The 70,814-nt window shown below is 45.8% G+C and overlaps 3 protein-coding genes and 1 long non-coding RNA gene across 5 annotated transcripts in view; 3 read left to right on the forward strand and 1 right to left on the reverse strand.

The window, feature by feature from the left end:
* Nucleotides 1–2,468: 2,468 nt before the first annotated feature.
* EIF3D (eukaryotic translation initiation factor 3 subunit D) lies at nt 2,469–16,053 on the forward strand. Its single transcript, XM_037847313.1, has 15 exons — nt 2,469–2,605; nt 5,043–5,174; nt 5,472–5,517; nt 6,225–6,361; nt 7,029–7,114; nt 7,734–7,806; nt 8,524–8,636; nt 9,457–9,589; nt 10,164–10,311; nt 10,898–11,028; nt 11,755–11,840; nt 11,971–12,100; nt 14,786–14,928; nt 15,128–15,408; nt 15,908–16,053. Exons 2-15 carry the CDS (start codon nt 5,052–5,054, stop codon nt 15,919–15,921), a joined length of 1,644 nt encoding a protein of 547 aa, XP_037703241.1. The 5' UTR covers nt 2,469–2,605; nt 5,043–5,051; the 3' UTR covers nt 15,922–16,053.
* A 2,721-nt stretch (nt 16,054–18,774) lies between these two features.
* FOXRED2 (FAD dependent oxidoreductase domain containing 2) lies at nt 18,775–39,082 on the forward strand. Its single transcript, XM_037847396.1, has 8 exons — nt 18,775–20,008; nt 23,048–23,299; nt 24,281–24,544; nt 25,432–25,598; nt 30,725–30,890; nt 32,215–32,456; nt 33,644–33,814; nt 36,735–39,082. Exons 1-8 carry the CDS (start codon nt 19,461–19,463, stop codon nt 36,965–36,967), a joined length of 2,043 nt encoding a protein of 680 aa, XP_037703324.1. The 5' UTR covers nt 18,775–19,460; the 3' UTR covers nt 36,968–39,082.
* A 5,358-nt stretch (nt 39,083–44,440) lies between these two features.
* On the reverse strand, nt 44,441–66,024 carry LOC119542465. The gene is made up of 4 exons (XR_005218480.1): nt 65,989–66,024; nt 63,934–64,091; nt 62,922–63,032; nt 44,441–44,680 (listed from the first exon to the last, which is right to left on the reverse strand). It is a non-coding gene; the product is annotated as an uncharacterized LOC119542465 (long non-coding RNA).
* Nucleotides 66,025–66,111: 87 nt separating this feature from the next.
* The window catches only part of TXN2 (thioredoxin 2), a 10,724-nt gene continuing 6,021 nt past the window's right edge, over nt 66,112–70,814 (forward strand). The window contains exons 1-3 of one of the 2 annotated variants that reach the window (XM_037847244.1): nt 66,112–66,262; nt 67,182–67,444; nt 69,130–69,253. In XM_037847244.1, coding sequence (XP_037703172.1) covers nt 67,182–67,444; nt 69,130–69,253 — 387 coding nt within the window. In that variant the 5' untranslated portion in view covers nt 66,112–66,262. Of the gene's footprint in view, nt 66,349–67,181; nt 67,445–69,129; nt 69,254–70,814 lie in introns of both variants that reach the window. The other variant, XM_037847243.1, reaches the window with a different exon arrangement.

The following is a 70,814-nucleotide window of genomic DNA, read 5'->3' on the forward strand; positions in this document are numbered from 1 at the left end:
TTTGCATTTAATGGTCACAAAATCTCTATCCAGTCATTCAACAATCAATTCAACAAATATTTATTACCAGGCACTGTTCTAGGAAAGACTTTCATGGAACTTGTATTTTAGAGGGAAGACAGCCCCTAAATAATTGTTCCCATTTGCTAATGCTGTCATTATGCAAAACACCAGAAATGGATTGGCTTTTATAAAGGGGGTTTACTTGGTACCAAGTTACAGTCTTAAGGCCATAAAGTGTCCAAGGTAAGGCATCAACAATCGAGTACCTTCACTGAAGGATGGCCAATGGTGTCCGGAAAACCTCAGTAAGCTGGGAAGGCACGTGCCTGGCATCTGCTCTGGAGTTCTGGTTTCAAAATGGCTTTTTCCCACAACGTTCCTCTCTAGGTATCTGCTTTCTCCTGGGTTGTGTTCTCCAAAATGTCTCTGTAAGTTGCAGCTCCTCCAAAATGTCACTCTCAGTTGCTCTCCAAAATGTCACTCACAGCTGCACTGAGTTCCTTGTCTGTCAGCTCATTTATATGGCTCCGTGATTTAATTCAGACCCACCCTGAAAGGCTGGGGTAACACCTCCATGGAAATTATCCAATCAAAGTAATCACCCACAGTTGGGCAGGTCATATTTCCATGGAAATATCCAATCAAAATGTCACACCCTTATCAAAAAAATGAATCAGTCTGCCCCCACAAGATTGCATCCAAGATAATGGCATTTGGGAGGCCATAATACATCCAAACCAGCACAAGAAGGAAAAAAACATTTTGTATAGTGATCACAACTATGAAGAAAACAAAGCAGAGGAAGAGGAGGGATGGAAGGAAAAGTAAGTATTTTTAGGAAGTATGGTATGAAAAGACTTCTTTGAGGAGGCAACACTGGAGCAGAGGCACAGATGAAGGGACCAAGCCAAACACAGGCAGATCCGGGGGAAAAGCATGCCATGCCAAAGGAAAGCAAGTGCAGAGGCTCTGCTTGGTGGGTTCAAGGTACAAGCAGTTCATGGTGGCTGAAGCAGAGTGCAGAACGGCAGGATATGAAGCTGAAAGGGAACCAAGGACCAGGCAGGCCACGGGAAGACATTCATATTTCATTCTAAGCACATAATGGGAAGCCACTAGAAGGCTGTGAACAGATTGCTTTGGCCACCATGTGCCAAAAGTGAAAAATGGGAGTCCAAATATGGAGACTGGAAATAGTAGCTTAAGATCTATTTTTAAAGTAGAATAAAGAGAACTTAGTGAAGGGCTGAATGTGCTGGGAAGGGAAAAGGAGCTACCAAGGATGACTAAAAAAGTTTTGCCCTAAACACCATGCATTGGGTGCCATTAACAAAAGTCAGGAAAACTACAAGAGGAGCAACTGAGAAATAACTGATGGAGATAAGTGCTGCTATTACATTCTCATATTACAGATGAGTAAGAAGATTTAGAGAGCTTGAATAACCTGTCCAAATTCCCCAATTGATTAGTGAACCTACTAAATACTTTCACATACAGTCTCTATTTTTACCCGCACAGCACCCTCTTATTATTATTAGCAATTTTAGTTATATGGAAACTGAGACCTAGATAGGTGAACGTTACAGAGATCTGTCCAATAACAGATACATTTTCCAATAACGGATACAGCATCCCAGCCTGTGTGATCAGAAAATCAAGGAGGCAAGGTAGAGAAGGATCTGGGGGTTGAATAAGCACGCCCAGCTTCTTTCTGATCAGTTTTGAAATTCCCCAAGACTCTAGGAGAAAACCCTTAGGCTGGGAGCTGCAACCGGGACAGCACTTTGCTCAGTGTAGTAAAGTGGTTCCTGAGTCCCCCGGTTCAGACTCACATTGCTGATTAAATTACAGATTCCCTGGTTCCTTGAATAACAATCTATGAAAGTGAGACCCGAAACCTGCATTTATTAAAATTAGTGCTCCAGAAATCGAAGAATAAAGTTTAAGAACTGCAGGAGCAGAGTGAATCCTGGCGACCACTCTTAAACTACCAATCTAAACTGCGCAGATCATTTTACACCTCTAAGCTTCAGTGTTCACAACTGTAAAAGAGAAGGTTAATAATAAAAAAATCAATAAACTCGTTCTAAGTCACTCGCTCCTCCCCCTTGCGTGAGAATCCAACGAAACGATTGGCTAAGCGGGCAGAGGAGCCGCGAGTCATTGTGGGATACAAAGGGGCCGAAGAGGCCGGTGAAGCACTGTGGAACACAGCGTGGCTGTCAGCCTCTCGCCGCCCTCTAGCTCCAATTACACGGCAGACACGTTTCAGTCCGGAGCTCTCTCTTTGGGCGTCGCCGGAAGCCGTCTAAACGTAAATGTAACCACTCCTCTTGCGTCTTGGCGCCTCGGAGACTAGCGCGGACGCTTCGTGAAGAGCGGTGACGAACTTCCGGGACTACCTTCGCTTTACGGCTCGCGCATTCTTCCGCCAAATCCGGAGGAAGATGGAGAGCAGTTTACGACAGCGCCGGTCGTGTTTACGGCGCCGGCTGCTGCGCACGCATCTTTCCTCCTTTCCCGGTTCTCGGGAGAGCTGCTGGTCGCTCGATCTCCGGCCCGTGTCATCTGCTGCCATCCGGGCCGGCCAAGGCCCTTACAGGTGAGCGGTGTCTTCCGGCGGCCGCTGCGGGCCTCGGAGCCGGCCTGGGCTGGGTTCGGCCTTCGGGGGCCTCCCGGAAGAGACTCCTCTTATGTTCCCTCCTCTGTCGCCGCTGTCCCCCAGCTGGGCGGAGCAGGAATCCGCCTTTATGAGTCCCAGGCCCGGCAGACGGCAGGGCGCGAGGCCTGACACACTGCGGGGTGCGGGGTCCGGCCATGTGGGTGAGGTCCTTGGCTTAGGCTCCGCTCAGCGGCCTTGGGCTGGGCGAATTTGGATCTGTCACCCAAACCAACTGGGTCTCAGGGTCTCACTTCTGAAGTGACCGGAGATCTCCTGAGTTTCTATGAGTGTAATATTGGATGTGCCAAGCTGAGCGGTGTTCGGTCCCTGCATAAGGATCTCGTAGTTCATAGGTTTTCTTTCTTTTTCTGTTAAATGGGAGGGCAGGATGTAGGAGCATCCTTTCTTGCCCTCGGGGATTGATGGCGTACGGTCTGTGGTGGCCGCGGCCATCTACACAGTACTGTAGCCTCCCAGCCACCGGGCCCCTTCTGACTGCCCTGTTGATTTGATGCTTCCCCATCCTGCTCCTGGCGCCAGTACAGCTGTCATTATCGTTTTGCCTGAACGGCTCAATTTTCCGTACTGATTCCATTCTGCTCACGATTTTACACGGGCTGAAGCCCGGGGACTTCTTCCATCCCCTGGGAAAATGCATGCCAAGCCTTGGGCTTGTTCTTTTCTCGAGCTTCTGACAAAAACAGCTAGATTAAAAGACCAGATGGTGTATTTTGAGACATCGTTATTGTGCTTTTAAGTGTGGTGTGAAAGCCCCAGATTTTTTCTGGCTGCTGTACAGCTATAATATAATGGAAAGAATGTTGGATTTGGGGCAGACAGCCGTGGAAATCAAATCTATTTTGAAACCATGGACAGATCAACTGCTTGATTTGGCTGAGCTTCTCATTTTTAGCTCTAAAATCAGGAGAGGGAGGATTAGTGGTGATAAAGCGTCTTGTATGATTTCCTGGTACATAGTAAGAGCTCAAGAAATACTTATTGGATGTGAATTGTTGAGACTGCCACTCCCTCCCTTCTGTCCTTTTCTCCCTATAGTATAACTTCTGTTTAGTTGGAGGATGACAATCCCAGGCTCATTTCCTGTTGCTGTCATCCAAGTGTGTAGGAAGCCTCAGTCTCCCCATCTTGGGGCCATAAGGAGAATTTGCCAATTTCAATACACATATGCTCTTTGATTGCTCTCCAGCTTCCAGAAAATATTTGTGTGATGAGTTTCCCTCTAGGAACTCAGTTTCTGAGCGTTTTCAGAGCATTACAATGAAAGATAAATGTACAGACTTTTGAAGGGAACTGCCAGGCAACCATCTGCCCTAGAGCCCCTGGTTTTTGATCTCCTGAGAGGACCCATAGCAGCATGATGATGATGATGATGATGATGATGGTGATGATGTTGCAGAGTATGGACTCAAGCCAGATTGCCTGGGTTCAAGTACCTCATCAAATAATATTGTGGCTTTAAGCAATTCCTTAACTTCTGTGCCTCAGTTCTCTTATCTGAAAAGTGGGGATAACACTGGCCCCTACCACATAGGATTCTTGGCATAAGATAATGAATCAAGGCATGGTAAGCACTAAGAACAATGCCTAGTACCCATAATATTTATGCATATTTTATATACAGTCACTTTGGGCCTAAAATTTATGCTGACCTTAGCCTTCTGGCAGCTCTTTTACCTGGCTCTGTTTCCCCTTGCTCCACACATAGATTTTGCACTGATGATAGAAAATTAGAACAAGAGAGGAAAGTCAAATTTCAGGATATATTAGGGATTCTTTTTTTCTCAGCACTCTGTGCATAAATATATTTTTGCAAGTCTAAATAGTAATTATGAGCATTTTACAAAGAAAGCATTTTCATGTGTTAACTAATATGACCTTCACAGTGATCCAGTGATATAGATAAAACAGATTATATTTATCTTACAGATGCAGAGGCTGAGGCTTAGGGAAGTGAAGTATTCTATGCCATAGTGAAAGTATTTCTAAGAACCAGAATGTGTTTATCACTCTTGAAAAAAGTTACATTTCATCAAATCTGAGACACCATGGATTTTAAAAGTATCATTTTATGTAACAGTAAGAAAGTTAAGCTATGACATACCATCAAATATAAGGTACAGCCTTATTTCAAAGATGTTACAGTTAATTGGGCTAGCAGTTTTCTGAGTTTTAAGTATTCACAGTATTATTTACAAAGACACTAACCTAGTAGTAGTTCCACAATTGAGGATTCTGTTTTTGTGTGCTGCCTTTTAAATTTTGTCATTTATGATCTGGCTGACCTCAAATGGGGGGCTTTTTGTACTTTGGGGCCCCATCCTTCATGTACCAACTCATACTATCTGTATTTTTTTAGTTTTAGAATATGGCGAAGTTCATGACCCCCGTGATCCAGGACAACCCCTCAGGCTGGGGTCCCTGTGCAGTTCCCGAGCAGTTTCGGGATATGCCCTACCAGCCGTTCAGCAAAGGAGATCGGCTAGGAAAGGTACTTGCCTGTCAGCGGTCCCTGCATCTTTTAATCTGTGGGTACTTCTCTCCAGGAGTTCCTGTTTGAGTTTTATTCTCTCAAAATCCTAACTCCTGGGTTCCTTATAGTGATACCAGCTGAGAAAGGTTATGACCTCTGGGAGTAGTCATAGGAAAGCTGGGTACTTAAAAAGCCATTGTGAGCCGGTTCTTCTGATACTGTCACACTGTGTCCTTTCACTTCAGGGGTTTCTGGGTCACAAGAAACTTGACTGATTGATCTGTGTTCTCTGTCTTTCCTTATTGCTCTTAATAGGTTGCAGACTGGACGGGTGCCACATACCAGGATAAGAGGTATACAAGTAAGTATTTTTAAACTGCCTGGATCAGGGCCTTGTGACATTTTTTTTCCTAGTAACCTTCATCTGAAGGCTTTCTAGCTCCTTTTAAAAATGTGTTGAACACATTCCCATTTTGCATTCAGTTGTTTGAGATTTACTGAACCTGTGAAGCCCAACACTGGAACCCAGATTTAAAGCCCCTAGTTTTAAGATCCAGATCTGATAATAGGTTTTTTCCTCTGGGCCAATGGAGAGAGTTGAAAGTGGCTGTCTGGAGCACTACATTAAGGTTATCTGAGGCTGAGGTCGGCAAGGAAATAGATTGTGATCCACTAAACTTGTCTGCCTTGGGCACCAGGTGATAGAAATGGTGATATATACGTGCCATATTTGCCTCTCCTATGAGACTAAAGAATCTTAATTCAGATCCTTACAGAATGAGGCAAAGAAGGAAATGGGCTTAGCTTGAGTTCCTCAGACACTGTCTTGACTTCCAAAGTTCTTGAGACCAGAGTTTTTCATATTTGAATGTGCATATACCTCACCTGGGGATCTTATTAAAATATAAGGTTCCAATTCAGTAGGTGTGGGATGGGGCTGTGAATATGCATCTCTTAACAAGCTCCCAGCAAATGCTCCGGATCCTGAGAAGGGCAATGCCTCAGGCTATTATAATTCATGAAGTTTTTAGGTTGTAGTGATTGCAGACTGCTCACCTCTCTCTCTAGATAAGTACTCCTCTCAGTTTGGTGGTGGAAGTCAGTACGCTTATTTCCACGAAGAGGATGAAACTAGCTTCCAACTGGTGGATACAGCACGCACACAGAAGACTGCCTACCAGCGAAATCGGATGAGGTTTGCACAGGTAGGTCAAGAGCTGACAGCCTGACTGTCTTGGGACTATTACTGTTGCCTATCACATGCTGCTAAAAATGCTAACTTATGAGTGCCCATGAGAGGAAAGGATGTTATCCTAGGTCTCCTGGTGAGTCCTGAGTTCATCATTGCTGGCCTGTGTTCCTGATGAATTGTGCTAAAGTAGACTTGTACTAACTGGGTTCAGTGATGCATTTAAATAGTTTAGATTTCTGTTAGCCATTAGCTAGGATCTCATGCCCTTCCCTGTGCTAAGAATGGATGTTTATGTTGCCAGGGATCTGTCTCTGTTGGAAAAAAGGTGCATCTGTGCCTATTGCTTCACTTAATTGTTGTATACAGGCTTTATTGAGTAGATGGTCTGGTCAGGCTACATTTTATAACATCAAGAGGCAAATTTAGCACCTCTAATAAGACTGAAGTAAGTAAACTTACTTCAGTAGTAAATATTTTGTGGGAATGTAAGTCAGGCTAATAACAAGAACTTCCTCTACTAAAATCCCTGTACTTAATCCTGTAGAGTAAAAGCACAGAGTAAAATGTGAAACATGGGATTTGCATCCTAACCTTACTCTAAAGGCCTCCCTAACAGGCCCCTGCCTGTTGTGAGCCAAATCTCTAAGATTTTAACATGGATGTTTTGTCCTGGTTCCCAGCGGAACCTCCGCAGAGACAAAGATCGACGGAACATGCTCCAGTTCAACCTGCAGACCCTGCCTAAGAGTGCCAAGCAGAAGGAGAGGTGAGATTCCCATCCTTCCAAAACAGGTTTTTCTTCCTGGACTGACAGTACTTTGGAATTAGTGGGTCAAAGCTGAATGATGGTTGCCTTCCCTATCATTGAAAGAAAAATTCCCAAAGCAGTGTAAGCCACCATTTTAGCCCTTGTGTGATTCTCCGAGACCAGTCCATGGCAGGTAGCATTGGTGGGACACTGCTTTCTGCTGGCCGTGAACGCTAAAGGAAAACAAAATCAGATTAATAAGAAGAGACCTTGTAGCTTGTCTAGGCTCAGTTCTAAGGTGGCATACCCCTAGAGGGCCCCATTCATACTCTGTCCTGTGTGCACCCTGGAGTTGTGTGGTGCAGTAGCCCTGCCTGGGTTGGGGATGCCAGTGGATAGTCAGTCACTAACCTAGAGAGAGTAAGATACATCTGGTCAGTATTTGCAGGGGGGCTCTTCTAACATCTCTGGTGTGCACTCTTGGTCTATTCTTTCTTACTAAGACACCATTTTCCAGAATTCAGAGAAGACACTGGTGCTTTTGAGAATTAGCTGAAGAGAATGGCAGCTTCTGTCTTTTGAAGATGCCATTGATCTTCAGACCTGTGCTGAGATCACAATTTTCCTAATTTTCCAGAGATCGCATACGATTGCAGAAGAAATTCCAGAAGCAATTTGGAGTGCGGCAAAAATGGGACCAAAAATCACAGGTAGTGTGTTCATATCAGAATTCCATTTGTTTTTGTAAAAGTTTTATTGAGGTATAATTCACATCCCAAGCAATTTGCTCACTTGAAGTGTACAATTTAGAAGTTTGGTATATTTGAAAGGTTGTACAATTATCATTATAGTCAGTTTAGAGGCTTTTTCATCATTCCAGAAAGAAACCCTGTATCCTTTAGCAGTCACCACCATGACCACCACTTTCCACCAGCCCTAGGAACTCACTGCTTTACTTTCTGTTTCTATGGATTTACCTGTTCTGGACATTTCCTATAAATGAGTCATGCAATATGCGTGGTCGTCTGTGTTTTCAAGGTTCATTCATGTTGTAGCCTGTGTCAGAACATTCCTTTTTATTACCAAATAATATTCCATTGTATAGATATACCACATTGTATTTATCCCCTCATCAGTTGATGGACATTTGGGTTGTTCCACTTTTTGGCTATTATGAATAATGCTGCTCTGAATGTTCTTGTACAGTTTTTCTTTGGACATATGTTTTCATATCCCTTGGCTAGATACATAGGAGTGGAACTCTTATTTTTTAACTCTTGATCCCTACAAGTCAGGGACTCTGCCTTCTAAAACAGCCAGCACATAGTAAATGTTCAGTATATATTTATAAAATAAAAGCCCTTCATACTGCTAACATGTTTTGCCCTGGCTATAATTTATCTCACTCCAATGGTTTTCCGCTATAGAAACCCCGAGACTCTTCAGTTGAAGTTCGTAGTGACTGGGAGGTGAAAGAGGAAATGGATTTTCCTCAGTTAATGAAGATGCGCTACTTGGAAGTATCAGAGCCACAGGACATGTAAGTGATGCCTTGAACCACCTTCCACATATGCTTCTATATGTGTGGGCCAGTTATGAACATTTTCTTAAGCCCTAGTTTTTCCAAGGGAAAAAGGCAGAAAGAAGTTTGCTAATGTTTCTTTCAACTTCCCAGCCTCCTGAGCAAACGAGAAAGAAGTTATATAGCTCTTTTGGCAGAAAGAGGAACACAGCAGTTCTTCAGGAGAAGCAGGGATTTTCCTGATAGTTTCCAGGAGCTCCTTTGGGAGCTTCTAAAAGGCAAATACATGATAATAATGTAGTGGGGAGCAAGAGCTCCAGACCACAAGGCAGCCCACCCGGACCCCTCTCTAACTAGTTGTCTCCCTGTACTGGCCTCAGTCTCCTGTCTTCAGAGGTCGGCCTGGATCAGTTTTGTTTGCACTGCTCTGTGGAGCCACATAGGAACTAAGGGGGCAGGAAACCAAGCAAACTCTGCAAGTTTGTATCTCCCCTTCTAGTCAGAGAAACTATTTTCATCTCATGGATCTGACTCCATGACTGAAAAAAATAAAAGTGAAGTAAACATTGGGCTGGATGGGTGCTCTAGTTCAGGCTGCACATTAGAATCACCTGGGGAATTTTAAAAAGAAAATGCTCAGGGCCTAAGCATTGGCATCTTTAAAGCTTCCTCACCTTCAACTCAGCATCTACCAGGCAGCCTGGATTGGGAACCACCGAGCTAGTTCTAAGCCTCTGTGGACCCACCCACTGCTACACATCATGGTTCTGTGTGGAGATCAAAGTTCTTGCTCTTTTAATTTCCTTGACTCTGCATGTCTTGGATGCTCTCCCCTCAGTGAGTGTTGTGGGGCCCTAGAATACTACGATAAGGCCTTTGACCGCATCACCACGAGGAATGAGAAGTCACTGCGGAGCATCAAGCGTATCTTCCACACCGTCACCACCACAGACGACCCAGTCATCCGAAAGGTGCCCACCCCCTCCCACCCCTTTCCCATCCTTTAGGAATGCCACCAGCTTCTACAGCTGAGGCCTCTCAGAAAGTACAGAGAACACAGAGATTTGTATATATAATTTGGGTCTTGGAAACCCCTCTAGATAAGATTTCTCTGAATCAAACTTAACATTAGATGAAAAGAAATGCACTTTGCTGGCTAGACCTTAAAGTTGGACTCAAATCCCAGCTCTGCCCTACTTAGCTGCTTCCTGGCTTTACCTCTCTGGAGCCTTAGTTACCTCATCTATAAAATAGAATGAAATGTACTTACCATCTGCACTGGGGTGAGAATGAAAGGATCATGAAGTGCTTCATCAGAATACAGCAAGTGCTTGATGTGCTGTAGTCTTACCCAGGCCACTGTGCTCAAGACCCTTTACGACTAGGGGAGGCATGTGTGTCTGAAAGGGCTCCTTATTCCTAAGGATTTATCTGACAAGCAGAGGACTGAGTCCTTTCCCTTCATGTGAATGGGCAGTTAGACCTAGGATAGGTCAGCAGTTCCTATCCTTAGCACTCTCTCTCTCTCTCTTGTCCTCTTTGCAGCTGGCAAAAACTCAGGGGAATGTGTTTGCCACTGATGCCATTCTGGCCACACTGATGAGCTGTACCCGCTCAGTGTATTCCTGGGACATCGTCGTCCAGAGAGTTGGGTCCAAGCTCTTCTTTGACAAGAGGGACAACTCTGACTTTGGTGAGCAGCCTGTCTGGAGCACAACACTAAAGGGATGAGTAGTTGTGTTAGTTCCGAACAGTTCCCTGGTATGAGAGAACGGGTGGAAAGAGAATGTTCTCTTCCCCACAGACATTGACAACAAGGGCCAAATCCCTCCCTATCTCCTCTAAGACATGCAGAAGGAACTGTCTGTCACTGCAGAAGCTCCTTGAGGTATCAGCTTTCTGATTCCTTATAGCACCCTAACCCTGTGCTTTTCAGTAAATGCCATTTCCCTGGTTTCTCTCATCTCTCCATACCAACTGTATTATTTACTTAACATTTTTCTTTTGATTGATTCCCCCCTTTTTTTTTCGCTTCAGTGTATTTACCATACAAATATATACATACACACACACCATAAATGGAAACCAGATCACTCAAAAAATAGCAGCAATGAAAATGAAACAATCCTTTGTCCCTCATTTGGGAGACCTACATTAGTAGGTGGAGTTCTTTGAAGGGTGGACTGTGTCATTCCTCCGTGTCTCCCCACGGAGCCATGCATACCATCAGTGTTCAGTGACTGCTGCATGGGTGAGTGACTGTGCCACTGCTTTTGCAGACCTCCTGACAGTGAGTGAGACAGCCAACGAGCCCCCTCAGGATGAAGGCAATTCCTTCAACTCACCCCGCAACTTGGCCATGGAAGCCACCTACATCAACCACAACTTCTCCCAGCAGTGCTTGAGAATGGTGAGGGATCCAGAGGGTCTTGGCATTGACTGGTTTTTATTGGACTAACTACTCTTCATTGAGCATTTGCTCTCTCCTAGCCTCCAGGATAGTGGGATTGAGCAGGACAGATGTGGTTCCTACCTGAAGCCAAGGGGTTACAAGCTTGGACTTTGAGATCAGATTACCTGCTTTTGAAAAATGCACCACTTAATAGCTTTGTGGTCTCCTGCATGGTTCTTGTCTGTAAAGTTAGAATACTAATATGACTGGTCTCACACAGACATGCTGTTGGGATCTTATAACTATTTAACAAATAAATTGTTTTAGGTGCTGGGGACATAGCAAAGAACAAAACCAACCTCCTGCCTTTGTGGAGCTTCATTATAGTGGAAAGGAAGAGACAGTAAACATTAAATAAATATGTTATGTCAAATGGTGATAAATGCTATGGAAGAAAATGAAGCAGAAGGGCAAGTTTGCTGATTAAATGAGATACCTAAAGCACATAGCCTACACATGCAAGCACTCAGTAAATGCTAGCTATTACATTGGTTGTAATTTAGGGGGTGCTTACAGTCAGGAGGAATAAAAAAAGACATAAAACTTGCCATGAGCCCAGAGGCCTCTCAAGAATGCTAGTGACCCGGCCAGGGCTGTGAATAAGCAGAGGTGCTGGCTCTGGCTGGTTGGCCTTTGAAACAACTTTAGGACCGTCTCTTGACACCATTGGGGTTTTTTTTACAGGGGAAGGAAAGGTACAACTTCCCCAACCCAAACCCATTTGTGGAGGACGACATGGATAAGAATGAAATTGCCTCTGTTGCATACCGGTACGTCACTTCTCTGCAGCGAGTACCCCAAGTGTTGAGACCAGGTTGGGCACAGGCCCCTTCCTGTTCGTGGTGGTATGTCGGAGAGGTCAGATCTTAAGTGACCAAATGAGTTTCTCCTTCATTCTAGTTATCGCCGGTGGAAGCTTGGTGATGACATCGACCTGATTGTTCGTTGTGAACATGATGGTGTCATGACTGGAGCCAACGGAGAAGTGTCCTTTATCAACATCAAGACCCTCAACGAGTGGGATTCCAGGGTGAGGCACCACCACCGTCACCCTCCTCATGGCACCAACTCTGCATTTTCTGCAGTGCATGTTGTCATACCATCTAGCTTTTCTGAGCTTATATTTTCTCCTCTGACTTACAGAGCTACCTAGAATCACTTTCTTTTTCCTTCACTTAGTTCCTCACTGAGAAAGAGAGTGAGTGTGTTTGTCAGACATCACTAAGTTTTAAGAACTTTTCTGCTTCGTTTGTGCATAGGACCCAATAACTACCTTCTTCCAGTACTTTCTCCCCTCTGTTCCATTGTGACCTCCTGTAGGCTTTTGCTGACTGCAGACTTTTGGTTTTGATCTCTCCTTATTATCTGGGTCTGCAGGTTTCCTGTTAGCTGGGAGCTTTTCTTTTTGACCTGTTCTCTCATTTACTGTGGGCACTGACTTCTCTTTAACTTTCTGATACCCTTTTTCACTTATTGAACATTTATTGAAGTTTTAGATCCAGCTCAGATTTTACTCTTAAGAGGCACCTTGAAAGAAACATACTTTCTTCATTTTTCCTTCTCTTTTCATTCTCGCTCATGCTGGCATTCTGTGATTGCTGGACTGTTAATTCTAGTGAGGCTACCCAGGTTTATGTGCTGTGTCTGAATTTGAAGTGGGTGTCTGGAGTCCTGGGTGCTCCTGTACAGAATGAAAGATCCTGCAGCTACCAGAGCTCAGTGGGGAAGGAGAACCCTGAGGCCGAGCCTGTGTTGAACAAGTGTCTAATGAGCTCTAGTACAGAAGACCGTTCATTCCATTCTTCTACCTTCGTTAGCGGTCGGAGACTAACATCGAGTACTGCTGAGTCTCACCCCTCAGGTGCTCCTTCGCCCCCATCAGCTTCTCAGAGAGCACACTGGAAGGTTCGCTGTGACCTTGGCTTTGGGGCCCATGGCCTTTTCTTAGGCTTTTCACCATGACCGCCTTATAGTGCCTGTGTAGCTTTGCTTCAGTATTACTACATTACTCCAGTTTCGTGCATATCTCTGCCCCCTTCACGTTTTCTTCACTAGTTCACCTCCTTTTTGACCCCCAGCTTTCTCTAAGGATCAGTCCCTTACACAGATCTTTGCCGTGTTACTTTTTTATACAGCTTTTTATTGGTTTTCTTTTGCTTCATAACAAATTAACACAAACTTAGTGGCTTAAAATAAACTCATAGTTCTGTAGGTCAGAAGTCTAGCTTGGCGTGGCTGCGTTCTCTGCTCAGGGTATAACAAGGCTGAAATCCAGGTGTCACCAGAGCTGAGTTCTCATCAGGTGACTCTGGGAGGAAAATCTCCTTTGAAGCTCATTCTGGTTAGTGGACTTCATTTCGTTGCAGTTGTAGAACTGAGGTCCTCCTCTCCCTTGCCACGGGCTTCTCCGTCTTCAAGCCAGCAGCAGCGCATCAGATCCTTCTTATGCTTTAAATCTCTGGCTTTCTCTGTCTCTGACGTCTATGCTAAATTTAAGAGACTTGAATGATTAGTCAGACCCACCCAAATAGTCTCCCTATCTTAAGGTCATCTGATTTGAGACCTTAATTATATGTGCAGAATCCCTTTTGATGTACAAGATAGAGTCTCAGGAGTAAAATCTCATCAAATTCAAAGGGTCCACCCTCTCAAGGGGAGGAGATCCTGCAAGGGCAAGATCAGTGGGGGTCATTGTGTCTACCACAAGCCTTAACTTTAGCTCTATAAAAATGACTCCTAAACTCTTCTCCTCTGGCTCACCTCCCATCACTTTTCTGCTAAAATACCTTCCTCTCCCAATGTCCTCATTTCTGTCATTATCTTCAGCTTGGCTATCCATCAACTTTGTCTTTCTCTTGCTCACCTAAACTCAGAGCCTCAGACATCTCTGACTCCTTCTTTGCTGTCAAGTGCCATCTGTATTTGCACTCGGCTTTGGATTTCACTGACTTCGTCATCACACTAGTCAGGACCCTATTTGTTATGCCTGTTATTTTGCCTTTATCTCGTAACTGACCTTCCTAACTAACCCCCCCCCCCCCCACCGCCCTGCCTCCTATACAGTTTATCTCTGCCAGTTAATTACAGATATGTGGAAGGTCTCTTAAAATGCCACAGGAAACTCACAAAAGTGCTGCACAGTATTTTATATTTTTGAGGGAAATGCAGAGACATCTGTCAGAGTACTACTCCTGAGTTGCATGTATATAACCACTTAATAAAAGGAACTCTGATATTTCTTTTGACCTAGGGTTGCTGTGAACCAAGAAAATTTGGGAACCTCTGCCTATGACCTTTGGTCACTTCCCTCTGGTCCAAGTTCCCACTTCTGTAAATGAGGTGGTTGGAGAAGATGATCTCTTGGGTTCCTTTCTGTTTTGTCTGCATATACATAATACCAGACTCTGAGCTCCTCAGACTCAGCAGGCCTTTAACTTTGTGTGTACCTGTCTGGGTGAGCTTTAGAAAGGAAGAATTATCATTTTATCGAGTACCTACTGTGCAGTAGGCTGTGCAAAGGAACAAACTGTCTTTCACTTTGTATCCACCCTGACATCTTGAAACTAGTAGGCCCATACTCCATGTGTGTTAAATGATAAGTCTTATCTCTGATTCATGTGCATACTTGCTCACTTTCTAATTAAGCAGGCTGGGGGGTTCCTTCTCTGCCTAGGAGCCTGCCTTCACTCCTCTAACCGGGGCTTTCTTTCTGCAGCACTGTAATGGCGTTGACTGGCGCCAGAAGCTAGACTCCCAGAGAGGTGCTGTCATTGCCACTGAGCTGAAGAACAACAGCTACAAATTGGCCCGCTGGACATGCTGTGCTTTGCTAGCTGGATCTGAGTATCTCAAGCTTGGGTGAGATTTCCTGTCTGGAAGTTCTGAACTGATCTTCTGCAAGGAAGGGGTAATGGTTAGGGAGATGAAGACTCGCCTTTTCCCCTTTCCCTTGGAAAAAAGCCCTGGACCAAGTGTCACCATTTAATTGACATTTGACCCCATGTATATTCCTGTCTCTGTGCCGGTCTGCCCCTACCACTAATATCCCTTCCCCCAGGTACGTATCCCGGTACCACGTGAAGGACTCCTCACGCCATGTGATCCTGGGTACCCAGCAGTTCAAGCCCAATGAGTTTGCCAGCCAGATCAACCTGAGTGTGGAGAATGCCTGGGGCATCCTGCGCTGCGTCATCGACATCTGCATGAAGCTGGAGGAGGGCAAGTACCTCATCCTCAAGGACCCCAACAAGCAGGTCATCCGCGTCTACAGTCTGCCCGATGGCACCTTCAGCTCTGATGAGGACGATGAGGAGGAGGAGGAGGAGGAGGAGGAAGAAGGTTTGTACCCAGTGTCTTTCCAGAGTCTATCGTGACCTGGGGGCTCACAAGGGAACAAGTACTCTGGCCACAGCCTCCTTTAACCTAGACAGAAAACCTTCTGAGAGTCCTCAAGACTTGAGTTTGGGGTGGCATTCACTCTGGCTCTGGAAGAGCTTCTTCAAGAGGCTTTAGGTCACACAGGGTGTGGAGGAGAGTGGTCCTTCAGAGAGGTGGTCAGGATGAGGATGAAGCAACTGGAGAAAGGCGACAGAAGTCCCTGGTGTCTGCCAGAGGTCTAAAGGAGGAAAGATCTGTCCCACATTAGTTACATGGATAAATGGCTTAAATCTCTTCCCTGCTTCAGCATCTGGTGATGGAGGAAAAAGTCTGTTAGCCCCAGAGGATCTGAAAGGTTTAGCTTCTGGGGGAGGGGAGCTCACCAGAAGTTCAGAAAGGCAAGTGAGCATTGCCTCCCATGACATGGCTCATTTCTCAAAATGTTTTTTCTCTGTTTTAGAGGAAGAAGCTTAAATCAGTTGGTGACATGAAGCTGGAAATTGAAATTCCACTGAATTTGATGTCTAATGGGATATTTGTCTGGCTCTTGCTCTCTGGAGTTTGGCAGATGGAATAAATTTCAGTCTGTTTAGCTTCTTTTCCCTATTGTCTGCCTGGATTAATGACTGGACAGTCTTTCCTTCTCCCAAGTAGCCCTGAGAGAGGAAGGGTGAGATACAGGAGTTTCCATGTGGAGTTCTTAAATCTGGGTTCCACTGTTTGCTTTTAGGCATTGTTGATTTTACTTTCCTGTTAGAAAAGGAAAGTAAAATCAACAATTTTATTTTTTTGTTCTTGGCACTCCATGAAATTATCCTTTCATGGGCAGCATTATCCATCATTAGGTCCCCTGTGAAGTCCCCTGGAGGAGCCCATTCCACAAGCATGAGTGCCTGCTGACCGTGGGCAAGACCCTTCAAGGCTTCCTGTCTATAAGGAACATTGGGACACAGATGCAAGTGAAGGGTGGAGCAGCACAGTCTTTGCAGGCTGAGTGAGGTTGCAGCTCATGAAATTAGAGCTATGGATGTTTAGAATGTGAATTGCTTTTAATAAGTGGAGAGTGTTCTGTTCTGGACCCTTTGACATCTGTACCCTGCCAGGTACTGTACTAAGCTTTCTAGAAAACTCACCTGGGCCTCATGCAGAACACAATGCAGGGAGAAGTAATACCACTGCATAGGGGAGGACTCGAAGAAGCAGCCATAAGGTTACAATTTCAGTCAAAATAATGGAACGTCACGAGGTAAGCAAAAGTTTATTGAACTTTGCCAAGAGCACAGGCATACCTTGGAGATAATGCAGGTTCAGTTCCAAGACTACCACAATGAAGTGAACACTGCAATAAAGCAACTCATGAATTTTCTTGGTTTCCCAGTGCATAGAAAATTTATGTTTGCACTAGACTGTAGTCTATTGAGTGTGCAATAGTATTATGCCTTAAGAAACAATGTACATAGCCTAATTAAAATGTGACTCATAAGAAGTGAGCACATGCTGTTTGAAAAATGATGCTGGCAAGACTTGCTTAACATGGAGTTGCACAAACCTTGAATTTGTAAAAAGTGCAATAAAACGAGGTATGCCTGTAATTGGGAAAACAGAGTATTGTCAGGAGCTGAGCTGAGCTACCAGGTGTCAAACATGTTGATTAAAATAACAAGCCAAAATAGAAGTAACAGTGAAGCCTTTAATCACTGCTATGGTATAAGCAGAAGGCTATCCTGAAGAAAAAACTTCAGTTCCCCCTGTTGCATTTTCCCCATGAAACAAGGGTCAAATGGATCAGATGTCAGGGTGACTCACAGCTGAGGGCACCCAGAACAAAAGGCTCCTGCAGTTTGTCTCCCCTTCCACTGCCCCCCTCACATGAGATCTCTGCAGAGTCACCTGGGGAAGGTCTCAGGTTAAGAATGCAGATATGGGTAAGGCCAGCTAGGGAGGCCTGCACCTTACTTTAGAGACCAATGTACTGGCTGTACACGAATCTAGTGAAGGGAGAGTAGTTTTTCCCCATGAGGCCTGTCATGTAAAGCTTTTGTACCCACTGATGGTCAAGCTGGAAGAAACCACATCAGATCCTGGCAAGGAGCTGGACTCCTCAAGCATAAAATGTGCTGTTGGGGAGTTTTCTATGTAGACAGAATGTTATGAAATAAAAAAGTTGTAGTGTGGCAAGTGCCATGGGGTCTCAGTCTTCACCGAGCTGCCTCTTGCAAACCCATGACCTGATCTAGCCGATTAATTGGAGTGGACAGGTGTAAGTTAGTTTCAGGTTCCACAGCCTTCATCTTTGTTTTATCCTTTGCTTTGTATGTCCCACATGGGGCCACCAAGTTGACTGCTGAAAACAGTCCTGTACTCAAAAACCAGTAACATCCTGCACCTACAATCCAGGCTCAGCCTCCTCTGAAGTCCTCTTCATACCTTACCAGTACTGCCTAATTTTCCACTACTCCACAATTATTTTAGGTGCTTAATTATTTGCTGGCACCCATCCTTAGACAATCTTCACAGACAAGGACAGTTTCTCTTTGGTGAGGTATTTTGCCTCAGCCTTTCTAGGGTTCCAATGCTTATTCTCTGCATACCGAAAGCCTCCTGTATGCTGGGAAAGGCAGTGAGATCACAACTGCTTTCTTGACCTTTCTCTGAAACTCACAGGCTTTGGAAAAATTAGATATATGTCTTTCTCTAGTGAGATACTTTGGCCTGAGAGGTGTGGGGAGGCTTTTCTAGAGAGGCCCCAGCTACAGGTTTTGGGTTTTTTTAAGCCTTTGTTCCGACAGTTTGCTACAAAACGCTGGAAATGTACCTTGCCCAAGTTTCCTGGTTGGTGGAAGACCAAGTCAGTCATGTATGTTAATTAGCAAACAATAAACTGAATTACTGTAGCAAACAGTTTATCTGTCCAGGACTCACCACCTTGGGTTCCAACCTCACAAATGTAGTCTTTGGAGTGTAAACACTGGGATTATCTCCAACGATCTTCTGCTCAGTCCTCCGCTTCACAAGCGGAGAGGCACAGTTTAAAAAGAGTCCCGCGACCCATCCCAGATCTGTCTCCAGCACCCCAAACATCCACGGGTGCGCTCCGCCTCCAGATCCCACTCTGCCACCCCCGAACAGCGTCCGCAGCACGTGTCCGCCTCCTGCCCGGACCCGGAGCCCAGCAACCAACCGCGTGTCCCTCCCGGCCCGGCGTGCCGCGCGCCACGCACGTGACTCCTCCCCCCGCCATTGGCCGAAGCGGAAGGGGCGGGGCGGGGCCGAGGCGTGCCAGCGAACCCAGCCCTGCGGGACCTCAGTTAGTTGCGAGCTGCCTGCGGAGCGGCTGGGAGGTTCCAGCTGTCTGCTGTGGGAGTGGAGCCGCGGGCCGGGGAGGCGGGAGGTGCGGGTGCAGGCACGGCGCAAGCGCGGAGCACCGGCTCCAGGAGAGCGCGCGCGGGCAGGAGGACGGCCTCGCTCTGGGTGGCGGCAGGTGCGCTTGGGGCAGCTCTGTCAAGTGGCCGAGGAGGGTGGGGCGCCGGAACCTGGCAGGGGGCGGAGCCGTGCAGGCCACACCCCCTCCAAGCTACAGCAGAGGGCGGGGGCGTGGCCAAAGAGTCCCATTTCTCAAGGGTCTAGCCTAAGGACTGCCTCGGGGGGGTGTTGGGCACCCCCTAAATTAAGAAAAAAAATTGGGAGAATACCCTCCCTTTCCCCAGAATCAAAGCACCCCGAGGGTTATCATGGCAGTAAGAAGGGGGCTGGTGCCCATGGGATAGGAGGCCCCGAAGGGGATGGAGATGAAAGGGTTCAGGACTCTTGCCCTAGAGACCCACTTCTGAGCTTGCAAAGATGGAATTGGGGCAAATTTTCCCAGAGATCCCTGAATTCTGGTCTCGACTCGGGCCCCAAATTGCTGTGTGACCTCGGTTCCTCGCTGAGAAAGGAAGGGATTGCGTCCCATCCTCCAGGCCCTTGAGGGGCCATCCGTGATCCGAGGCCTCGCGCCTCTGGTCCACTACAGGATGGGCCTCCCCGCCGCAGCCCCGCTGTGGGGACCCCCAGGGCTGCTCCTGGCCATCGCCCTCCACCCGGCCCTCTCCCTGCGCCCGTCCAAGGCCTCCGCACCCCCGTCCCGGGACTACTGCGTTCTGGGCGCGGGCCCCGCGGGCCTGCAGATGGCCTACTTCCTGCAGCGGGCCGGGAGGGACTACGCCGTGTTCGAGCGCGCCGCGGGCCCCGGCAGCTTCTTCACGCGCTACCCTCGGCACCGCAAGCTCATCAGCATCAACAAGCGGTACACGGGCAAGGCCAATGCCGAGTTCAACCTCCGCCACGACTGGAACTCGCTGCTCAGCCACGACGCTGGGCTGCTGTTCAGACACTACTCCCGCGCCTACTTCCCCGACGCCGGCGACATGGTGCGCTACCTGGGCGACTTCGCAGACAGGCTGGGGCTCCGGGTGCTGTACAACAGGGCCATCGCTCACGTCGCTCTGGCCAAGGATCGTCGGGCCTGGAACGGCCACTACTTCATCCTGACGGACCAGGACGGTCAGACCTACCAGTGCAGGTAAGGACCCGGCCCCGGAGCTGGCCTGCCGAAGCCCGTCCTTTCCCAGAAGCTCAGCCCTCTCTGGTTGGCAGGTCTGGGGGCATTTCTGCCTCTCCTTGCTCCAACCGAAATTCAGTGCAAAGTTCAGCTCAGTCATCTCCCAAAGTGTGTCCTCTTAAAAAATAGGGTTTTGTGGTCAAGTATGTTGGGAAATAGTAACAATTTCTTGCCTCCAGGATTTGCCGGAGTCTTTACTATCTTCATATTCACTGTGATGATTCAGTGTTGGGTAAAGTATTCAGCATTGACTAAGTCTATGTACCCACAAAACCCTTTTTTGTTGATCATCTTCTGGAAACCAGCAGTTTCCCCAAAATATATGCTGGGAAATGGCTGTGGCAGATGTGCACCAAGCATTAGACAGTTTTGTGGGATTTCAGAACTGAACAAGGGTGGGGCAGTGCTACCGGCATTCAGTTTTAGCTTTCTTTGGCTTGGGAGACAGTTTAACATCGTGTAAACAACCCCCAAACTCCAAGTTAGGTGTTATGCAACAATGTTTAATCTTCACACAGACCCTATGGGGGAGGTTTATTTATCCCCATTTTACAGGTGAAGAACTGAGGCTCAGAAAATCTGAGTAACTTGTGCTGTGTAAGCCAGCTAAGCAGTAGTTGAGCTGCGATTTGGTCTCATATTTTCTTGACTCCAAAGCTTGTGTGTTTCCCACAACACCAGACTGCAGCTAGCCTAGCTTCTGGCTGCAGGCAGGTGCTCAGTCCGAGTACATCTTCTCACGCCTTTTCCCAGAGGCCCAGCCTCGCTCCCTGCCTGTTCCAGCCCACGAGAGAAGGGCTGCACCAATTTGGAGCGTTGCCTCTCAGGGAGCTGTGCTAGAGTGTAGAGTAGTCACATTTTTTAAACCATTCTGTGATTAAACCATTCTTCTGCAGGCCAGCAGGATCCAGCTCTCCAGCTGCCTCTACCCAGTTGTAATCCCCACAACATAAAGAGCAGGGCTTTGAATCAGGTCGTTGTTTGTTCACATTCTGGTTCTGCTGCTCTAGGGTCATCGAGCCCGTGGCCCTCAGGACATGTGTCTCCTCATCTATAAAACAGGCCAGATTCCCAACTCAGGGTTGCTTTGACAATTAAGTAAAAGATGCATCAACAGCACTTGGCGCATGGATCAAAGACCTAAATAAAAGAGCTAGAACTATCAAACTCCTAGAAGAAAACATAGGGAAGTATCTTTAGGACCTTATATTAGGCGATGGTTTCTTAGACTTTACACTCAAAGCACAAGCAACCAAAAGAAAAGTAGATAAATGGGACCTCTTCAAAATTAATAACTTTTTGCCTCAGTAGACTTTATCGTGAAAGTAAAACGACAGCCTACATAATGGGAGAAAATACTTGAAAACCGCATATCTGATATCCAAAATGTATAAAGAAATTCTTCAATTTAACAACAAAGAGTCAAACCATCCAATTTAAAAATGGGCAAAAGATCTGACTAGAAATCTCTCCAAAGAAGATATACAAATGGCCAAAAAGCACAGGAAAAGATGCTCAACATCATTAGCCATTAGGGAAGTACAAATCGAAGTCACAGTGAGATACCATTTCACACCCACTAGAATGGCTATATTTAAAAAACAAAATGACAAGTGTTAGAGAGGATACAAAGAAATAGGAATGCTCACTCATTGCTGGTCACAGTGTAAAATGGCACAGCCCATGTAGAAGACAGTTTGGCAGTTCCTCAGAAAGTTAAGTATAGAATTGCCACATGACCCAGCAATCCCACTATATACCCAAAAGAATTGAAAACAGGGACTCGAACAGATATTTGCACACCAATGTTCATAGTGGCATTATTCACAATTGCCAGAAGGTAGAAGCAACCCAAGTGTCTATCAACTGATGAATGGGTAAATAAAATGTGATATATCCATGCAGTAGAATATTATTCAGCTATTAAAAGGAATGAAGTCCAGATACATACAACAGCATGGATGAACCTTGAAGACATCATGGTGAAGGAAATAAGACACAAAAGGACACATTTTATGATCTCACTGATTTGAAACAATTAGAATAAACAAACTCATAGAGTCAGAATCTAAAATTTGAGTTACCAGGGGATGGGACAGGGATAGGGAATAGAGAGTTAAGGCTTAAAACATACAGGGTTCCTATTTAGAACAACGGAAATGTTTTGGTAATGGATGGTGGTGATAATAGCAAACGTGGTGAATATTCTTAACAGCACTGAAATATATATCTGAATGTGGATAAAAGGGGAAATGTTAAGTTGTATGTATGGTAATAGAATAAAAATTCTTAAAAATGCATGCAACAGCACTACACGAACAGTGAACCCTAAGTGAAACCATGGACTATAGTTAATAGTACAATTATTAAAATGTGCTTTCACCAATTGTAACAAATGTTCCACACCAATGCGAGGTGTTAATAATTGGGTAGTATATGGGAACCCTGTGTTTTATGAATGAGTGTTCTGTAAACCTATAACTTCTCTAATAAAAGAAAACAAAACTTAAGAAAAAGGAACTCTGTGCAGGGCCTGGTGCAGAATTACTACTCAGCAAATAACCAAATTTGCCAGGCAGATCAGAAAGTGGAAAGGAGAACATCCAGCTTCATTTTCATGACTGAGCGTGACACTTGCTCTGACTGCTGTGTGCAAAACTGGGTGAATTATTCGATTTCTCGCAGCATCAGAGAGTAAAATGAATTCCTTTGTCTTGGTAGAATCCTAATACAGCATTAAGGAAAGTGTATCCACCAGACTGTGAGCTCAGGGAAGGGTAAGACAGAGTCTCTCAGTCTCACCTACTGGGATAAGTCCGTAAGTGAATGAATAAATGAATGAATGAATGAACGAACGAACGAACGAAAGTTGTGTTTTCTTTTAGGAGCCAGCAGTCTGCGTGAGGCAGGCAAGCTGATCCGGCAGGTTCAGAGAGTGACGTTCACCAAGTGCCCTTTTGGCTTAGAGGCTAAGTCGCTTTTCCTCTGTCCCCACTGCAGCGTCCTTTTTGTAGCCACTGGCTTGTCAGTCCCCAATCTGGTTGACTTCCCTGGCGCCCAGTACGCGGAGGGCTACGAGTCCGTGTCCGTGGACCCCGAGGACTTTGTGGGTCAAAATGTGCTGATCCTGGGCCGTGGGAACTCGGCCTTTGAGACTGCAGAGAACATCTTAGGTGTCACCAACTTCGTCCACATGCTGAGCCGCTCCCGAGTCCGGCTCTCCTGGGCCACCCACTACGTTGGAGATCTCAGGTATGCGCGTGCGTGCCTTTGTGTCTGTCCTGTAAGCCCTGAGCAGGGCAAGAACCTCGTCTCACAGCCTGTCCTGACCCCGGCTGGACTGACCAGGCCTTCCTCACATCTCCCGGGTCCCATCAGACTTCTTTCAGCACGTAGGTACTTGTCTGCCGCCCTCTGTGGGGTGTGAGGCCCTAAGGACAAAGGCTGTGTCTTATTTGTCTTTGAATTACTCACCTTTGAATGCCCCGGGCTCAGTTAGACACGAGGAAGGGGCTTATTCGATGTTGAAGAATAAGAAGCTAGGAAGGGAGGGAGAGAGGGATGAAGAGAAGGAGGCAAGGAGGGAGGGAGCAAAGCACTCCCCAGTTGAAAAGTAAAATTTCTCTTGGCTAATAACTTTCCCAAGTTCTAAATAACTTTATTAATTAGTCACCAGTTACAAAACAACTACTTGCCAGATGCTGTATATGCCAAGCAGAATTAGAGTGCTGGGAATACGGCAAATAATAAACCAGGAACTAAACAGCATCAAGTTATAAATATTGTAAAGGAGTGCAAAGTATTATCAGGTTGCATAAAGGAGAAAACCTTAAAGTGTGCGTGCAGAGGGTGGCCTGCAGGGAAGGCTTCCCTGGGGAGGTGCCCCTCAGGCTGAGGTCTGAAGAGCCACAGGAACGCGGACAGAGCTAGGGCCATGCCGAGTCCTTGAGACGTGAATGAGCAGGGAGGTTGAGGATGTGAAAAAGAGCAGAGCAGTGTTAGTGTGGTAAGTGAGGGCAGCACTGGGGAGAGACAGCTAGAGCAAGAGGTGGAGGGCAGTCATGCAGAGCTCTGGGGCCCTGTAAGGACACTGGGCTTGGTTACACTGGTGTAGATGGGTGCCCAGTGGGTTCGTGGAGACTGGGCGGCAGTCACAAGCCCATGTGGTGCACTTTCTGGTTGTCCGCCTGTCTCTCCCTAACGAGGGGCACCTCGCTTTCTCTTTGGGCCCAGGGCCATCAACAATGGCCTCCTAGACACCTACCAGCTGAAGTCCCTGGACGGGCTGCTCGAGTCGGACCTGACGGATCTGGCCATCGTGAGGGACCGTGTGGGCAAGTTCCACGTCACCCTGAAGTTCTTCCTGGAAGAAACCAACCAGAGTGCCGAGTCCATCCCCCTCCCCCAGGATGACAGTGACAACTTTGCCATGCGTGTGGCCTATGACCGGGTCATCCGCTGCCTGGGCTGGAACTTTGACTTCTCCATCTTCAACAGGCGAGTCCAAAGCGGGGGAGGGAGCAGATCACTTAACCATCCCCTTCTGACCTCTCCGTGGGGGAACAGAGTCGCCCTTCAGTGGGCCAGCAACAGGGCTTCCACAGCCGCCCCCTGAGATTTGGCCACCCCACATTCAGCTGCCTGGTTTCTCTCCCAGGACGTGAGCTCTCTGTCCTCCGTGGCTCCCAGGTGGCCAGGATGCTCCATACCTGCTCCATCCATCCCGGTGGCAGCAGCAGGTCCTTATCTGTGCAGTGTCTTGCCACGCTGGAGATGGGAAAGCAAGCTCAGACAGAACAGGTTGCTGGGTTCACTGAAAGAAACCACTCCGGGGTGGGCCTGAAATTCTCTTCTTACCCACTTTGTGAGCTCTGGGAAAGTTACTCAACCTCGCTGTGCCTAATTTCTCCATCTCTAAAATGGGGGTGATTGTTTCTTTCTCATAGGGTAAATGTGAGGATTAATGTAGGAAAATGCTTGGCATATACCAGGCACTCAATGAGATGTTAGCTGCTGAAATTCTGACTTATACTTTTGTTCAGAGGCAATGCCCTATGAAGCCTGGTCTTCTGACATTGCTACCCCAGCACCGTGGTGAGTCTCCATATCAAAGAATCTGTCCACTCTCTCACTTTTCTTCTGGCCAGAGCACACGAGGACAAGGAGAAACTGTGGACTCTCCTTTCCCATCAGGTCTCGGAAGGACGTGGTCTTAGTCCAGAGCCCCAGTCTTGAGTCAGGCCTTTATCCTGAGCCTCTGTCACTGTCCTGCCCAATCCTCCACCCAAGCCTCAGTTAGTTCTTCTGTTAGATGGAGACCGTCATTCGCACCCCTTGGGGTCCCAGGCTTGGCACATTTTTTTAACACCCCTTTCCCCTCACAGATCCCTCAGACTCTCCTCGGGGGCTGCGTTCGGCAAGAAGTACCCGCTGATCAAAGCCAGCTATGAGTCCAAAGGAAGCCGGGGTCTCTTTGTCTTGGGTTCTGCCAGTCACTCGGTGGACTACCGGAAGTCTGCTGGGGGCTTCATCCACGGATTCCGATACACAGGTGAGCCCAGCTGGGAGGGCCGGCCCCAGGCAGAACCACCACTCCTGTCTCCAGGGGTTATAAATGCACTCCGAGAGTCAGAAGCATTACAGGAATTTCTTATCTGTAGTAGATTGTGATAAATTTCCTGTCTGAAGCTGGTAGCACAAAAAGGTTTTCATGATCTGAGCATACGTCTAGGAAAGTATCAAATAAGGTATAAAATTAGGTACACCTGGGGGTGGCGTGTTCTCTGCTTAAGCCCTGACAACACTTAAGCACCAAGTATTGGCAAGACTGCCGAGCTCGAACAATGCTAAGGTGGACTCCTGCCCCAGCTGGGTGGTCTTAGAGGCGAAGTCCCATAACCTCTCTAAGCCTCCCTTGCACATCCCTAATGTCAGAGATGCAAACGCGGTGAACTCTTCTGGCCCCATTGGCTCTTGTGAGAACCACGTAAGGTAATAATAGCTGAGCACTCTGCAGCTCGTAAAGCGTTACACGCACACAGACCTTTTTGCTACCAACAAATGTCAAGACAAAATTATAATTGGATCATATCAGTTCTTTTACAAAATTCTGTGTCCTGAGGATATAAATTTCTGCAAAGTTGAGAATATTTGCATATAAAATACTAAAATATCTTTAAAAAAAATAGTTCCATGTATTGCATGAGAAAAATCCCCAACCAAAAATGCCACTTTGTGATTTCAAGGATAACCATGAAATAAAAAATCCCTCTACCAGAGGGAGAGAGGTGAAGTCAGGTGTGTGGAGAACCTTCCATGGGCCGGGCACCTGGAACAGGTCTGACCCCCTCAAGCCTGCCAGGAGCCTGTGAGCTGGGTGAGGACGTTCGCTTTTCTGAAGAAACAGCTGAGGCTCTGCGTTTTGGTGACTTCATCACTGTCACAGAATTCGACCCCCAAGACCCAGGAAGATACTTTCTACAAGGGTTTTCTGTCCTTCCACAGAAAGCCAACCAGCACCCTCTCTCTAGAGAGTGTATGCAAGGAGAGATTCTGTAAATGTTAGGTGCTCTGTTTCCTGACATTCATCTTCTGGGAAGGACACGGATTTATTGTTGAAACTCACTTGATAAGTGAGGTGACTCCATCACTAATCCTAATAAGCTTACAGCTGATACCAGGATATTTGGAAAATACAAAGTATGGGGAAAGTCATCCCCATGCTCTCCGGCCCAAAGACACTCAGTGTTCATGTTTTTCCAAAATAGTGTAGCATCTTTTCCTACTGGGTCTTAAAAACTAACGTGCTTATCTAGAAACTTTGGAAAATAGAAAATAATACAAAAACTTGCTGTAAACACATCACTCAGAAGTAGCCACCATTAACATTTTGCTTGGTCTTTTCTGTTCTTTCTTTCTAGCTTCCTTTTTTATTTTAAATTAAAAACCTGAATTTCTTTTTAATATAGAAAGTAAAATGTGTATAAAAACTGCAGACATCATAGGAATACATGCATGACTTCTTTCTCTGTGTAAGGGAGACACCAAGCCTTGGCTTCCTTTGTGCAGGTTAGGGGGTGCATTGTGTTGTTGGGTTTTGCTGGCATTGCCGGGTCTTGCTTGACAATGAGAGTCTCTGTTGGTGGCGGTGGCAGTGGTGCCACGCATACACTCTTTTAAGCCAACTATGGATATCAGATGCCAATCCCCCTGAATCCAAGCCTGCCTTTGGAATCAGGAGGGTGAAAATGGAAGTTTCTCCCCAGCAACCTTACAGCTGCTGCAGACGCTTGGCACTTTGGGCCACCCATCAGCAGTCGGACAGGTACTTCATTGCATGCTGGGTGTTACGTGGGCTGGTTAATTTTGCCACAGAAACCATAAGAATCCTTCATCCTGACATTTCTGTGTATTTGATTTGATGCCTCCCGTGGCCTTACTGTGAGCTTTCGCGTCTCATTCTCTTTCCACTTGGCCGGGAGAGATGATCATGGTTTGCTGTCGATTTCCAGGCAGTCTGTTTTATATCCCATGTGTTTTGTCTGGGAAGGAAATCAGGGAGAGGCTGTTAACTATCTGTAAGCCAAAATAATTGCAAATTGCGTATTTAGGTATAATGGAATAAGAAGTGTCAGTGACTCAGCTGTGCCTCCCCAAAAAGAAACCTCCTCACCATTCTTCCCATGTATTTTACTCTCCCTTGTACCTGGCAGGTACTGCCCCATCTCTCTTGTCTCCTTCAGTCCCCTGTTCTTTCTCCTAGATGACATAATTGATTCTCCCAGCAGCCCCGTGAGGCAGATCCTGCTATTTCGAGTCCATTTTACAGATGAGGAAACTGGGGCACAGAGAGGTTAAGCCATGTGCCCAATGTCGCCCAGCTAGTGGACAGCAGAGTGGAGTGTGCATCCACATCTGTCTGACCCTGAAGCTGACAACTACCCACTGGGCTCTACCGCCTGACTTCAGGCAAATGGGAAACAATGCTGAGTGTCAGGCAGTGAGTGCTGTGGCCTGAGCAGCTGAGGAGCCTCTTGGGTACAGGGACAGTGTGCACGATCACAGAAGGTTCTGCCTGGACCAGACCTTTGAGTTGCTCATCATTCGGCTGAGAAACAGGTCCCAAAGGAAACAAGTATTGAGAACAGTAAATCCAGGCAAGGTTAACAAAAGCTAAAAGATGAGTGGAACACACTGCAGCTGCCCTGAAAGGTGAGACATGCTAGAAGCCTGTCCATTCTCCCTCCTAAGTCACTCTCCAGCCATCCCTGCCTCGCTTTCACCTCCGTTGGGTCTTCTTTGCCTCTCCTAACTGGTTTTCCTGCCACTGTGCGCTCTGGCTTCCCACACAGCCTCTATAGTACCAACCAAGACAACTTTTCTTTAAACCAAAGCCCATGCCCTTCCTCTGCTTACTGCTCTCCAGTGGTCCCCCATCTCCCTTGGGGAGCCCCACCTCCTCGGCCAGGCAGACATTGAGAGCTTTCCCCTGCCCAGCCTCACCTCTCACCTCTTCTCCATGCAAACCCTGCTTGGCAAAGGGTGGCAGGCTCTCTCAAGATTTTATCACTTCACCTGTGTCCTTCCCTTTGTCCAGGGCACTCTTCCCAAATGTCCCAGGCTGCGTAATTCCTAAACCTGTTGCAAAACTCAGCTCACCCATTGCTTCCTCTGCAAAGCCAGATTGCTGGTGAGGCTGGGTATCTTCCACGGTGATTGGCCAACTGGGGTCCTTTGTTGTGAATTGTCTGTTATATGTTTGCCTTTATGAGGTTTTTTGTGTTTTGTTGATTAACTTAGGAAGAGTTCTTGACATAATAAGAATTTAAATGTTCTGTCATGTTTATTGCAAAGTATTTCCTCTAGTTTGGGTTTATCTTTTTATCTTTATATATACTTGTATCTCTCTTTATATTTTTTACATACTACATATTCAAAAAGTAAATTATTTTTATTGTGGCAACACACATGTGTACATCTATATAATGTAAAATTTGCCTTTTTTAACCATTTTTAAGTGTACAACTCAGTGGTGTTAATTACATTTACAATGTTGTAGTACCATGAACACCATCCATTACCAAAACTTTTTTATCACCCAAAACCAAAATTCTTTAAACAATAGCTCCTCATTCCCCCTTCCCCCAACCCCTGATAACCTCTAATCTACTTGCTTTCTCTATTAATTGGCTTATTCTAGATATTTCATATAGTAGATTCATACAATATTTGTCCTTTTATGTCTGGCTTATTTTACTAGCATAATGTTTTTAAAATTCATCTGTGTTGCCACGTTTCAGTACTCCATTCCTTTTTACACCTGAATGATATTCTGTTGTATGTAAATACCACATTTTATTATCCATATATCTATGGTGGTTAATCTTTTTATACTTTTTCAATGCGGAAGTTTCATGTGGTTCAATCTCTCAGTCTCGTTTTCACTCTGAAAGAAGGCCTCACCCAGAAATCAGATAGTCTCATATTTTCTTAGGTATTTTTTAACAAGCTCACTTTTTTAAAAATTTTAATTTTTTTCCAACTTAATTTTCTTGAAGGACCACATTCACAGGATTCAATTCAAAAGCCGCCAAAGGCCTCACTCGGGGTCACCACGAGCCCGGGGGTGCTCTGTGTCCTCCCCTCTGGGCACAAAGCCCCATGCCAGGGCGCTCAGCTTGGCAGGAGGGATGCAGGGAGGTCCAGCCCACACTGCCCCCCAGCAGGCACCCATATGCAGCCACCACCTCCACAGCCATACACGGCAGCCCCAGGTAGACGGCAGAGCCTTTCCCTGTTGTTTCCAACAGCAGTTGCTTTTATGAACTTCCATAAATAAACCAAGCATCTTAAAATGGAACTTGGTGACAGATTGGATTTAGGCTGCAGAAAAGAAGGAACAATCAAAGGTTTTCCATATGGGAGTCTTTGATAGAAATAGGGACTAGGAGAAGGAGAGAGCTTTCAGAGGAAGGCTGTGTGTTTGGTTTTTTTATGTTTATTTTTATTGTGGTAAAATATACATTAATATAAAAATCATTTTAGGTATTTTTAAATGTACAGTTCTGTGACAATAATACATTTACCATGTTGTATAACTTTCACCACTATGTATTTCCAGAACATTTTCATCACCTTGGTACCCATTAAGCAATAACTCCCCATTTCCCCCTCACCCCAGCCCCGATACCCTCTAATCTACTTTCTCTGTCTATGAATTGCTCATTCTAAGTATTTCATATAAGAGAAACCATACAGTATTTGTCCTTTTGTTCTATGTTGGGTTTTCACATATCATGTGTGAGATGATGATGGAGGGACTACAGAAGGGCGGGCCATCTCTGGCCTGTGAGCCAAATCCAGCCGTGCCCATTCATTTACGTATTGTCTCTGGCTACTTTTGTGCTACAAAGGCAGAATTGGGTAGTGGCCACAGGGACAGTATGGGTTGCAAAGCCAAAAATATTTACCATCTAGTCTTTTCCAGAAAACGTTTGCTTACCACTGCTCTAAAGGCAACATCTTTCTCCCCTGCCCCTTTCTCACCACCCACAAATTTGGCACTGAGTGTACCAGTGCATCTTGGGCCCAAAGAATCTAATGGGGACTGGACATCCCTTCTGGTGACAAAAGATAAAAGCTCAGCACGGCATGCGTTCCTCCTTCTGGCCACTTCAGTGCGTGCTGTCCACCGGATGCTGGAACATCGCCACCACGGCGTCCCCTGGCCCTCCTCTGAGCGTCCCATCACACAGCTGACCAGTTGCATCATCCGGCGTGTGAACGAGGCTTCCGGACTCTACCAGATGTTCAGTGTGCTAGCCGACATTGTCCTGTTAAAGGAGTGAGTAGCCCGTCTCCACCCTGGCCCAACCCTCGTTCAGTTTCACCCACACATCCTACCCTAAAGAAAAAACCCACAGGACAAATCTATCCAGGGTTAAAATCAGTGATATCAACATCATATGCTCTGCAGCCAACAGCCAGACCTGGGTGTCAATCTGGCTTTACCACTTGCTAGCTGTGTGGCCTTGGGCAAGTTAGTTAGCCTCTCTGAGCCTTTCTTTCCCCATCTGTAAAATGGGGACAAAAAGGCCCACCTTGCAGGGCCATAGGAAGAAGTAAAGATAACATGTATAAAGCCCTTGAGCATAAACAGCAGCTCTGAGTGTACTGTAGGTTTAGATTTCAGAGTCCCTCGGGTCAGGACCATGTGGACTCCTTATCAGTCGAGTGTTGAGCGGCAGATCACAGAGGACAGTTCCTGAAAAGGAGACAGTGCAGAGCAGGGCAGGGAGGGAGCTGGAGGTGGAGGACCAGGCAGGCACTCAAAGAACGGGTGGCAGGTGGGAAGCAGCAAAAGAACCCTGCAAAGGAACAGCCTTACCCTAAGCCAGGGAGTGAAACAGCACAGCAAGTTCAGGGACATGGAAGAGATTTGGCCGAAAGGTCAGCGGGAAGACCTCTCGTCATCTTTGACTGCCCTCTCTTTCACACCCTACATTCAAACTGTTGGTCAGCCCTGTCATTGCTGCCTCCAGATTGTGTCTAGAATCCGACCACCTCTCACCAGCCCCACCTTGGTCGGGACCACCAGCCTCTCACCTGCGCTAAGGCGTCAGCCTCCAGTGGGCCGCTCTGCCCTGAGCTTGGCTCCATACTCTAGTCTCAACACAGGAGCCAGAGGGATCCTTTTAAAACGTGAGTCACACGACTCATGGGACACAAATCCCCTCTCTGCTCAGTCCTCTCCAGTGACATCCGAAGTTCCCTTCGTGGCCCAGGAGCCCTCCATGACCTGGCCCCACCTGCCTCCCTTACCACCTTTCCCGCTCGTTCCCTCCACTCCACCCACACTGGCTGTTTCCTACTCCTGGACCAAACTAGGCACTCAGTCCTTCTACAGGGCATTCCCATTGCTGTTCTCTCAGCCTGGAATACCCTTTCCCCAGAAATCTGTTTTAGGGTATACAAAGGTTTCTGGAATCTGTCCTGTGTAACCCAGGCTCAGAGGTAACAGTGACAGTGAAGTGAGGTGTGGGGTCTGATCAGTCTTTGGAACTGTTAGGTTGAAGCTTCTTGGAGGGAAACACACACACACACACACACATGCACCTCACCTCTGCTGCAGTAATAAGGTCTCCCCACCCATGTTGCCATTATCCCAGGAATGCCACAGCCTTTGAGTACCTGGAGGAGTTCCCCATGCAGATGCTGGCCCAGCTGGAGACCCTCACCGGAAGGCAGGCCAGGCACGGGCTCTTTGTCGTCAATATGGAATATGGCAGAAATTTCTCTGGGCCCGACAAGGACGTCTTCTTTTATGAGCGGTCTGTGGGGCACACGGAGGATGCCTGGCAGTCCAACTTCCTCCATCCTGTCATCTACTACTACAGACACCTCCCCACTGGTGAGCTGGGTCTCTGCTCTGCCCCTATCAATAGAGTTGTCACATGAAGACCTTCAGCTGGCAGAGGGGGGACTCTGCCCGGAGACCACACAGGGGCAGAAGGTCAGAGAACGATAAGTGATATTTTCAGATTCTGGAGTGTAGCATGGCCTAAATAGTCACACCTGGAGCATCGTGACCTCCTCCAAGCACCAGAAGGAGAGGGACGTTGTCATGCTGTGGGGGCATCCACAGGGGGCTGCCTGTGGTGTAGGGGGTGGGGGTTGGGGATCTGGAGACAGACCATTAGTAGGAACAGGGAAAGGAACTAGAGCTAGTTAACCGGAGAGTGTAGCAGTAAGAAGAAAGAAAAGTGGGTAAAAATCCCAGGTCTGTCCATTCCTTGCTGGGTAACCTTGGACCATTTGACTTAACCTCTCAGAACCTTGGCTTCCTTAGCTGTAAAAATGGAGGGAGTGATAGTACCTTCTTTGTGGTGGTGTATGAGGGTGAGTGAGAGAATATGCACAGAGTGCCAGCAAGATGTCTGGCACAGAGTCACCCCCAGTAAATGAACAAGCTGGGGAACATGTCTCCTGCATCATAACTTAAAGGGTTGTCATTGGAAGAGGGCCTTCTAAATGTGGTCATTCCAAAAGGCAGAAGTACTAACCACAGGTAGAAGTGACAGGGAAGTAGGTTTATCCTCAAAATAAAGAGGAGGGAACAGGTTGCCTCCTAGAGTCGAGTTTCCCAAGCAATGGTCAAATTGTGGTTCAGTGGCCATTTGATCGGGGACACATGGAATGGATCACACCAGGGGAAGCTAGACAGGATGGCCTCTGAGACCCTTTTCATTACATGTCCTCTGAGTGTGCTCACAGCAAGACCAGTTTGGAAGCATCCACAATAAACCTTCAGTCCATATGAGTCTTAGAAAAACACCATTTCTAGTTGTTAGTCTTAGTTCTACCCTCTGATACCACAAGGAATAAGTCTCATCCCTCTTCTACCTGTCAACTTTCCAATATATGAAGATGGCTATTGACCCAGGCTGACCAGGGGACCCTGCAGAGGTGTGTCAGGAATGCCGAGCATGACAGAATAAGGGAGGCATCTGGGATGGGCAGAAACTTCCACCGTGTTGGCTCCAGGATGGGTAGCCCCGGCCCTCGGCTTTGACATGGCTCCTGCTCTTCTCCTCACAGAGCAGGAGGTGAGGTTCCGCCCTGCAGACTGGCCCCTGCCTCGGCCCATAGCCATCCATCACATCGTGGAAGACTTCCTGACAGACTGGACCGCCCCGGTCGGACACATTCTGCCTCTGAGGCGCTTCCTGGAGAACTGTTTGGACACCGATTTGCGAAGCTTCTATGCAGGTAACTTAAGTTCCCAGAAGGACAAGGGGACTGAGATAGAGGTCAAAGAAAGACCAGATCCACACCGTTTGGAATTTCAGGACCCACATCTAAAATTCCAAACTTTCAAGACTTCTGTTTCCTACAACGTGGTAGACTACATGTACACAGAAACCTCTGTCAGTACAGTATACCTAAAAACACTGGATAAAATGTCTTTTTTTAAAGAACCTGGTAGGAAAATAAGGGAACTCCCCTGAGGCCAGATACTGTAAGGAAGCCCAGACCCCCTGCTGCACCTGGGATTTCTGCTGATCCTCAGTAGTCCAGAGCCTCCGTATTAATTGACCAGCACTTGGGGATGGGAAGGTGTGGCCGGGGCAGGGGGTAGAGTTCTGTTTAGAGACCCTCAAATAAAGTTTGGATCTCAGTTGGTAAAGAAGTAGGCAAAAAATACTCCAGAGGGAGATAGAAGGGACACATGCTTATCTTGTCTTTGGCTCTGGATAGAACAGGAGAAAAGAATCTCGCCTGAAATTTCCAACCACTAAGCCCCACTCATGCAAGTTGGGACCAAAATTCACACTACCATTTTTTTGTGGTGTAAAAATCCTAAGTGCCTCACTGAAGCAAATGTAAATCTTCTCTAGAGAAGCACACTTTAAAACATGGCCTCAAAGAATTCCCACAGATAAAGTTCCAAGAAACTTGTCCTCCCAATCACAAGTCACTTAACACATAGGGAAATAAACCACCATGAGGGAGAGTCAGCAGAAACAACAAACAATTGGATCAAACCTACAAAAATTGCAGATTTTGGAATGAACAGATATAGAATATAGAGTATGTTTGATATATGTAAAGAAAATTTTAAAAGATTATTGAAATATGATGAAGGGGTAAAGACTACCAAAATTGACTGGGAAGTTTTGAAAATGATCCAGATAGAACTTCTGAAAATGAAAAAAAATATTTAGAAATTAGAAACTCAGGGTAAAAATATAGCAAGCCCATTAGATGGAGATGGAGAGAGAATTAGTGAACTGCAAGATAGATTTGTTGGCCAAACCCAAACAGGGACTTGAGGAAAGAAATTGAATGATCCAAAGGGGGATTTGATTGAGGCAGGCCACTTTTTTGTCTTTTTTTTTTTAAACCCCTGAATGCATAGGATATTCATTCTCTTTGTTCAAACATCTGTTGAATGCCTGTCATATATCAAGCTCTATTTATATCAAAGCAGGTTAGCAACCATCCCTGGCCTACAAGTCAGAGAGCAGGTATCTTCATTTCATCTCCAGGAGACATGCTCAGTCCACTTTGAAATAATACTGTAAATATATTAGTATGGGAGATGGCTTTAAAAAACTGTAGTTTAAATTGATAATCTAAATGTAGGTGAGTGCTCAGAGTAAAATCACTGAGCCAGAGCTAAGAAACTGAAGTACTAGCATTCTGCACACCATCAACCTTGGCCAAATACTTACACATGAAACTATATGTTAGAGGTCCCCAACTACAAAATCCCTGCCTATTTCTTGAGGTTCCAGGAGTACGCAAAAATCCCAGTGCATGTTAGGAAGTAAGTGTATTCCCACTCTGAGTTACCTGAGTTATAAGTCTGACTAGTGTGTCATCCCAGGCCCATTCACCTCCTGGCTCCCACTTCCTACACACTGCTCGACTGGCCACTAAGTGTCACTGCCCTGGGCTGGGAAGACTCCTCCCGGCAGAGGACCAGCGGTGGAGAGTTGGGCTTCACCTCTGCCCTCTTAGCTAATGTGTAGTGGCTACTTCTGGCCCCAGATTCTGCTGGGCTTCTGTGCCCCCAGCCCCTGCAGAAGTGGTGATGTCATCAGAAGGGGGTGCTGGCCTAAAGGCAACCTCGCTGCCCTTCTGCTGTCCCCCTCCCACATCTTCTCTCTTCCCTGTTCAGAGAACATTGTCATGTCCTATTGTGCTGGGGGCACTTAGTGCTGTGGGTCAGAAATAAAGTAGGAAATCATATTTGCATGGCACCTTACACTCTACAAAGCCTGTTTGCCCACCATAGTTTCCCACATACTCCTCACCTTTATAATATGCCATTTTTAGTTGAGAGATAGATAAAGGGGCTCAAGGAGGTGAAAAGGCTTCCCTGAAGTTGCAAAAGGACTCGGCCCGGTGTTCTGACACTCCGTTTTCTGTTCCATCCCCCATCACATCCTACAGTCTCTGAATCCTACAGGAGACTGAGCCCAGATGTTTCATCTTTCCTATTTTCTCCCCTTTCCCACCTCCATTCCCATTCCCCAAGGCAAGGACTTCTAGCCCTTTGGTTGTTTCTTCTAATGGTTACCTTCGTATAGCTAAGTATTAAGTATCTGCAACTGTTTTGTGATCAGTTTTGACAGCAGGCACCAGCTTTCTGTGCAGCAGAGACGAGGGTTCATCCATTTTGTTTTTTTATCCCCCACAGTGCTTAGGACAGTGCTTTGCATGCAGTAGACGCTCAGATATCAGATATTGTTGAGGGAGCAGATCCTTGCAGGCAGCTCTGTGGGCACCAAGTGGGACAGACCCTCCCCTTCCCCCCGAGTTCCGGCCACACCAGGCTTCCAGAAGAGAGGGCCGAGGGTGTTCATGTGCAGCTGAGCTCCCCCCATCCCCAGGCTTTCTCCATGCGGAACATCACTCTAGGCCCTGAGCTCTGGGAGCTGAATGCTTGCTGTGGTTGGCTTTCCTTGGGGAGCCTTGTTCCTCCAGAATGTCAAGGCAGCATCCTCATCTGGAGCTCTGGGGAGGGATGAGATCCAAGGCTACTCAGGTCAGACTTGAGATGCCCGGAAATACCAGCTCTTGGGCTCAAGGCTGGAGCCCTGGGGCATGGGCACCTCCTCCTCTGCACTATTCCCCACCTCCCAGCCCCACTGACTCCTCTCCCTCTTTGGCTTTTGTGCAGAGTCCTGTTTCCTGTTCGCACTGACACGCCAGAAGCTGCCGCCCTTCTGCCAGCGGGGGTACCTGAGAATGCAGGGGCTTGTGGGCACCGAGAGCCTTCGGCAGCATGGGGTGGAGAGCGGGCTCCTGCAGGGCTATGCCACTGCAGGCAAACAGCCGGAGGACAGCAGCCGGCAAGGTGGTCACCCCCCATCTCCAGTCCAGCCCCTTGACAGCAACAAGGAGGAGCTCTGACTGACCCCTCCTGGGCTGTAGGCTCTGTCACAAGACTTTCCCCACGTAGGCCCGCAGTCCGGGCCCTCTCTCCTTGCCGTCTCATGCCCCCACTGATGTGTGATGGCCAAGGACGCATCAGATCATTGGAGTAATTGTACCCAAGCAACATGGAGGGTGCGCAAGGGCCAGAAGGTGGCAAAGCGGTGGCTCCTCCCCTCCTGTTCTGGTCCTGTGGGTGCCCAGGATGCGGAGTCAGAGACAGGGCATCCTCTGCACGGTGTGAGCTGCTGAGCACCAGGCTGGCCTCAGTCTGTCCCCCTCGAGGGCCCCTCTACTCTTTTCCTTCCTTGCCTAATCCTCGGATAGGCCTGGCTCTACCCTGGGGGCATTTCACAGGTGGAACCCATCCTCCCCTTCATAAGAGTTTGAGCTACATTGATGTGTCAGGCACTCTAAAGCCACAGTCCATTATCCTCACCATCCATACAGGGGAGGAGGGAGTGTTGTCCCCAGTCTACAGACAAAGACACAGCTGAGAGGTGGCCCAGCAAGTAGACCCAGTCAGCCTCGCCCGAAAGCCTGTCATGCTCTTCCCACCACACCGCACTGCCTCACCCCCCATTTTCAGCAGGATGTGGACTTCACTGCGGAACCCATGGGTGCCAGTTGGGCTTCTCACTACAGGCCCAGCCGGCTGTCCTCAAGATGGAGCCTGGGCAGGGCCCTGCAAAGCCATTTTATCTCATCAGGCTTTTGCCCTGAGCCACAGAGCCCAGAATTGCTCTCTCCCCAAGATTCTATTCCCTGACTAATCTTCCACCTCTGTGTTTTTCCCTCTTCCAGCCTGCTCCTGTACCGTTTACCCACCATCTGGCATCCTGTAGAAACCTGTGCCTCTGAGCTTCCCATTCAGGTTTTGGGGAACTCTTCTTTCTTTTTTGGCAGTGAGTCACCCTGATGTCTGCACGGTGCTCAGCTGGTCATGTTCAGGGAGGCAATGAGAAATGCTTTTTGTGATGACGATGATGGATTTAGCTCCCCAGTTCCCTGAGCTGTTTCCACTCCTCTTCACTGTCCTTCCTCCCAAGGCGGCAGCTCACTTCTTACCCTCCCATCAGACTTCTTAGTCCCGTTTACAAGTGAACCGTTGGAAAGCATTTGTACATAAAATAGTCACAAAGGTCATAGTAGGACCATAAGTGACTGTTTTCTCACTGGTTCTGACCCGGTCTTCATGTGTCTGTCCAGAATTAGAAGGGCATTGGCTTTCTGGATCCAGTGCCCTTTCCCTGTCAGTATGGTGCTTCTTCCCCTCTTGGCTCCATCCCAAATCCCTTCCCCACCTGCTGGCCCCGCTGTCTGTCTGCAGATGCCTCTCCCTCCAGTCCCTGCAGAGCTGCAGCAGTGAAACCCAATGGCCTTGCCCCAACAGGGAGGAATCAGTTACCCCAGGACAATATTCATGATTGTTGGCACTAGCCAGCTCTTCTCACTCCGAGGTTTCTCCCTAATCCCAGGATGCTGGGTTCACAGGAGTTCACACAGCTTAACAAGTACACAGATCACAGGTGAACCAGAATTGGGGCTCATCAGTCCCCTGTCCCTCTCTGAGAGTCTTTTTTTTTTCCTAAATAAATCTTTTAAGTAGGGTTGTACTCATAATACCAAATCCTGTTAAACCCATCTCACCTGCCCAAAGCTGAGCCCTTTGTTCCAATAGAAGTTCGAGGTGCTGTGACAAATACTTTATTGAGCCTAAATATGTGACATCTGCTGCTTTTCCCCTCGTCTGCCAAATTGTTAATTCAATCAAAATGTCAGCCAGCCTTATTTCTTTTTAATAAGACATGATTTCATTCTTGCTCAGTTGTTCAGCAATGGCTTTCCTGATATTCTTTTTGTAAATTAATAGTTGGTTTCAAACAGAGAACTCCTTTTTTCCTAGGAAGATCATCACTGCATTTGTTGGATTTCCTAGCTTGGCTATCACCTCCTTCTAGCAGTCTTGTCCTCCTCCCCTCTCCCCTTTTTTTAAAGGCGTCACTTGCAGCACCTGTTGCTTTAAGCAGCCAGTTTTGGGTGCATGTCTGTCCTCTTCCTGCAACATTGTATAAATTCACGTTTTCTACTTTATTGCCTCAGTTCCTGTTTTTGTCAAGTCTTGGCAGCTCTTTGGCAGATCTCATCATTTCCAGCTGGACCAAGTTCCTTTTCCAGCTGAGGACTGACTTCAAGAATTCACATTTTAATATTATAAAGTTACTGGTGCAAAATAGACAAATCAGAGAAACAATAGGCAAGTACAGCTCCTATTCTAAGTAAGAAGGCAGTGATTTTAAAAGGAATCACAAAACAATGGAAAAGCCTGTGTAGGACCATGTAATAGTTTTGAGCTGACTGGTTATTAATGTGGGGGGAAAAATCTCATTTTAGACCCATATTTCATACTACACTTCAAAACTAATTCCAAGTGAATCTTTTAAAGCCATATAGAAACTGGGAGTGTGGAGGGGTATGAGAATAAATGAAAGGACTTTCCAAGTTTAGAAACAGTAATGTCCCAGAGGAAAAGGCTTAGCATTTCTGGGTGCACACATACAGTCCACACCTAATCAACGTAAATAATGTGACTAAGGTGAAATTAATTGCCCAGCCGTGGCGTGTTCTTGGAAAGGCACCCTCCCCAAGTCAGTCTCCAGATGACGGCAGCCCCAGCCAACACCTTGAGTGCAGCCTCCTGAGAGACCCTGAGCCAGAACCACCTAGCTAAGCCACTCCCAGATTCCTGAGCCACAGAGACTTTGAGATAATTAATGTTTGCTGTTTGAAGCTGCTAAATTGGGTGGGAGGGCAGTATTTGTTACACAGCAATAGATAACTAATACATGCACTAAACCATTTACACATACTAATTTAATTCTCATCAAAACCTTAGGAGGGAGACGTTACTGTCCCCATTGTACAGATGAGGAACCCAAGGCTGAGAACACAGCAAGATAGTGGCATGGTGCTGGGAAAATCCAACTCATTTGAGCCATCCTCTAGACAATGGTAATCTGACATTAAAGGCAGCCACCTCCTCATCACCCTCCCTGTGGGTTTTCTTCATGTGAACTCTGAGTGATAAGAAATTAAGAGGCCAGAACATCTTAGAAAAGAGTATGGTTCCCACAGGAGGGCAGAGACATTCTGAACGAAATACTGATTACACAAAAGGCGCCTTAGAGAAGAGTGTTAATCCACCCATCAAACCAGGTGCAGGGCAGGATCACAAAAGATGGGAGAGGATAGCCCTGGAGTCTGGAGTGTCAGCGAGTCACCAGACTTCAGCCTCAGGATCCTCAGTTCTCTGACCAATTACAATATCATCCCCAAACGCCAACTGGATTCTTCCCTAGAAAACAAACCATAGGTTGCATCATTACACTGCAGATACTTTTTTTTAATATGATAAAAATGCTGACTGGGGAAAGGTTTTTGTCAGATTGCAGACTTTAAAAATGCACTTAATTCAATCTGGCATCCCAGACAGAATGTAAATCTGCTACAAAGTGAAGTTGATGGGCAAATATATGAGATGCTTTGGCCTAAGTATTTAATCCAAGTATATCACACAATCAACCCTGAAATAAAAAATATATCAATCGTGAAATAAAAAATAACATACAACAGATGTATTTAAGTAGGGAAAAAAGGAACAGCAGGATATCCTGTCTTGCTCCTTTCTCAGTTCTGCATAAATAAGACAAATTTGCCTGCTCTTCACAAGGAAGCCCAAACTTAGTGCTCATCACAAAATCTTTCAAAATCTGTCACCTTTTTTTACATTCTCTTTGAGATACAACCATCTCAGACCAATCTCCCAAAGCCCTCTGAATCATCAGAAACAAATTAGATGCAGAAAAACCCCACTAACAGAGGAAAATGACAATGAAATATCTCAAAATGTTCAGTGTGTTATTATCTGTCATGGTAGTTTAGAAAGAAAGCTATTGCTGACAGGGCGGCGCAGGAATGAAACACGGACACAAAGTTAAGAGTTAAGGGAGCAGGGGGCCCGCTGCATCTCGTCCTAAATGGACGCCAATGCAGCCTTGCTCCAGCTATTTATTACAGAAGATCAGGTGTATATGCTAAAGGTCCTCAGGTGGGGGAGAGCCCACCAGATACCTATGTTTACATCAGGTATATTTACATCAGGTGTATATCAGAAACACCGTCATCATAGTCACAAGGCACACATCTTTACAGGGCGGGCCTGCATGGCATTCTATGCAGGTCTGCAGCTCAGCGTTCTAAGCCACCACCCCAGCTACGCCTCAGGCAACATGGAAGACTTAGTTTCCCACAGAAAGCAACTACAAAAATGTATGAGGTGAGCTCCTTCAAACCAACTATACTTAAGTTTTAAATAAGTCAGCCTATGAGAAAAAGAAGAGATGCCTAGAACCTCCACTATGAGGCGCTGTGGTAAATTAAAGATGGCAGAAAATTCCTACAACTCCTAGAAAGATGTGGGGACCTCCCCCCGCCCCCACCCCACCCTTGAATCAGCGTTGGTTCTGGGACTGTTTTGACCAAAAGAATATGGCAGTAAATTGTATCCAGAAAGGAGACCCAGGAGGGAGGAGGGGCCAGCTTGTGAAGAGCCTTGAATGTCAAGCCAAGGAATGGCTGCCTCCAATCATGTCTGGAACAAAGTCAAGTATAAACTAACAGACAAGAAAATTCTAAGACAATTGGATTTTATCTCAAAGGTGATGCAATGCAGGGAAAGGATTTAGTGTAGGGAGACTAGAACTAGTCCATAACTGCAAACTTGTGGGCTCTAGAGGAAACCTGACTCCCATTGATTTTTTTTCCCCATTGATTTTTGCAACCCACCTCTGGGCTTTATTACATTTGGCAACAGGTACTTCAAACTAGGAATGGGCTGGCCCTGGAAGAGCCAGTGTTTATCTACTGGCCTCTATTGTCAGGGCAAAGGAAGCTGTCTTGGGGATTTCTGAACAAAGTGATACATGAAGAGGTCACCTTCGATTCCTCCATAGAGTTTTCCAGGCCCTAAATCTAATCTGCTCTGTCTGGGAAGGAAAGGAGGGGGCCCCTGCCTTGGGGGGCAGCACTACAGGTGAGGCCAGTGGTTATTCCTGGGAGTGATGTGAGGGCTCCTGAAAGCCCATGTGTTTCCCAACCCTCTCTTCCTCTGTGACTGCCACTAGTATTGGAAGCCACTCTGGTGACAGGACACAGCATGGACAGGGAGTCCTGGATATGAATCCAGCTCCACCTCTCAACACCTGCAGTGGGGATGTTAACACCTTTTTAGAGCTGAGGACTTGCAGTTTAGTGAGGACACGGGGCCCACAGAGCCAAAGCGGCACCCTCCTAGAGCTAGAAGGCACCTTTCCATACATTACTACTAATCCACACGGAAACCCCAAGGTCAGCATCATTCTTTCCTGTTACAGGTGATGAATTTCAAGTTCAGAGAGGGTAAGCAACCTGCTAAGGGTCACGTATCTAACAAGTGGTAGAGTCAAGATTTGAACCAGGTCTGTTTCCATACCAAAGTCCCAAACTAACTGTTGTTAGGAATCTTGTAATTAATCATGTTTTCTTCTTAGCTTTGGCTGCTGGGAAGCTCAAAGTCAAATTTGAGATCATTTTTAACAATTGTACTGACCCCCCTGTGGGACTCTGCCTTCATTTGAGCATTCCACTTTTATCCTTACTCAGATCTCTTTATTTTTATTCTGTTGCATTTTAGGTATTTTTTAGGTTACCACAATACCTTTTTTCAACAAAGTGGCATATACCTAAATAAATACATAATCAAAAGCTTGATTTAAAAGTCTTCACTAAAAAAAAGTTACACATGGTGAAGCAATGTTATGCCAGTTTTCTGGAAACAGGCCCTAAGAGCCTGGCAGCTTCCGCTACCTCTCTTGGAACACTCCCTTTTGGAACTCAGCCACCATACTGTGAGGAGCCCATGGAAAGGTCCATGTGGACAGGAGTTGAGACGCCTGGCTGAACTTCCGGCTGACAACCAGCATCAACTTCCCAGCCTTGTGAGTGAGCCATTTTGGAAGTGGTTCCTCCAGCCCCAGTTGACAGCATGTGGAGCTGTTCCCACTGAGCCCTGCCCATATGTCAGGTTTGTGAGCAACACAAGTGATTGCAATTGTTCTAAGTAGCCGCTGAGTTTTGAGATCAGATGTTATACAGCAATAGACAGCAGGGACAGGTACCACGGGGCAAAATAAAAAGGTCGCTACAGCACAGTTCAGGTTGTAAAAACAGGTATGACATCAGCAGTTGTTAATAATGAAACATATTGAGAAGATAATTGCAGAACCCACCTATCAAGGAACTCAAGGAATTGGAGGGAAAATCCAGCTATGAGTGTTGCACCATTTAGTGTGCCCACACTGAGGGGTCAATTAAAAAGGAAAGGGAAAGGCAGAGAAGCATGAGCAAGTTAAGCCAAGAAAGAGAGTGTCTGAAGACCAGGTTGGTACATGCTATGTGGTTGCCTGAAAACAATGAGTGGAAACTCAGGAGTTGGTGTCTGTCTTGCCCTCAGTAGAGCTGCAAGTAGCCTGCAAGCTATTGTAGGCATTCATGCTTCAGCAAGAGGAACAAGTTATCTCACCTAGATCTAATGCTCTGCACTTCAAAGGGATTTTCACCTAGGCAAAACTAAACTGGCCCAGCATAACTTTTATTGATCAAAGGACCCGCCTACAACATCAAAGACTTCCCAACTGCCAGAGATCAATTGATCAAGAAGTAATGTGGCAAATGGAAAGATTATTGGACTTGAATGTAAGGACCCTGTACTACAAGCATATTTTGTGACCTGCATGCCTTTCTTTGGAGAATCCACTCAACTACTCCCCAGCCCCGACTCTATGGGGGCTACCCAACATGGGGGAGGCACGTAATGCAGGCTGCCTCCTCCTGTGTTGGCCAATCAGTAATTGAGCCAGAGCTGGACACATGACCCAAGCAGGGCCAATCAGGGTCTTCCCTGAGACTTGATATATAGACAATTGGAGGGAGAAGGACTTTGCTCCTGTTAGATGGTAAACTCTAAGTTTGTCTTCTTATGATGGCAGGAGCCATCTTTCCCACCACATTGAAAATGAAACCAACGTGATGAAGAAGACAAAGCAAGCAATGGAAGCTCCACAGAGCTCTTAATCATTATTTGACCCCAATTGGGCCTAAGCCAACTATACCTCTGAATGTGCCAGTTTATGGAAGCTAACAAGTCTCTTTTCATGAGCTGGTTTCAGTTGGGTTCTGATATTTACCACAGAAGAGTCCTGATGTATAATATCCTCAAGTAGGGCCATTGGTGGGGGCAGGGTTGGGGGCTTCCATCCATAGAATGCCAAAGCTGAATCTGCCTCTTACTTTATTCTTTTATGTTTTCTTTCATTCAACAAATATCTGCTGCATCTTTACTATGTTCAAGCACTGAGCTAGGCAGATGACAGGGCTACATCAGTTACAAAGGAGTGTCCCTCATAATGGATGAAAAATAACACCATCTTCATTTGCCTGAGCTGCTAGCACAAATACCACACAACAGGTTTGGCTTGAACAACAAGCATTTATAGGCTCAGGGTTTCAAAAGCTAGAAGGCTTGCTTCCTCCCAGGATCTGTCGTGTTCTGGCGCTGGCTGGCTGGCAGTTTGGAGCTGTATTTGTTAGGGTTCTCTAGGGAAACAGAATCAACAGGAGATATCTGTAAATATGAGATTTTAGAAGTGTCTCACACAACTGTGGGGATGCATGAGTCCAAATTCCATAGGGCAGGATGCAGGAATCTAGATTCCAAAGGGCAAGTTTACGAGTCCAAATTCTACAGGGCAGGCAGCAAGCAGGCAATTCCAATGAAGGTCTTTGATGAACTCACCAGGAGGGACTGGCTGGCTGAAGAAAAAGAAAAAGTTCTCTCTTCTCCCTTAAAATTCTTCACTGATTGGATTAAATCCAGCTGATTGAATTCTCTCATTGCAGAAGGCACACCCTTTGTTGATGTAATCAGTGATAGATGCAATCAATTGACTGATGATTTAATAAACTAGCCTTCTGGTTTATTAATCAGCCACAAATGTCCTTGCAGTAACAGGCCAGTGCTTGCTTGACCAGAATCTGGGCACCATCACCTGGCCAAATGTGATGGTTAGGTTCATTTGTCAACTTGATTTATTAAATCATCAATTGACTGCACCAGTGACTGATTACATCAACGAAGGGCATGTCTTCACAATGAGAATTCAGTCAGCTGGATTTAATCTTATCAGCTGAAGACTTTTAAGGGAGAAAGAGAGAGGACCTTCACTTCTTATTCAGCTAGCCAGTGAAGCATTTCCTGAGGAGTTCACTGAACACCTTCATTGGAGTTGCCAGTTTTCTGCCTGCCCTATGGAATTTAGACTCGTGCATCCTGCCCTAGGGAATTTGGACTCATGCATCCCCACAGTTGCGTGAGACACTTTTTTTTTTAATATTCATTTTATTGAGATATATTCACATACCACGCAGTCATACAAAACAAATCATACATTCGATTGTTCACAGTACCGTTACATAGTTGTACATTCATCACCAAAATCAATCCCCGACACCCTCATTACCACACACACAAAAATAACCAGAATAATAATTAAAGTGAAAAAGAGCAACTAAAGTAAAAAAGAACACTGGGCACCCTTGTCTGTTTGTTTGTTTCCTTCCCCCACCTTTCCACTCATCCATCCACAAACTAGACAAAGGGGAGTGTGATCCCCATGGCCCCCCCAATCCCACTGTCCCCCCTCATAAGCCTCATTTTTATACAATTATCTTCAAGATTCATGGGTTCTGAGTTGTAGTTTGATAGTTTCAGGTATCTACCACCAGCTACCCCAATTCATTAGAACCTAAAAAGGGTTGTCTATGTTGTGCGTAAGAGTGCCCACCAGAGTGACCTCTCGGCTCCTTTTGGAATCTCTATGCCACTGAAGCTTATTTCATGAGACACTTTTATAAAATCTTATATTTACAGATATCTCTTGTTGGTCTATTTCCCTAAAGAACCCTAATACAACTTGGTATTAGGGTGTGGTTTTTGAGAAACAGAATCTTAAAATGGGATTTTACAATATATTTTCTACTCTGATTAGATTCAAAGGCACTAATGACTCCATTTCCAATAATCAAGATGGCACTGACACTCCATGGAGTGAGTTGGCAATGTAGATATGCAAAATATCACCATTTGATTCTCCTAATCATACTCTTGTATGAAGCAAGACTCTGGGTGACAGTGTTTTTGACACCTTAACAGAGTTTTGTGGAGTTAAGAGGTATAATGATGTTGACTGGTTGCTCTCAGATATGCTGGATAAAGTTATAAGAGAAAGGGATGAGCTAAACACTTCAAATTTGAAACTTAAGTGCCGTATGACAGATGTAAAGGTTTCTATGTGTGCCCTGAAAGAAAATCTTATTTCTGGTGGCCGCAGACTTGAGATTTCTGAAAATCAGACCTGGAGTCTCTTTGTGCAAGTATCAGATTTACAACACAAACTAAAATTTCAATCTCGCAGGGTGTCTGCTTTTAAAGTAAAGGCATTGATTGGAAAAGAATGGGATCCTGAAACATGTAATGGGGACATATGGATTGATAATAATGGCAGCGAGAACATTGGAACTCTGGATTCTGCTGAGTCTTTGCTAGATAAACCTGTAATGGTCTGCCCTGAGGAAACAGCCCCCTACCCCCACCCCACCTCCAGTCTGCCCTGGGGAGCCTGCCATCCAACCTCCACCTAAAGAGATTAACCCTTCAGTGCCTGTTAAACCTATAATCACCTCCCCTGAGGAAGCAGCCCTCACTCCTCTGTTTGGATAGATTAATCCTGTTTCACGAGATGAAACTGCAATGGAATGTCCTGAGGTAAATGGCTTGAGGCATACTTCTAATTCTTTTCATGACCCACCTCCACCACCAGTCTTTGCTTCAGGACCTAAAACTAAAGTCCCAACAGGCCCCAAAGGGTGAGGTACAAAGTGTGACTCATGAGGAAGTATACTATACTCCAAAAGAAATGCATGAGTTTTCCAATTTATATAAACAGAAATCAGGGGAATATGTGTGGGAATGGCTATTAAGGGTGTGGAATAATGGAGGAAGGAATACAAAGTTGGATCAGGCTGAATTTATTGATTTGGACCCACTAAGCAGATTTCTGACTCAATGTTGTAGCTCAAGGGGTTAGAAAGGACATTAGCAGTTTGGGTGGTGGGCTGAAACATGGAGCAAAAGATGGCCGACATTGTCTGAGGTCATAATGCCAGAACTGCCCTGGTATAATGTAGAGGAGGACATTCAAAGGCTTAGAGAGATTGGAATGTTAGAGTGGATTTACCATGGAAGACCTCCTCACATACCCCTGGAATGTCCAGAGGACACACCTTTTACCAGGACTGTGAGGGATACATTTGTGAGACTAGTTCCATCATTCCTGAAGAGCTCTGTAGTCGCCCTTCTCTGTAGGTCAGATATTACTGTGGGAACTGCTGACACTGTGCTGGAATCCTTAAACACAATGGGGATAATCAGATCCCAAGTCGGCAGAAGCCAAGTGGCTGCAGTTAACCGCCAAAGACAAGGTGGGCATGGCTACCATAATGGAAAACAGGTACAAAGTAGCAGTCAAAATAATCTGACTTGCAGAGGCTTATGGCATTGGCCAGTAGATCTTGGAGTACCTAGAAGTAAAATAGACGGGCAGTATACTAAATTCTTGTTTGATCTGTATAAGCAGAAGAATTCTAGGTCAAGTGAACAAAAGTCTCCCTTGAATTACCAAAACAGAGAGTCACAGCCCCTTGATCAATTCCCAGACTTGAGGCAGTTTACAGACCCAGAGCCCCTTGAATGAGGGGAAAACTGGGTGCCCCTGGGGAAGGACACTGTTACACTGCCAAAAATGTATACTGTTAACCTTTCTCCCTTCTTTCCCCAGGGAAACCTACAGCCTTTTACCAGGTAACTGTGCATTGGGGAAAAGGAAATGATCAGATATTTCATGGATTATTAGACACTGGTTCCGAAGTGACATTAATTCCAGGAGACCCAAAATGTCACTTTGGTCCAACAGGCAGAGTTGGGGCTTATAGAAGTCAGGTGATCAATGGAGTTTTAGCTCAGATCCATCTCACAGTGGGTCCATTGGGTCCCTGGAGTCATTCTGTGGTTATTTCCCCAGTTCCAGAATGCATAATTGGAATAGACATACTCAGCAACTGGCAGAATTCTCACATTGGTTCCATGACTTGTGGAATGAGGGCTTTTATGGTAGGAAAGGCCAAGTGGAAGTCACTAGAACTGCCCCTGCCAAGCAAAATAGTAAACCAGAAGCAATACCAGATTCCTGGAGGGATTGCAGAGATTAACGCCACTCTTAAGGACTTGAAGGATACATGGGTGGTGATTCCCAACACATCCCCATTCATCTTTCCTATTTGGCCTGTGCAGAAAACAGATGAGTCTTGGAGGATGACAGTGGATTATCATAAGCTTAACCAGGTGGTGACTACAATTGCAGCTGCTCTTCCAGATGTAGAATCATTGCTTGAGCAAATCAACACATTCCCTGGTACGTGGAATGCAGCTATTGAGCTGGCAGATGCTTTTTTCTCAATAGCTGTTTAGTAAGGACCACCAGAAACAGTTTGCTTTCAGCTGGCAAAGACCAGCAGTATATATTCATGATCCTACCTCAGGGTTATACCAACTCTCCAGCCCAGTGTCATAATATTGTCTGCAAGGATCTGGATCATTTCTCCCTCCCACAAGACATCACACTGATCCATTATATTGATGATATCATGCTGACTGGACCTAGTGAGCAAGAAGTAGCAACTACTCTAGTTTTGTTGGTAAGGCATTTGCATGTCAGAAGACGGGAGATAAATCCAACAAAAATACAGGGGACTTCCACCTCAGTAAAATTTTTAGGTGTCCAGTGGTGTGGGGCATGTCAAGATATCCCTTCTTTGGTAAAGGATAAGTTGTTGCATCTGGCCCCAACTGTGACTAAAAAAGAGGCACAATGCCTAATTGGCCTCTTTGGATTTTGGAGACAACATGTTCCTCATTTGGGTGTGCTACTCTGGCCCATTTACCTAGTGACCAGAAAAGCTTCTAGTTTTGAGAGGGACCAGAACAAGATGAGGCTCTGTGAGAGATCCAGGCTGCTGTGCATGCCACTCTACCACTTGGACCGTATGATCCAGCTGATTCAATGGTGTTGGAAATGTCAGTGGCAAATAGGCTGTTTGGAGCCTCCGGCAGGCTCCTATAGGAGAATCACAATGCAGGCGCTTAGGATTTTGGAGTAAAGCTTTACCATCCTCTGCAGACAACTACTCTACTTTTGAGAAACAGCTTTTGGCCTGCTTATTGAGCCTTAGTAGAAACAGTACACCTAACCATGGGCCACCAAGTTACCATGAAATCTGAGTTACCCATCATGAGCTGGGTGTTGTCCAACCCTCCAAGCCATAAAGTTGGGCATGCACAGCAGCACTCCATCCTAAAATGGATATGGTATATACGAGATAGAATTCAAGCAGGTCCTGAAAGAACAAGTATGTTACATGAGGAAGTGACCCAAATGCCCATGGCCCACACTCTTTCCTCCTTACCTTCTCTTTCCCAGCCCACCGCTATGCCCTCTTAGGGAGCTCCTTATAATCAATTGAGGAAGAGAAAACTCAGGTCTGGTTTACAGAGGTTCTGCACGGTGTGCAGGCACTACCCAAAAGAGGACAGCTGCAGCACTGCAGCCCCTTTCTGAGATGTCCCTGAAGGACAATGGTGAGGGAGAGTCCTCCCAGTGGGTAGAACTTCAAGTGGTGCACCCGGTTGTTCATTTTGCTTGGAAAGAGAACTGGCCAGAGGTGCATTTGTATACTGATTCAAGGGCTGTTGCCAATGGTTTGGCTGGATGGTCAGGGATTTGCAAGGAACATGATTGGAAAATTGGTGACAAGGATGTCTGGGGAATAGGTATGTGGATAAGCCTTTCTGAGTGGGCAAAAAGCATGAAGATATTTGTGTCCCATGTGAATACTCACCAGAGGGTGACTTCACCAGAGGAATAATAATAAAGTGGATAAGATGACCCAGTTGGTGGATACCAGTCAGCCTCTTTCCCCAGCCACTCCTGTCATTGCCCAATGGACTCATGAACAAAGTGGTCATGTGGTAGGGATGGAGGTTATGCCTGGGCTCAGCAACACAGACTTCCATTCACCAAGACTGACCTGGCCACAGCCACTGCTGAGTGTCCAATCTGCCAGCAGAAGAGACCCACACTCAGTCCCTAATATGGCACCACTCCCCAAAGTGATCAGCCTGCTACCTGGTGGCAGGTTGATTACATTGGACCACTTCCATCATGGAAGGGGCAGTGATTTGTTCTCACTGGAATAGACACATACTCTGGATATGGGTTTGCCTCCCCTGCACACAATGCTTCTGCCAAAACTACCATCCATGGACTTACAGAATGCCTTATCCACCATCACGGTATTCCACACAGCATTGCTTCAGACCAAGGAACCCACTTCACAGCGAATGAAGTGAGGGAATGGGCACATGCTCACGGTATTCTCTGGTCTTACCATGTTCCCCATGATCCAGAGGCAGCTGGGTTGATGGAATGGTTGAATGGCCTTTTGAAGACTCAATTATGGTGCCAACTGGGTGGCAATACCTTGCAGGGATGTGGCAGTGTTCTCCAGGAGGCTGTGTATGCTCTGAATCAGTATCCACTCTACAGGGCTGTTTCACCCATAGCCAGGATTCACAGGTCCAGGAATCAAAGGGTGGAAACAGGAGTGGCATCACTCACTATCACTCCTAGTGATCCACTAGGAAAATTTTTCCTTCCTGTCCCTGCAACCTTAAGCTCTGCTAGTCTACAAGTCTTGGTTCCAAAAGTAGTAGTTCTTCTACCAGGAGACACAACAATAATTCCATTGAACTGGAAGTTAAGACTGCCACCTGGTCACTTTGGGCTTCTCATGCCTCTGAATCAACAGGCAAGGAAGGGGATTACAGTACTGGCTGGGTGATTGATCTTCACTATCAAGGGGAAATAGCACTGAAACTACACAATGGAGGTAAAGAAGAGTTTTCCTGGAATACAGGAGATCTCCTAGGGGCATCTCTTAGTACTACCATGCCCTGTGATTAAAGTCAATGGAAAACTGCAACAACCCAATCCAGGCAGGAATACCAATGACCAAGAAACTTCAGGAATGAAGGTTTGGGTCACCCCACCAGGCAAAAAATCATGGCCAGCTGAAGTGCTTGCTGTGGGTAAAGGGAACAAGGAATGGGTAGTAGAAGAAGGTAGTGATAAATATGAACTATGACCATGTGACCAGTTATAGAAACGAGGACTATGCTGGCATGACTATTTCCTCCTTGTTTTGTTATGAGTATGTTTGTATTTGTCCATAAAGCAAGTATGTTTGTCTTCCTCTCTATCTTAACCCCTTTTCATATGACATAAGCTGTGTTGTTCATTTTGCAGTATTTAAGTCGAAGGAAATCAAGTTTAAGAGTTACTGTCACCCAAGGACTTGCACCCTGTTCTGGAGAGATTTAGTGTGCTTCCGGTTGTACACAGGACAGCTGAGTATTGTTAGGTGAAATATATGTCTATTATTGTGCTCTACTTAGAGATAAATATGGTTTAAGGTGATGTGTATAACTGCCAAGTTGACTGTGATGGTTAACGTGTGTCACTTGGCCAGGTGATGGTATACAGGTGTCTAACCAAGCAAGCACTGGCCTAACCATTACTGCAAAGACATTTGTGGCTGGTTAATAAACCAGAAGGCTGGTTTATTAAATCATCAATCAACTGCACCTGTGACTGATTACATCAATGAAGGGAGTATCTTCCACAATGAGAGAATTCATTCAGCTGGATTTAATTCAATCAGTTGAAGACTTTTAAGGGAGAAAGAAAGAGGACCTTCACTTCTTCAGTGAGCCAGTGAAGCATTTCCTGAGGAGTTCATTGAACACCTTCATCAGAGTTGCCAGTTTGCTGCCTGCCCTACAAAATTTGGACTCGTGCATCCTGTCCTATGGAATTTGGACTTGTGCATCCCCACAGTTGCATGAAAGCACTTTCATAAAATCTTTTATTTACAGATATCTCTTGTTGGTTCTGTTTCCCTAGTGTGCCAGTATGAATGTATTGTGTCCCCCAAATGCCATTATCTTTGTGGTCTTGTGGGGCAGAGATTTGCTTGGAATGTGCCCCACCCAGCTGTGGGAGATGATTCTGATGAGATGTTCCCATGGAGGCATGGCCCCGCCCATTCAGGGTGAGCCTTGATCAGTGGAGCTATATAAATGAGCTGACTCGGGGGGAGGGAACTGAGTGCAGCTGGGAGTGATGTTTTGAAGAGAAGCAAGCTTGCTAGAGAGGAACGTCCTGGGAGAAAGCTGTTTTGAGGCCGGAGCTTTGGAGCAGACGCCAGCTGCCTTCCTAGCTAGCAGAGGTTTTCCGGACGCCATTGGCCATCCTCCGGTGAAGGTACCCAATTGCTGAGGTGTTACCTTGGATGCTTTGTGGCCTTAAGACTGTAACTGTGTAGTGAAATAAAGCCCCGTTTTATAAAAGCCTATCCATCTCTGGTGTTTTGCATTCTGCAGCATTAGCAAACTAGAACACCCAGAGAACCCTAACTAATACACCAAGTTAACACATGAACCTAACCATCACAAGGGGTTTCCTTGGCTTTTCCACCACATGGCGATGTCCTCTCCTTTCTCTTTCCGCTGACTTCCTGCCTCTCCCTATGGCCTTCTCTGACTCTGGATTCTAGTTTCTTTCTCTTTAAAAGGCTGCCAGTAATCTTGTTTAAGACCCAACTTCATTACATTGGGCCACACCTTAAATTAATATCTTCAAGAGCTACTACTTACAGTGGGTTCACACCCACAGGAATGCGAATTAAGATTAAATCAGGGTACATAATTCAATCTATCACAAACAGTAAATTGTCTGCCTCAGGCATGTGGAGGCTAAAATGAAAAATAAAGAGAATCAGAATTCCCTTCCCCTAAACAAGCAATAATTCCTCAGGATAAAGGAAGTAGAAGATGCTGAGGAAACACATAAAAGCTATGCCCTGTCTCCCCTCTAGTCCCACCTACATTACTGGAGTCCATGGATTGTAAAATATACCTTTTTCACACTTTCATCATCTCTGAAATTAGGATGCACCTTACAAAGACCCTTAATGATCACTATTGGCCAAGTGGCAATCATGATGTAACTGAACGTTCTAGAGAAACAACTACACAGCCACATGTCCTCAACCTTTCAGTAAATAAACTATTTAGGGAACATTTGAAGAAGGAATATGAGCCCCAGTTATTGCTAAAAAAATTTTGGTAAAATGAAGAAAATGCCAACATCAAAACTTTCAGAAGCAGTATTGATAACTTGGAAAAAATCTAGACTCAATAACAGAATATCCTTTAAAGAAATATTGCATCACCAGCCCACTTGATGGCACAGAGGATGATATCAGGGAGGGGTGGGGAGATGGATGTTGATGCTCCTGAATCAAAAAGTGATTCAATAGCTTATAAGTAAATACCTGAAACTATCAAACTCCAACCCAGTAGCCTTGACTCTTGAAGACGATTGTATAACTATGTAGCTTACAAGGGGTAACAGTGTGTTGGTGAAAACCTTGTGGATCACACTCCCTTTACCCAGTGTATGGATGGGTGAGTAGAAAAATGGGGACAGGGACTGTGGGAGCTCCTGGCCTCCAAGAGTCTTGAAAACTGAACACAGCAGTTTGCTTGACCTAGGACCTTTTCTCCTTGTAGTATCAGATGCTAACTGTAATCTATACCCAAAACTACCTCCTCCCTGAGACTCACTGAGATACTGTTATCTCTATAATCCTCCCCTCTTCCCTGTTGATTACAGTCAACCCCTCCCTACATTGCAGGACCCTCCTCCCAGCTTTATGCTCTCATATCCATTGGAACGTCGAGCCCTTATAACCAGATTATTCAGCCTCCCAAAGAGGGGCTATTTCCACATTGTGCTCTGAACATGCCCCCATTCAGAGCAGCTCCTGATTTCAGGGCAACCTGGCTCAACTTCCCCACCCTGTAGGTAAGCCCTATAATAAAAGCTCATGTCTCAGAACGTGTCTAGTGCTTTCTTTAGCCCTTTGGCTACAAAAGCCCTCTTGGGCCGTGACAGCAACTAAATGAGGATTGGAGTGGGACAAGGGGATGATTTGGGTTTTCTTTTTAACTTTTGTTGTTTATTCTTATTTTTATTCTTTCCAGTGTAAATAAAATGTTCAAAAATGGATTGGGGTGATGAATGCACAACTATACAATGGTACTATGAACAGTTGATTGTACACCATGGATGACTGTATGGTATATGAATATATCTCAATAAAACTGAATTTTTAAAAAAAAAATTATTCAAAAGAGTTGGATTCTGAAAGTTTGAAGTTTTAGAAATATTCCATTAAACTCATTTCACTTGCATTTTCTTTTTTATAAATGCACAAGAAATATATTGTTCCAACCCAGCTCTTGAAGGGCTCAGGTCAGCACAGCCCCACGACCAGAGAGCACACCAGGCACAGAGTCAGACACGAGCTGTATTAGGACTTATGAGCAGGAGAGGGTCCCCAGTGACGGACATCTCTGGAAAATGGAATTAGCACTCCACAACGGCGGGGAGTTCAAGGGGCAGTTTATAAGGATTTAGGACAAAGACATTCCATAGGATATGAAAACAGTTTCAGCAGAGTCTCATGACACAGGGGTCTGGAGGTTTGTTATCAAAAGTGATGAGGGGAGGGGAGGTTTTTTTGCTTTGTTCAAGATACCATCTGTACATTCTTTCCCCTGCTCAAGAGATCTGATGACCTTTAACTTCTGACCCAGTCAAATAGGCAGCTAAATGCAATAACTTGCTCTCAATATGGAGGGGGAGACCAGGCCCTGGGTCTCCATGTATATATATATGAAAATCTGTCAAAATAAGCCCAAAAAAGAGCTCTTTTGACAAGCACACAATAAAACATAAGTGATAAGAAAAAGTGTGCCAGAGTGTAGTAATTGGCAATTTTATTAGTCAGTGTTCACTCAGAGAAACAGAAGCCACACAACACATTTCAAATGAGGGAATTTAGTATAGGGAATTTGCTTACAAAGAATTGCAGGACTGAACAGATAAAAGGGGACAATGAGATAACTCAGAGATAGTAACTGCAAAGACCAGCATCAGCCCTGGGGCCGGGGGACCAAGGGAGGAAGCTGGGATTATTCAGAACCTAAATGCTTGGAGGAGGGGCCCTAAGCAGCTGGGACCCAGCCCTCTGAGGAGGGCATACTTTACACTGAATCTGATTCTGAGATCAGAAAGATGCCAGAGGCTGGAACCACCTGCTGCTGCCTGGGTGAGGAGCCATTTGGGAGGGGGACAGGAAGCAACAAGGAAGTCCCCCTTCCCCCTCCTCCTGCATCCTCACGCCCCTTTAATGACCCTATTCGCAGAACCTGACAGACAGCCCGCAGCCAAAGAAGTGTAGTTTGCAGATTCCTAGTCCTGGCATCACAAAGGAGAATCTAGAAGAGGGGATGTGGAGCTGAGAAACAACAGCTTAAAAACTGGCACAGCAGTGTTTTTCTTTCTTAAAGATATATAAAATAATGGTGCAACTTACATTAACATTACATTTGACAGCCTATTAGATTCTATGGCTCCCATTACAAGACCCCAAATACTAGTGGCTTACACAAGTTATAAATTTATTCCTCTCCCACTTAACAGTCTGGGTGTGAGCAGTCCAGAGTGGATATGATGGCTCCACAGTGCCAGGACTCAAAACGCTTACCTTGTTGTGCTGCCATTTTCAACACATGGCTTACACTTTGTGATCCAAAATAGTTACTCTGGTTCCAGCCAACACATCCACATTCCAGCTGGAGGGAAAGAGATAGTATCCTCCAACCCTTTAAAGAAGAGGTTGGTAAACTACTACCCTTGGGCCAAATCTGGCTCACTGCCTGCTTTTATAAATAAAGTTTTTTCAGTACACATGCACACCTATTCATTTATGTATTGTCTATGTTTGTTTTTGTACTACAGCAGAATTAAGTAGTTGTAATGGAAATTATACGGCCTGCAACACCTAAAATATTTCATATCAGGCCCTTTAAAGAAAAAGTTTGCTCACCCCTACTAAGGGAACAACAGCCTGGAAGTTGAACAAATGACTTCTATTCCCACAACTCAGTTATATGAACAGATGAAACAGCCAGGGAGGCAAGGAAACATGTCTTCAGCTGAATAGCTTGTGCTCACCTAAAGATCCTATTACCGTGGAAGACGACAGTCTCTCTACCCAACCTTTCCGTCAAGTTCTACTACTGGCTTGTGCCTCTTCTGGCCTCCCTATCACTTACTGTCTGAACCACTCTAATGCTAGCAATTAATTTACTGTTTCCTATAAATGTCCAGCATTCCCACCTAGTTATAGCAGCAGTATAACACTCTGCAGCCAGTCTCCCTCTTCTTCCTTGCTGGCAACTTCCTGTTTTTGTTTAGTGTGGCAGGAAGAGGGACGGTGGGCCCCATTACAGGATGAACCCCGATCTGATGCATCCCCTTTTGTCTGCCATTGGTTTGGAAATGGTCATGTCACCCAGTTCTGGCCATTTAGAAGTAAAGGAGTTCTTGGAAAGATTGTCCTGCCTGATTAAAAACAGTCAGGATAATATGGGAGGAGAAATCCACTCTTCTCTGGGAGGATTTTGTCCTGGTAGCCATGGCAGCCATCCTGACTTGGCGTGGAGAGAAAACAAAGAAAATCTCAGAAAAGCTGACCTGGAGCCCTAATATCACGGAACTCTGACTTAATTGCCCTAAAACTACCTGCCTTCAGGCTTTTTGATCTCAAATATAATAAACCCTTAATATTTAAGCCACTTTCAGTTGGGTAAGCTATAACTTATAGCCAAAGCATCCTTTATAAAAATTCCATTTAGTGATATGTTCACATTCACACACATTTGCAAGTTCACATAATTAATACTCACAACTGTGTATGATTTGAATTTCATACTTATTATACATTCAAAAAAGCAAGGCTTAAAAAGGCTAAGTAACCTACCCAAAGATCTTCAGCCCAAAGCATGGTAGAGTAAGGACCTTTACCAACTACAAAGGCTAGATGTTCTTATAGCACAGTACTATGCCTCAAAAAAAAAAATTTCATTTTGCTCTTGATGGGCCCTCTGCTCTGCATATAATAGGCCATCAGTAAATCTTCATGTTGGATGATGAGAAAAATTGGATCAAGCCTTGGACTCTAGAAGAGCAGCATAATGGCCTCCTTAAAGCTGATCATCAGTTCTTTTGAGGATAATGCTAGTCACCTCTGCAGGCAGGTAACTGGTTCCCTAAGACAAACTGCTGACCTCATCTACAATGGCCCTTAATCCCCCAAAGCAGCTGCTCCTTCCTATACTACCATCCCCTAGGCTTGGGATGAGCATCCCAAAGGTTCAACAGAGAGGCTGGCTTGCACCTGCATCAAGCCAGGAGGGCTGGGAAAGCCTATAAACAAAAAAAACTCACTATTTTTTCAAACACAAAAACAGTTCAAGTTCCAAAAAATAACTTAAGAGTTGTGAGATTCAGGAAAGATAAAGAGGTCATGTTGATGTGAGTGAACAGGAAGTAAAAGTAAAGGACATAGAGAAACAGGACATGAAACCTGTTCCCAACTTCTTCTTGTGACACTGAGTTGGGGAGTTACCACCTCACACAACAACTGAGTGCACCCTCCATGTGGCAGAGTCTCAGGATACTCAGTAAATATTAAAAACCTCTACTCATGGATGATGGAAAAAGTTTTGGTAAAGGATGGTGGTGATGGCAGCACAACCTTGTGAATGTAATTAACAGCACTGAATTGTAAACTTGAAAGAGGTTTAAATGGGAAACTTTATGTTGTATATATGTTACCAGAATAAAATTTAAAAAAAAAAAACCATAGAACTATACAACACAAAGAGTTGTAAACTATAATGTAAACTATGGACTATAGTTAGTAATATAATTATTGAAATATTGGTCCATCAATTGTAACAAAGTTACCACACTAATGCAAAATGTTAATAATAAGGAAAACTGAGTGTTGGGGGTGGGGGTAGAAGGCAGTAATATGGGAATGCTGTTCTTCCTGCATGATTTTTCTATAAACCTACAATGGTTCTAATTTTAAAAAGAAAAAATTAATGGAAGCATTTATAAGCACTTAGGTGTCCACATTTGATAATGGTGGAGTGTCCCCTATCAGACCAAACCCTCTCCCAGGTAACAACTCTGAATAAGGTATATATATAATTACCTGAAGGTACTGGAGAGCATCTAAAAGCAGGCAGACCAAAGGAAAGTTGACACTTTGAAGAAGAAAATGGCACTTTGTCATTTTAAAAAGCTTTTCACCTGAGGACAGACCCCAGAAGGCACTACACAGGATGGCTAATACTCCAATAGAAACCCACAATTTTGCTGGCTTGAATATCTAGAGCTTAGGGATACTACAGAGCTGAAAAGTGAGGGAGAAAATACTTAAAAAGAGAGAGCCATAGAGAATAAACTCCAAATCTGCATATAAACTCTGCCCAACTCTCCGCCAGATCCCTGAACTACCCAAGTGTTCAGGAAATTTCAACTAAAGCTGATAAAATGAACAGGGTTCAGCTGCTGCCCACCACAAAAGAGACAGAGTTCAGAGTTTGAATTTAGCCAAGTTAATGGTCTACTAAAACAGAAAATAAATACTCTTTGGAGGAATATACAGGATCTAGAATATCTGCAATGTAGCAACATGATATCCAAGATACAATTAAAGATAGACATATGAACAGACAGGCACATATGACCCCTACTCAAGAGAAAATGCCATTTATGGAGACTGACATGGAGTTAACCCAAATGCTGTAAATAGCAGGCAAGGATTTTAAAGCAGCTATTACAAATGTGTCTAAGGACATAAAGGAAAGTATGCTCATCTGAGTAAACAGAAAATCTCATTAGAGAAATAGAAACTATTAAAAAGAACCAGATAAAAAGTCTAGAACTAAAAAAATGTTAACATCTGAAGAGAAAAAAATCACTGAATTGGCTTAACAGCTTATTCAGAAGAAAGAATCAACAACTTGAAGATAAATCAATAGAAATTATTTAATCTGAAAAGCACAGAAAAGAAAGGATAGGGAAATCAAATAGATTCAGGGATCTATGGGAAATATACAAAGGTCTAATATATGTGTAATTGGAGTTCTAGAAATAGAGAAGAGAGATAATGGGACATAAACTATTTTGAGGAGATAATGTCCTGAATTTTCCCAAATTTGGTAACTGACTATCAAAAACTATTAACCCAAAATTCTATATATCCAGTAAAAATATTCTTCAAGAATGAATGCAAAATAAAAATATTTGCAGATAAACTAAAATGATGAGAATTGATCACCAGTAGACATGAACGATAATAATTACTAATGTAAGTTCTCGGGCTGAAGGAAAATGATATCAGATGAAAACTTCAGTCTCTTCAAGATGAAATAAAGAGCCCTAGAAGGGCCAATATGTGGGTAAGTGTTAAAGATTGTGTTTTCCTCATAATTTCTTTAAAATATATGTGAGTTTAAAGCAAAAATATCAACTTTATATTACAGAGTTTGTAACCTATCAATGTAGTACATAAGACAACACAGCATAAAAGACAGGAAAGGGTGGCAAATGGACCCATATAGCTGCAAATTTCTTACATTTTATGTATTCACAATATTAACTCTAAGTTGACTGTGGAAAGGTAAGGATGTATATTGTAATTCCAAGAGGAACCACTAAAAAATATACAAAAAAGGTATCGCTAAAAAAACAATAGATTAAAATTGAATTCTAAAAAATATTCAATTAACCCAAAGGAAGGTTGAAAAGGAAGAACAGAACAAAAAAAAAAAAAAAAAAAAGGGACATGAAGATCTCATCTTGAGTGAAATAAGCCAGACACAAAAGGACAAATACTGTATGATCTCACTGATATGAAATAATTAGAATAAGCAAACTCACAGAGTCAGAATCTAGAATATAGGTTAGCAGGAGGTGCAGTAGGGATAGGGAATGGGAAGTTAAGGCTTAAGATGTACAAAGTTCCTATTTGGAATAATGGAAATGTTTTGGTAATGGATAGTGATGATGGTAGCATAACGTTGTGAACATAATTAACAGCACTGAAATATATACATGAATGTGGTTAAAAGGGGAAATGTTAAGTTGTATATATGATAACAGAATAAAAATGTTTTTAAAAAATCAAGCAACATTATGTCAGATATGAAAGGCCACACATTATATGATTCCACTGATATGAAATGTTCAGAATAGGTCAATCCATAGAGACAGAAAGCAGATTGGTAGTTTCCAAGGATTGGTGTGAGGGGGTGAGGGAATTAGGGGATGTGGGCTAAAGAAAGGGTATGTGATTTCTCTCTGCGGTGATGGAAAAGTTCTAAAATTGATTGTGGTGATGCTTGCACAACTCTGTGAATATACTAAAACCCACTGAATTGTACACTTTAAAAGAGTTAATTGTAGCGTAAGTAAATTATATCTCAATAAAGCTGTTATAAAAAAAAGAATTGTGCCCTTTATTATATGTAAGTTATACCTTGATTAAAATGTTTATACCACATTTGTAATTTAAGGATAATTCAAATAATGTACATTCATCTAAGAATCTTTCACGTAGCAATTTTTCTAACTCTGAAAATCTCCCAGAAGTTTTGGGCATGTTGAAATTTGTGATTATCCCTGGTTCACAGTTGCAGTAATGAAGGTGTCAGGATATGTTGCCTAGGATTAAAACAGATCATCCATTGAGGTAAGAACAGAGTGCAGGTCCCAATTCCTTCCTAGAACAGACTACTGAGGACCCAGGACGGGGCTGCAGGCACTTTCACGTCTGCTACACCTCCAACCCAAGGCCCCAAGTTCTCCCTTCCATTCCGGTCCTGGTAATTCCCTGTGATGGTTAAGTACACATGGATGCCGAGCAGGGTCCCCAGGCTCAGGTAGAAGTTCCCTCTCTCCTCACTCTCAACCAAACCCCTCCTTTCATTCACTGGACTTCACTGTAATCTTTGCCAGTGACACTTTAACAAACTAAACACAAACTAAAGATTAAAGTCCTTAGCCCAGCCCCGCCCCACCACATCCTTGCAAGTCAGTGGGGAAAGCACAGGACGGTGGTCTGCAGATCTGCCTGAGAGACTGCCTCTGCCTCTAATCAGCTGTGCACCCTGGGTGAGTCCCGACCCCTCTAAGACTCAGTTTGTTCCTCTGTAAACAGTGTGTGGGGGACACACTGCCAGCCCCATTTTACATTGGTGGAAACAACTTAGATGGTCACAGGCAGAGCCAGGATTCAAATCCAGGTCCTTGGGGTCTGTTGGTTTCACCCACCTGGGCTCCACAGCTGTAGGGTCAGCACACCAGAGGCAGAGGCCACTCTTCCTAGCTCAGGCTGGGATTTGTACCCCAACCTCACACTGACACTAAAATGTACCTCTTCCAAAGAGCTGCGTATATTTTAACTCTCTTATCGACAGACAGTATCAAAGATGCAGCCGAGCTGAGTTGCTGGATAAGGAATAACGCCAGAAAGAACAACCAACTTGCCCAAAGCCCAAAAGGGTTAGAGGCAGAATCTGGTGATGACCTAGTTCCAATTCTCAGCCCAGGGCTCGTTCCTCTGCCCCGCAGCTGCCTCCTGTTCACGGACTGGGAGCAGCAGAAGAGTCGAAAGGAGAGGAATGCAGAGAGATCTGGCAGAGGAAGGGTTCACGCTGCCTCCCTCCCTCAGCCCCTTGCAGCTGCAGGCCGGGTCCTCCCCAGCAGAATCTGAGCCAGCCAGTCCTGGCCCAGCAGGGGCATGTGAGAAGCCTCACCCCAACACTAGCCCTGGGGTCCCAGCCCATAGGTGTCTACTGGGGACATCGGCTGTGCACTGAAGAGGCATGTGAGGAGGGCACCTTGTGCCCACCTACATCACAGCCTTGACACTCAAGAGCCACTGTCCCTGAGTTACAGGTTGTGCTGCTGTTCCTGTGTCAAGCTCTTACAATCCTAAAAGGGGCAAAGGGACATTGTGTAACTGCTGGAAACATGACAGAAGGTGAACCACAACACAACATGAAACCAGCTCCTAGAATTGTGAAATGTATGTCATGGTTCTAATCGTTCTGCAACAGCATAAAAAAAAATCACAGAATTAACACCAGATGAATACACAAAACAAAAATACACTAGCAGCATTATCTCTAGGAAAAAAACTGAGTCTCAGCTCAGACTGTGGCCCCACCACCCCTCCCTGCGTTTTCTCTCAAAGCACCTCCCTCCAGCTTCGAAATTTGCAGCTTTGCTGCAGCCCTGTCCCCATGATCCTGTCTGCCTGGGCCTGATAGAGCCCCTGCCCCAGGGCTGTGATCCTTGCCAGGGGCAGTTATGGCACCATCCAGTTTGGGAGTTTTCATCCCAACTCCACCTCCTACTGTCAAGATGACCCTGGACAAGCTACATAACCTCTACGTGCTTTAACAGCACCAACCTTGTAGGACTGTGAAGATTAAATGAGTTAATACAGGTAGTTGCCCAGAACAGTGCCAGGTGTTTAGTAACTATTTGATGTATCAGTAACTTTCAAACACATCGACCATGACCCATGGTAAGAAATGAAGTTTATATCACAACCTCAGACATGCAGACACACATGCCTAACAGCAATAAATGTTCCACAAAACTATACTTACCATTATTACCTGCAACATACTCTGATATGATATTTTCCATTTTCTTCTATTTTTTTTTTAATGCTCATCTACATCGATTTCGTGACCTACTGATGGCTCATGTCCCACAATCTGAAAAAAACACTGTAGTAAATGTCTGTAAGGGGTAGCTGCAGAGGTTCCCCATAGCCCTGGATGCCAATCCTGGCTTCTTTCCCTTCCGCTCACACTTACACCCTGAGCATGCCCTGGGACTGAGCCAGACCCAGGCCAGGTCGGCTGGGCAGGCAGCAGACCTGTGAGGGAGAACATGGCAGGCGCACCACCAGAGAGCCGGACAGGCCCTCTGTGGCCTACCATGAGCGCGGTCTTCCCTGTGTGTCTCACAGGACTACAGATAAACAGGACTGGTCCTCCTCTGGAATTCAGAATGTGAATTAAGCTGGGAAAGGGGCTCTCTGGAAAAGAGAGCTGTGGAAATGCTGAATAGACTAACAGATGGCTCTGGAAGAAAAAGTGCTGGATACACAGAAATACAGAAATGAAAATGAGCAGGGTGGGAGTGCCCCTGCCAGAAGGCATCTGGCATTAGCAGGAACAGCTGCACTGAATGATGGTGACCTCAGAAGGAGCCAGGAGCACTGGGAGATACCACCATTGGCTCCAGAGGGTAAAGCAAGAGGTCAGACAGGGTGAGGAGGTAATGCCTGCCCACACCTTCACCTAGTCTCCTGCCCGTGATGGACAAGGGAGCCCATTAAATGGAATATGAACCTGGTCCAAGGATTCTCTCACCACATCCCAAGGGAGGGTCCCTTTGCAGCTGTAGCTGTGGCCCTGCCCACTGGAAGGTGTGGGAGTGGTCCTGCCATCTGGACAGAGGACAAATAATAATGCCATGTGGCCTGCATGAGCTGGAATATGTACACCTCTGTTTTCTGTTCATTCAACAAATAACCTCTGAGCACCGACTATCATGCTCCAAGCTCCGAGGTAAGCAATGGAGAGATTGATGGGCCCTTCTTGTACTCACTGGCAGTACAAATGAGGAGTGAGGAATGAAGAAGCAGCCAGTAACAACACAGTATTGTGCGCAGTGATTGACAGATGCCTAGAGGGCAGTGGCTGTGCAGAGAGGGCATTTTCCCCAACTCCAGAGGTTCAGGACAAGGTCTTCAGAGATGAGCCTCACTGTAACCAAGAAGTTAAGATTCAAGAGATGATTATGATTACTGAATCATTATATAGATATTCCTTTCTACTTTCTGTATATTAGAGTAACAGAGGGAACTACCTGAAATCTCTGAACTATAATCCAGCTGCTTTGATCTCTGATTAGGATTGCATAGCCTTTATTTTGTGCCCTTGTGATTATAAAAACAAAAACCTTGTGACTAACCCTCACATGTACCCCTTTTATCCAGTTTTTCAACTTTAGAGTCATGATCACAGACCCTAATTTTTATTAATGAAGGGACTTGAGTAAGCCCAGAAGTAACCCACCCCAATTCAAAGCTATCTTGATAAAGGAAGGTGGATCTAACAAAACGGGCCCGTCTAACATGCACAGTAGCTTCAACTTCAACCTACAGTGACCTATACCTCATTATAATACTAAAAATCACGTCTAACTTCATATTAAGGCCACCATTTTCTTACGTATGTTCTGTGACTAAGCATGTAATCAATCTGCGCATGCTCAATAATTAGATCATCTCTAATGACATCATCTAGAGCCATTGTGCTTATTATCCTAAAACATGCCCATCTTTTGATACTATAGAACTATCAGAATAACTGCAGTTCACAGAGAGATTTTTAGGCCAATAGAACATCTGATCTCCTGTTTCATGCCTAGCAATAAATTTTCTCTCTTTGAAACCTCGGTGACTCAGGACTTGGTCATTTGCATGCACTTGGCAGAGAAACCACCATTTTTGGTCACTATCATGATCTGGAAGCATTTTCCCAAACAGAGAGTAGAGGGAAGGGCCTTCCAGTTACAGGGAGCAACAATGGCATAGTACAGGGATGAGAGGCATTTCAGCTAACTGTGAAAGGATGATTCCCAGTGGATGCAGCGCAGGGTAAGAAACAGAGGTGAGACATGGGACGCTGCCACTTTACCTGCCTCATGACCTTGCCTGACTAGAAACCACTCCCAGAGACACCCAAAGATACTCAGTTCAATGAGCATCTATTGAGCACCCCGTACCAGGTGAGTGCTGGGCATATGAAAATAAACACCGTCAGTTCCTAATCTTAAGAAGCACACAGTGTAATGGGAGGAACAAGCACTCTACAATGTGCTATGGGAACACTGAACAAAGCACTAGAGAGAAGCAATTAGCTGCTCAGAGAAGAGACAATTACAATGGCCCAGAAAGGATGACTACGCATTCTACCACATGGAGAGACAAGAAAGCATAACAAAAGGTGTGGAGGCATACAAGGAAAGACAAGGGCCCAGGTGTCTTCACAGAACAGTAAGAGGCCCTCAGTGGCCAGAATGTACCATACAGAAAGCAGGGGAGACAACAGGTGGCTAGAGTACCAGCTGCGGGCACACAGAGGTGCCTAGACTCCTACAGCCTATGGCAGTGACAATGGGTGTGAATAGAAGGCCGCTGGCCCAGGCAGGTTCACAGTTCTGACTTTACCTAGGGCCTCAAAGGCAGCAACCCCCAAATATCACTACCATCTGGTGCCTTGCCCAGCCCAGCTCCCCAGTCACCATAAAGTGAAAAGCTTGAAATGCCTGGGAGCACGACCAGCTCAGCCCCCACATACTGGGAAACTGAAGCCGGGAAGAGGAGAGTCATGTGCCTCAAATCGCGAGGTCACAGACAAGGCCCACAAAGCGCTCTCCTGACTACAAGTCAGGGTCTTTTCCCCCATAAGTACATTACGCCTTTGAACGGTTTAGCCTCTTCATCTGTAAAATAGAGAGAAAGAACCTTCCTGCACCGCTAGGAGTCGTTAGGAGGCAAGGAAGTAGAGGGCGTGGGCGGGAGTGATTGCGTTGCGAAGCAACAAGAGCTTGCAAAATCCAACACCCGCCCTCTGTACCCGCCCCCGCTGTACCCACCTCCTTCTACCTCCTCTTCCGCTCCCTCCTTCAGGGCCTGCCCGCCTCTTCCGTTCCTCCTCCACGATCTGCCCGCCTCTTCCGGCCCCGCCTCCAAGGTCCACCTGCCTCTTCCTGCCCCTCCTCCAGGGGTCGCCCGCCTCTTCCGGAACCTCACGGAAGCTCTGGCCCTTTAGTTGTGCCGCCTTCTGCCGGTTTTCCGCCAATGAGTCGTCCTTGAGGGAGCCGGGAGAGGTGCTCCAGGTCGCCGATCCCCGGAAGTGACGCTAGAAAGGTTCTCTCCTAAGGAACTTACGGCAGGAGTGCCCTTGACGGGCGGGGAGGGCCGGGCTTGCATCCCTCCGGTCGCGTTGCAGGGAGGTAGGAAGCCTGTGGGGGTAGCTCGAGGTGGTTTCCGCCGCTGAGGAGCACAGCGGGCGCGGGGAGCTGGCCCTCATGAGATACAGAGCTCCTAGTGGCGTCCGATTCCCCGGTTCCCTCCACACCCGTGGCCCTTCTTTTCTCGTTCCCTCCACACTCCTGTTCCTGTGCCTCTTATTTCTACCTTGAACTATTGCGGTCTTCTCTCCTGATCCCTTTTTCCTTAATTTCCCATTAAAACACTTTTTTAGAAGAGTAATCGGTAGAGCAAAGGTTTTAGCAGTCAGCCTTGGGTTCCAGTGTTGATGCTCTCATTTGAGAGTTGGGTTGCTTTGGGCACGTCACTTAACCTGCCTGAGCCTCAGATTCCTTACCTATAAAATGGGCAATATTATATCAACTTCTCAAAGTTGATGTGAAGCACTAATAATAAGTGTAAGGCATCTGGCCCTGGCCCTTATCATGTGTTCTGTAAATATTGATACCTCTCTCCTCCCTCCCCTTTATCCTTATTTCCTTTTAGTTGTCAACCCAATTTTCCTAACCTCTGGCTTACCATTGCTTCTTTTTATTTTTGTTTTCTTTCCTTTTTTTTTTTTTTTTTTTTTTTTTTGCCATTCCTTCCTCCCTTTGCTTCTCATCTCCCACTCACTTCTACTCCAGAAATCTTATACATTATTTCCTCATATTTGCTTCCCCCCCTGCACCTCCTTGAGCCACACACACCACCACCACCACCACCACCACCGCTAGTACTCCCAAATACTTTTCTTTTTCTGGTGTGTTGTCTTCCTTTTGTCCACCCCAGCTCTCTGTCTCTCTCCCCCTCATAGATGGCTCAACGGCTTCTCCTGAGGAGATTCCTGGCCTCCGTCATCTCCAGGAAACCCCCTCAGGGACACTGGGCACCCCTCACCTCTGGGGCCTTGCAGACCCCACAGTGCAGTCCTGGTGGCCTTGCAGTTACACCCAGCCCAGCTCGAACAATATACACCACCAGAGTCTGTACAACGACCTTTAACATCCAGGATGGACCTGACTTCCAAGACCGAGTTGTCAACAGCGAGACACCAGTGGTTGTGGATTTCCATGCACAGTGAGTACTGGGAGTCAGCAGAAGACTGGGGTCTCTTTTGTTCAGGTACTTGACTGCCCGCTGTGTCCCAGTACCATGCTTGATGCTTCTCATACAAAGACAGGTAAGACAGTCCCTGCTCTGATAGGAGGCAGTCTAGTAAACAGCTTAAAACCCACTGCGATTAGTGCTGGGACAGGCTTAAGTTCTGTTTCTCACTGTTCAAATATCTCAGTCTTCTTCAGCCTGAACCAAAGCAGGAAACACGTGATTAGAACATCATCTGGACTTTGGTGTGTACAGTTCCTGGCCCGGCAGATAAGTTGATTTTATTTTAACATCTGGCCACCAAAACTGTGGGAGGAGCTGGCAAAAAGTTATCAGTGATCCTGCAGTGGTGCCTGAGCATGCAAGGATGAGCAGGAGTTTCTTTTCAGTGTTATATGAGTTTTAGAGATAGTTTAAATGCTTGGCCTTCTGATTTTTAGGCTGGCCTTCTTCATTTACAGACCTTGAAGCGTGCCTTGATGCCTATCTACAAAAACACTGGAAGTCCTTCTGGGCAAATCTCTTGACAGATTTCTTTTGCTGTGATTCCGCTTCTTTCCCTGACTCACATGGTGCCTTGGACAGGCTGTTTGATGTCCTTGGGCCTCTTCTTTCTTCACTTGTAATAAGAGATATGGTCTCGCAAACTGGGTGTTTCGGTGTTGTAAATTCATTAATTGAAATCTCTGGGTAGAAAGGGTTTTAAGAGCTGTGACTAGAATAGTTGTCAGCCAGGGGTTAGTGGAAGACTTTGCTGTGCTACACTCCTGGTGTGGTAAGTGCTCTAGAGAGATGTAGGAATAAACAATACACGGGGTGGTGCCTCATTTTCTTCTCCAACAAGGAAGCAGGCTATAAGTTTGTTTATTCAGTGCCAGGCCCTGTCCTTGGTGCCACAGACTTAGAGACGACAGCACATTGCCCGTCCTTGAAGAGCTCACCACAGGCAAGGGACTGCCTGTGTACAGGGCAGTGAGGACTGTGGCACAGTGGCTGTGGAATCACAGAGTACCTTGGGCTGAAGGCACAGCGACTTGGAGCTCCATCTTGGGTTGCAGTCTCAGCTGGGTTAGTGTCTTAGCTTGTATGGGCCTTGGATTCTTAGGAGGATGCTCTATCTTCCTTCGCATGTGAGGATTCTGTGCAGTAAGAGCTGGGGTAGGTGCCGGCACAGTGACTGGCCTGTTGACACTTCCTAGCCGCTGGATTCCCTCTCTTGATTTCCAAGTCCACATGGCAGGTCACAGAACGTGTTTACCTACATTGCCTGTGTTGATTTCTCGTTAGAACTTTGACAGTCATAATCTCTGTTTTTCCAATGAGACCACTGAGGCTCCAGAACATTCAGTTGATTGCTTAAATCTTTAAAAGTCAGATCTCATATTCTTCTATATGACAGTGTATTTCTTTAAGATATATTGGAATAAATAAAAGAACCTCTGTAAGCGTCTCAGGAAAATTTCCCAGTTGCAGAGTCTCCTGGCATCACCAGTTGGCATGTGAAGATTACAGGTTAATATTCAAACACTGTAAACAGAGCCAGTAAGGGCAAGAGGTTCCCTCAGTAGGATGTGGCTTAGAAGGTTCTGGGGAAACAGTAAATCTGAGGGGTGAGTGCCCTTGTGACAGATTGGATGCTTCCTTTCTCCCTTTCCAAGGTGGTGTGGCCCCTGCAAGATCCTGGGGCCAAGGTTAGAGAAGATGGTGGCAAAGCAGCACGGGAAGGTGGTGATGGCCAAGGTGGATATTGACGACCACACTGATCTCGCCATTGAGTATGAGGTATGGAATGGCAGGGGGCTGCAGGGCACCTGGTGGGGGTGCCTTGGGGGCCGCAGGATAGCCAGCTTGAGGGTGTCATGGGAGGCACAGGGCAGCTATTTGGGTGATGTCTTGGGTTTTTCTAGTGCCCTCTGGAGCTCAGAGCACTTTGCAGATATGAGACCATTGATCTCTGAGCCACTTGTCTCCTTCACTGGCTTCAGGAGGTGGAATGTGTGGCCCAAAGCACCAGTTAGTTTTCTGAGTCTTGGGACACTGAGGCATTCCTTCCTCCCTGCATCAGTCGGCAGTTGGCGGTGGGCCCTACAGTGCTCCAGGCCTTCCTGGTTCTGACCAGAATTAGATGGGCTCCTAGTCCCCAAGCAGCTCCTGGTCCAGGTGGAGGGAACAGCAGGTAGACAGGGCTTTCGATATGGGGTGAGAGGTGCTGAGAGGAAAAGTACAGGAAGACAGGACTATTCCTGGGAGGAAATGGTGAGGGGGCAGGGAATGCTTCACCTGAGACCCTCTGGGCTAAACTGTGAAGGCTGAGCATGGAAAGAAGGGCTGCGGGAAGAGAACATACAGAGACATGACGTGGCCTCAAGTGGTTGGTTTGTACATTCCTCCAGCAGATACTTATTGAGAGTCCCTTAAATGCTGGGCACAGTGACTTGGTGCTGTGGGTAGAGCAGTGAATAGAACTGATGAAATCCCTGACCATAGAGCCTCCATTCTAGTATTTTAGATCAGGGGTTGGCAAACTTTTTCTGTAAAAGGCATGTGATTTGGGCCGAGTGAGGGGAGTGAGGGGAGGAGGAAGACTAGCAGGAGGCACCAAGGGCCTCACCTGGGCCTGGGAGACCCTTGCAGTTGGGGAAAGGGAAGAAGCCTCTTGTGTCTGGGTGACCAGAGTGAAGGGTGACCAAGAAGTGGGAGGACAGACAGCTGTGCCAACAGCTGGGAAGGGTCTCTGAGGAGCTGTGCTAAAGGTAGCATTATTTGTGAGCCAAGGTGCACCCCAGCACTTGGGGCCATATCTAACTCACAGGCTCATCTAATCTGGCCCTCAGAGTAGTATAAAAAAAAAGAAATTTTTTTTTTTTGCTAGGTGTCAATATTTAAAATTCTGAACATTTCACATGAAAATCCGGATTTCTGGTTCCCTTGAAATACCTGGATCTGAGCAGAGTGAGCTTCTCCCCCACCCTCACTTCCGGGAACTAAATGGTTGGAGGATCGGGGCACACAGACCCCTGCTCCCTGCCCCAGCCTGCTTCGCTAATCACATTGCCTGTTGCCTGGTCTGGGAGGCAGGGCCATGCAGAGATTTCAGGCCCAGGTGTGAGGGGATCACTTGTGGGTCTTGGAAAGGCCTCCGGCAGCTGTGAGCTGGAAGGGTCTGAGGAGGTAATGGCCGGCATAGGGAGGAAACTGGCAAGGAGACGTCACAGACCTGAGGGCCTGAGCACTGGGCAGAGTGTGGGAGCCAGGGCTCCGCCACCAGCCAGGAAACCCAGGGGTTTCTGTGAAAGGCAATTGCCTGCCCACGTACTCAGACCGTCCCCAAAACACTAGACTT

This window comes from Choloepus didactylus, chromosome 8 (assembly GCF_015220235.1).
Source record: "Choloepus didactylus isolate mChoDid1 chromosome 8, mChoDid1.pri, whole genome shotgun sequence".
Taxonomy (NCBI): Eukaryota; Metazoa; Chordata; class Mammalia; order Pilosa; family Megalonychidae; genus Choloepus; species Choloepus didactylus.

Bases quoted from the DNA above. Each gene is read 5' to 3' on its own strand.
- EIF3D (XM_037847313.1), top strand. From the start codon at position 5,052: ATGGCGAAGTTCATGACCCCCGTGATCCAGGACAACCCCTCAGGCTGG. The intron at 9,590-10,163 runs GTGCCCACCCCC...TCCTCTTTGCAG, and splicing joins ACGACCCAGTCATCCGAAAG to CTGGCAAAAACTCAGGGGAA. The intron at 11,841-11,970 runs GTACGTCACTTC...CCTTCATTCTAG, and splicing joins ATTGCCTCTGTTGCATACCG to TTATCGCCGGTGGAAGCTTG.
- FOXRED2 (XM_037847396.1), top strand. From the start codon at position 19,461: ATGGGCCTCCCCGCCGCAGCCCCGCTGTGGGGACCCCCAGGGCTGCTC. The intron at 20,009-23,047 runs GTAAGGACCCGG...TCCCCACTGCAG, and splicing joins GGTCAGACCTACCAGTGCAG to CGTCCTTTTTGTAGCCACTG. The intron at 23,300-24,280 runs GTATGCGCGTGC...CTTTGGGCCCAG, and splicing joins CACTACGTTGGAGATCTCAG to GGCCATCAACAATGGCCTCC.